The 72,089-nt window shown below is 40.9% G+C and overlaps 1 pseudogene; it reads left to right on the forward strand.

Annotated features, from left to right (window-relative positions):
- Positions 1-10,709: 10,709 nt before the first annotated feature.
- On the forward strand, positions 10,710-37,673 carry LOC129557094 (translin pseudogene; annotated as a pseudogene).
- Positions 37,674-72,089: the final 34,416 nt, after the last annotated feature.

Genomic DNA, 72,089 nt, shown 5'->3' on the forward strand with positions numbered 1-72,089 from the left:
GGTCAAAGTATTGGAGTTTCAGCTTTAGCATCAGTCCCTCCAATGAACACCCAGGACTGATCTCCTTTAGAATGGACTGGTTGGATCTCCTTGCAGTACAAGGGACTCTCAAGAGTCTTCTCCAGCACCACAGTTCAAAAGCATCAATTCTTCGGTGATCAGCTTTCTTCACAACAAACAATACCCACATTTAATTTGGTAAAAATGTATCCTTTGCAATTATTGAGCCTTCCCACAAAGAATGATGTTATAACTTCTTACTTGACTTTTCAGTATCCTTCTATTTTTCCTTGAAGCACGCTTTTTTTATTGCCTTCTGAGGTATCACAAGGTGAAGGATGCATTTACCAGGAAGATGACTTTGAGGCTGAGATCAGCCTGCAGGAAATTGATTATAGAGTGCTCTTGTAATTGTTATCTGTGAAGAAGGGAAGGAAACAGGATGGAGTGGAAAATATTGGGCCTCACAAATATTCTGGCCAACCTTGTGAGAGTCCTGAAACCCTTTAGAGTTGTCTCTAATTGAGCTGATGGGCATAGTCTTCAGAACCTCTGGGTAACCACTGGATATGACTATCATGAGATGTATCTGCTCCCCGAGGAGGAGGTATAACCCCTGAGAAGGTAGTTCTCTCCAGATGATGATAATTTCCTGAGTGGAAGGAGTAAGTCCTCCAGTCCTAAAGGGGGCTCTAGATAGCACATTACGCTCCACTCTTCTGATGTACCTTCCTCATCTCTGGATGCTCAATCTTTGCACATGTCTTGCAGATTTCTTTCCCCTGGACCCCAGCTCTAAATATTCAAGTGTAAGAGAACCTCCTAGGTTCTCTAGTACTTCCTCTCAACATTTCTTCTTCTTCGGTCAATATTTCCTGAATTATGCATTCTCCTTCTATAATTAAAGTTAATTTTAGATACATGTTAAACTGGAATGTAACTATCATATTAAACAAGAGATTTTACAGGTATTACAGCTTTGAAAGAGATTAAAGCGGGTATTTAAGTGAATGTTTCAGTTGATTTCTAGAAAAAGTATTAAGTGAATAAAGTACATAGAGGTGCTGCTACACAGATATGGCAAGGAGCAAGAGTCAGTTTAGAACCACTCTCCAAGGCCATCATATTCTCTTCCTGGGTAAATATGCTATGCTGACAGCCTCACTTGTGTCTTTAGCTTAAACCTCTCCTTGGAGTTCAGGCTCTTCTAGCTGACTGCCTACTTGACAGCTCCTCCTAGACATCTCACAGCCTCCTTAAAGTTATGATGTTCAAAAGTAAACTCTGGGGCCTTCTTCCCCTAAACTCATCCTTGTCTTCTCTTTGCCACTTCACCAAGACCTGTGTTGTTGAATCCAGAAGGCTGGAAGTCTTCCTTGATTTCTTTTCCTCTTTCACTTTGCACATATAATCCCAAAGAATTCCTTTTGATTCTATTTCTAGGATAGTACGTGCATTTATTCTCATCTTTCTAGCTCCATGGTTGGCACTTTATTTTAGGCCATGATCATTTTTCTCTTGTATTCTAATTCTATTGTCCTTAATGGTCTCTGATCCATTGTGCCTGCTGAGCCAAAGTAATACTTTTTAAACCATAAACCCGATAATCTGACTCTTCTATATATTAACCATCAATGACTTCTCACTGCACATAAAATAAAATTCAACTTGTTTAATATGGTCTTCAAGGCCACATGGGCTCAGAGCTTAAGAATCCACCTCCCAGTGCAGGAGACGCGAGTTTGATCCTTGGGTTGGGAAGATCCCCTGGAGAAGGAAATGTCACCCCTCTCCAATATTCTTGCCTGGAAAATTCCATGGACAGAGGTGCCTGGAGGGCTACAGTCCATGGACTTGCGAAGGGTGGGACACGACTTAGTGCCTGAACACAGCAAAGCCACACTCATTTATTTCTCCATTTTTGTCTCACATCACTATTCTTCTTGCCCACTGATCTCTAATGAAATCGGCTTTCCTGCCCCCTGATCTTTGAACACCTCTAGCTCTTCTTGAACTCAGGACCTTGCTCATGATACCTCTTCTTCCTGAGATACTGTTTTTCTGACTCTTTAGCAATAGACTCTTTCTAATGCATCAAATCCCACTATAAATGTTCTTTTATTGTCTTTGCCTGATCAGAGTGTCTAAAGTAGCCTACCTCCCTGTCCCATTGTCTGGGTTATTCTTTAGTACTGCCCTCTACTTGATTTCTAATGTTTATCATAATTTTAATTATAAAGTATAAAGCTGAACCTCAAGCTCCCTGAGACTTCTCCATTAGATATCTAGCACTTGTGACAGTGGCAAGCAAAGTAGAGCCTCAAAATATTTTTTCTCAGTGAATGGATGAGTAAATAGAATGAAAATATTACCAAAATCTATAATACTTCAGAGAATTTTGTTTTTCTTCTCCTTATTGGATTCATTGCTATTTATTTGTAAGGAGGGACAAAAGTTTTGTCTCCTGTGTGACCTCGGAGGTGGTGGCATCCCCCTGTTTGGTAGCTTCGCTGTGAGCTAACAGAGGTCTGTGCAGGCTTGACAGTAGGACAGCAACATCTCTGACTGATCCGGACAGTGTTGATTTTCAGTATCCCTAGGCGGAGCTTGGGGTGCCTCAACTCTACTTTTTATAAGAAGGCTCTTTCTCAAAACACATTTAACTCACATTAAGGGCTTCCCAGGTGGCGCTAGTGGTAAAGAACACGCCTGCCAATGCAGGAGACTTAAGAGATGTGACTTTGCTCCCGAGGTTGGGAAGATTGCCTGGAGGAGGGCGTGACATCAACTGAAGTGACTTAGCACACATTGCAGAGACAGTTGGTATTTCCCTCTGCCCCTCCTCCCTCTGCTGTGGGGCCAGGGATTTCTCCTGGGACCCAGCTCAGCTTAGGCCTGGTGCTAATCATGATAATGGGAGCTTGGAAATCAGATGGATTCTGCCCACTCTACTTCTGTGCCCCTGCACTTAGAACAGCAAACTGTGAGGTGTATTACAAGACATTGATATTTGTCATTCCATTACTAATGGGATCCTTTCCCAGTGCATATTCTAATTCATTGCTACTGATATATAGGCAAGCTATTGATAGTCTACGTTTGTTCCTACTTGGCTATCCTCCTAAACTGTTATATGTGCAGATAGCTTTTTGGTTGATTTGCTTGAGATTTCTGGGTAAAGCTATAAGTTGTGCCATTGGCAAGTAACTAATTTTTTGTCACTTCCTTTCCAGTGATTATACTCCTGTTTCTTTCATTGTTGTATTCAGTCTCTAGAATTTACAGAATAATGTCAAAGTGTCAGCAATAAGCATCATTGTTTAGTTCTGATTTGAATGGAAATGCCTCTCGTGTTCTATTGTTGCTGTGTAGTCTTTCCTACATCAGGCATGCCCTCCTATTCTCTTACTTTACTAAAGAAATTTTTTTCAGTAATTATTTTCAAGTGTTAGGCTGTCTGCCTTTAGGCTCAGTCTACTTCCTCACAACTTCTTCCTTTTGGTTCCATTTTTATAGATAAGTGTGTTTCTTGCCCATGTTTCTGATATTGGAATCTTAAAATCCTGCTAAGCTTCCCCCTTCTCAAGATTTCTCAGACTATCCCATATGCACTTGATTTTCAGACCTTTCACCATATGAGTTGTTCACAGAAATATATGAGGAGTCCCTTAGGAATACAAGGTCAAATTGGGGACAGTATTGACTGACCTTTGATCTGAGGGTGTCACACTTGGGGACAGGGAGAGGATACTCATACTTTCCAAGTATCATGAAATCCAGGAATTCTGTCTCTCAAATTCTGTCATTTTGGAGCCATGAAAATAAATGTTGTTCCTGACACAGCATAAGCACTGGGATATGAAGTTTGTTTTAAAGAAGTTGCTATAAGGGATTTCAAATGATCTTAGCCTCAAACTCAAGAAGCAAATGTCAGCTCCAAAATCCAACATGGGAAAAATACGACCAGCCCATAGGCCTCAATAGCAGAGCTATGGAGCAATCCTGGGAGAAGGTTCTTACCTGTAAACCTGTAAATTACTGTGTGTTGTTGACCATCATAATATAATAATTTCTGCTTTGGGTTTATTGTCATGCCAACAAATTCCTCTATGGATGGAATAAGTCGGCTACTTTCGGTACCCCAGAGGTTTATTTCACAACAGCTGGAAGCAGGAGCAAAGGAATGTAAGCTTCTTATCTATGTCTTCACACCGCTCTCCTAATTTCTAGAGACATGGCACCGACTACCTCCGTGGTGCTTTTCATTAACTGTCCCCATAGATACCTTCATCTCAGTTTTTATTTTGCCCTCAGTTGAACTTGCTTCCCTGCCCTATTCCTTGTCTGGTTATGGCAGAGATTGCTTCTTCTTTCCCCAGGATCTCCTGTATCCTTCCAGCATAGCATAGTGATAGAATCTCTAGCTATTAGCTTGGCACTCCAAGTAAATCTACTGATTTGCCTCCCTTGCTTATTCTTTCTAATATGATGCTAGTGAAAGGGTCATGTGACATATTCTGAGACCCTTCTTTAAATAAATGTCACTGGGGCTGGTGTACTGGGGTGAACCAGAGGGATGGGATAGGGAGGGAGGTGGGAGGAGGGTTCAAGATGGGGAACACATGTACACCCAGGGCAGATTCACGTCAATGTATGGAAAAACTAATACAATAATGTAAAGTAATTAGCCTCAAATTAAATAAATTAAAAAAAAAGAAAAGAAAGCATTTTTCCTTTTTCGTTCACTTCTTTTTTCTTAATGACTGGAATGAGGAGATGATGGTTGAAGCTAGAGCTGGTGCAGCAATTTGAATCATGAGATGACTTTGGGAAGAAAGTCCTTACATGGGATCAACAGATCAAAGGAGGCTTTGTCCCTGACACTGTTGGGCATCCTGTCAGTCAAAAATTGCCTAGCTATGGAATATGCTTGAGACAGAAACAAACTTCTATGTTTCTAATCTCTGCTATTTTGGGTTTTTTTGCTTTTTGTAGCTGCCCCCTAAGCCTGGCTTTGACACTTGATGAAATGTTTCACCACTGTCATTCTTCTCATCCTACACAGAAACTCAGAGCCATCCTGTTACTTAATTGCTCACTGAAACCTAGGAGTTCAAATTCGGAGCTGACTCTTGATTCCAGCCATACTCCTGTTCATCACTAACATTAATTTGACCATCATCTCTTGTCAAATTTGCTGCTGGACACTCTGAATAGTTCACTGTGTTTCCAGACTCTTCTTGTTTTATTACATCTGTTATGCTTCCTAGCAGACGAACACCATCACATTACTCTTTTGCATCCATACCCAGGCTCCTCAAGGTAAAATGGAAGCTTCTGAGAGTGTCATTCCAGGCTTTGTGCCATATTTCCCAAATTTCTTGTTCCAGCATCTTTCCCTGCCTGTGCACAGACACTCTTTACCAGAAATTATATTCAGCTTTTCTCTCTCTAGAAAACACTGTCTTATCATTCAAGATTCAGCTTTATTATAGTCATAAAAGGTATCATTTTTTTGAATGTTTACCAGATTCTGGGTACTGTGCTATAAACCTGACATGTCTTGCTTAGTCTTTGGGACAACCCTGTAAGATAGACTATTTATTATCATCCCCACCGTAAAGATGAAACAAAGATTAAGTACTTTGCAGAAGATAGTATGCAACCCTGAATATTCATTGGAAGGACTGATGCTGAAGCTGAAGTTTCAATATTTTTGGCCTATTGCTGGGATGAGCTGACTTGTTGGAAAAGACCTTGATGCTGGGAAAGATTGAAGGCAAAAGGAGAAGGGGGTGGCAGAGGGTGAGGTGGTTAGATAGCATCACTGTCTCAATGGACATGAATTAGAGCAAATTCAATAGCATCACCGACTCAATGGATATGAATCTGAGCAAACTCTGGGAGACAGTGAAGGAAAAGGAAGCCTGGTGTGCTGCAGTCCATGGGGTCAAAAAGAGTCAGACATGACTTAACGATTGAACAACAACAGCACCAGTAAGATTGTGTCGGGCTGGTCCGTATAGATGGTTTATTCAGCCTAAGCAGGTGCCTGTAGATGGTTTATTGAAACCTAACAGTCTGGCTCCTGAACTCGTGCTCTGAACTGTAATGTTACATTGCCTTCCTTATTGTGTTTTATCCAGTTGCCCATATGTACCCTCCTCTCTGAAGCTTTCTCTATTGGCTCGCTCAGGATTTAGTAAATCTTGCCCATCTCTGCGATTCTGCAGTTTATGTTCACATCTAATAGATGGTCTGCTAATGATTTTTTTGTCTGCCTTCTCCTCTAAGAGCGTAAACTTTCCTGACTGGGATTGTGGCTTCTCTATTTTTGTTACCCAACAATTAAATACAGTTCCTTATCATAGTAACGATCTCAATAAAGGCTATAAAATTAAAATGTTTAAATCTAAAGAATAATCGAACATGAATATAAAAAACCTTCTACTCTCTTAATTATACACTGAAGCTTTTCTCCTTTTTTAAATGCCTCCCCCGCCACCACAAATGCAATTGTGTTAATTCAACTTTTTAAACAGTTTCTGAATTAATCTTTACCTGTAGACTCCCCCTTCCCAGCCCTGTCCCCTCTGCCCTCCGAGTGACCTTTCCACAACATGCATGACCATGTTGCTCTCCTGCCTACCATTCTGCTTGAACCCTCACAGCCTTCACGTACGTGACAAAATTCACACTCCCAGGATGACAGGTAGCGCCTCAAGATCCACCTGTCCCTACCTTTTCAGTCTCAGTTTTACCCACTCCCACATTTGTGCTCTTTCTCGAGCTATGTGGAATGACTTATGGGGCCCAACTGAAAAGCCACGTATCAGCCTCCTTTCTTGCTATTTCCCACGCTGTCTCACTGCCTCCATCAATGTTTGTCAAGCTGTAATGTGCTTATGGCGTTGGAGAAGGAAATGGCAACCCCCTCCAATATTCTTGCCTTGACCATCCCATGGACAGAGGAGGCTGGCAGGCTATGGTCCATGGGGTCGCGAAAGAGTCAGATGTGACTTAAGGACTAAACGACGACAACAGTGTGCCTGGTTGTCTTGCCTATCGCGCGCCTGGGGGCCTGGTCACATGGCAGCGTCTGATTTTGTAGGTCTCAAATGAGGTTTGACATTCTGCATTTCTAACAAATTCCCCAGCGGTGCTGTTGCTGCTGATTTTCAGCCCACACTTTGAGAGGCATAGATCTAGACTCACCTTTTCCTCTTCTTCCTCTTGATAGGTCCTTTTAAAGCACCTCACTCAATACAGGTATCCCCTCTTCTAGGAATCATAGATGGCGCTCTCTCTCGTGAGAAGAGACAGTGAAGTTCGTCTTTGTATTCTCAGCTTCTAGCTCCCTACCTGCAGCAGAGTATTCAATCGTTCTCACCAAGTGAATGCTGACTGTTCATTTCATGGGCAAAGTGTTTATGCAGTGGCAACCTAGGCAAAAGAAATGTGCATGGTGCAAGGAGCCACAGTCTAACCCACAAACTAACTGCTCGGAAGCTTCTGTTACATTCAAAGAACTGGGGTTGGTGTTTGGGGTACAGAAAGGAGAAAGGTACAGTCCCTGCTCCCAGGGTCCTGCAGAGACGGTGGGGAGAGAGACCAGCATCTGGATCGCTATACAACATGGCAAAAACGATTTATCAGTGACGAACAGAATGAAGAGGGAGCTGTTTGTTCTTCACTGGCATTTGAGGATGTTGTTTGTGGTTATATGAATTGAGACTGGAGGAAATAGTAGACGCCTGACAGCAAATTGGTGGAGGGAGGCGTTTCAGAAAAATGGAATAGGATGCCAAAACTTCTCAGCCTTTTTTCCCACTGAAACTTCCATGACTCAGTGGTGCTCCCATACAAGCTACTATGGATATGTCCATTGTCACTGCAACGCTTCTTTCTTGTGTTCCTCAGCTCTCAAGAGAGTGAGTGCTGTGTTGTTGTTTAGTTGCTAAGTCGCGTCTGACTCCTTTGCAGCCCCAAGGACTGTAGCCTGCCAGGCTCCTCTGTCCAAGGGATTCTCCAGGCAAAAATACTGGAGTGGGTTGCCGTACCCTCCTCCACGGGCTCCTCCTTATCTGGGGACTGAACCCTTGTCTCTTACATCTGCTGCTTTGGCAGGCAAGTTCTTTACCACCAGTGTCACCTGGGAAGCCCGTGTTATAATAGGGCTCATCTTGACTCTGCCCCAATTTATTTAGAAAATAATTCAAAAACATAGCTTTCATACTATTGTATATGGGACTTCTCTTAACTGGTTGGAATATAGCAATGGCTTAGCACTGCTTCTGAGAACCCATTAGTAAATGCAAGGAGGTGTGAGTACATTCTATCTGGAGTGTTATCAAGTGGTAAGACAGTAGAGTGGTTAGGAGCCTAGGTCTAAATTCTGGCTTTCTGGAAACATCACCTCTACTGCTCACTGTCTGTGCGTTCTTGGGTACAATGGGGATAAATTCAGTGTTTTTATCCATAGGACTTTGTGAGAAATAAATGAACACCTACAAGTAAGATGCTTGGACTGATAGCTGGCTCGTGATACATATGAAATGATTGTTAGCACTGATTATTCCAGTATGCTTGTTGTGTAGATAGGCCAACACTTTGGGGAGGAAATGGGGGGACTCTCTATAATTACGTGGGACAACAGGCAAATTACGTGGGACAACAGGGAAGTCGGGCAAAGCAGATGTGTAGTTATCGTAAGTATAAGGTATGATGAAGTTGGGAAGATGAATTGAGCTCATGTTTTGCTTATTCATCACTTGAAGCATAAAAAATTAGGCCTGTTTTGTTCATATTTAAAACTTGGACACTTAAAAAAAAATGTGGGCACTTATATGTGTACCACCTGGTTAGAAAATAATAATAATAATAATAGCCACTATTTACCAAGTGACCGCTTTGTTCTAAATTCCTTTTGAGCCTCACGTTGACCCTTCAAGGTGGCTGCTTTCCTTCTATCCATTTCCTATGGCTGCTGTCACAAATTGCTACAGACTTGATGGCTTAAAATAGCAAATATATCCTCTAATTGAAATTAGAGGCCATTGAAATTCAGGTGTCTATAGGGCCACACTCCCTCTGAAGTCTATAGGGGAGAATCCATTCCCTCCCTCTTCTGTCTTCTAGTCGGTCCAGGAGTTCCTTGGCTTTGTGACCACATCACTCCAGCCTCTGCCTCTGTGGTCACATCAACTCCTCTTCTGCGTGTCTTCTCTGTATGTCTGCCCCACTCTCCCTCCCACCCCCATAACTCTTTCTCTTTCTCTTATAAAGATGAGCATAGTGATATATAGGGCTCACCCAAACTATTCAGGATAAGCTTCCCTTCCCTTGAGTTAGCTACATCTTTTGCCAAATAAGGTAATATTCACAGATTTCAGAGACAGGGTGAGGGCATATCTTTTTGGGGGCCACATTCAACTCACTGCAGGTTCTGGTGACTGAGATGATAAAGAATCTGCCTGCAGTGCTGGAAATCCGGGCTCAATCCTTGGGTCAGGAAGATCCCTTGGAGGAAGGAATGGCAACTCACTCCAGTATTCTTGCCTGGAGAATTCCATGGACAGAGGAGCCTGATGGGCTACAGTCCACGGGGTCACAGAGTCAGACACGACTGAGTGACTAACACTGCAACTCTCTGCAATTCATATTTTATAGAAGAGGAAACAGTCTCAGAGAATGTCATTCTCTGACCTGAGATTGTGAAGGCGGCAAAGGGATGCACCACAGTTACAAACTGTTAAATTCACAAGTGCCTGTTCTCCAGGAGGGCTCCTGGATCGTATGGAGATTAAAGAAGAACAGGTAACGTTGAATTCCATCCAGCAAAGACTCAGTCCTTAGGAGAAAAGCAAACCAGAAGAAATTCGCAACAGATACTTGCAACATGCTGTACTTCAATAGTTGTAATAGACTGGAATCGTGGGACAATAAAACTCAAAGAGGAGCAAACTTTTCATGTTCAGTTTTTCTCAGAATAAGCTGTTAATCCTAATCACCGAGACAGATGCAAGGACATTTTTTTATTGTCTTTCATATGTTGTTTCAACTAATTCTATAAAAACAACCCAGGAGATTTTATTTTTTCTGGGTGATTGGCCCTACATTGTTAGCCAGACAATAAATCAGGAGAGGGGTCTTGGGGAACAAGTCTCAGCGCAGGTACTGGTGCTGCTAGACGAACGGGGTGGTGGATGTGAGGTGGAAAGAACTCCGTGGTGGGACTGAGCTGATCGGATCTCTTGGGAATTAGAACTGGCTCTCTGCTGAGCGTATTCCAGTGTCAAGTGTTCCATTCCACTATAAACAGATACCTGCAAAAGGCCATACCATGAATCTGACCCAGCCAAAGGGAAAGAAATGCACCCCTCTCCGTGGCTGTCTCTGGGTCTACCCAAATCCCGCTTCCGTTCTGTGTTTCCCAAGTGCACTGTGCTCAGGATAGCGTCGTTTGCCTGTCTCTATTATATATATCTTCTGGTTTGCTTAGTTTCCCTATCAGGCTGTGAGATGGCTGGGATGTTGAAGCTGTGCCTGGCACATAGATGTTGGCTGAATTAAATAATATATTGTTTATTCTCGCTGCCTAGCATGAGAATAAAAAAAGTACAAAATAAATATTTTCTGAAGAAGAGATTGAATCAACCAGAAAGATAGAGTAGCAGCATGTGGAGGAACTCGTTTAGGAAAAATTGAAAATGGAGGACGATGGGAAACACCATGAGCAGAGTGAACTGGCTGGAGGAACACAACGGAACGCTCCGTTCTGGCTGTTTTCTGTAGCTGCCGGTTTACCTGCAGACACCAGCGTGGAAGCGTAGGTGTTCCTCAGCGGAGGGGTGTCTCAGCTCAGTTCAGTTCAGTCGCTCAGTCGTGTCTGACTCTCTGCGACCCCATGAATCGCAGCACGCCTGGCCTCCCTGTCCATCACCAACTCCCGGAGTTCACTCAAACTCACGTCCATCAAGCTGGTGATGCCATCCAGCCATCTAATTCTCTCTCGTCCCCGTCTCTTCCTGCCCCCAATCCTTCCTAGCATCAGAGTCTTTTCCAGTGAGTCAGGTCTTCTCATGAGGTGGCCAAAGTGTTGGAGTTTCAGCTTTAGCATCAGTCCTTCCAATGAACACCCAGGACTGATCTCCTTTAGAATGGACTGGTTGGATCTCCTTGCAGTCCAAGGGACTCTCAAGAGTCTTCTTCAGCACCACAGTTCAAAAGTATCAATTCTTCGGCAGTCAGTTTTCTTCACAGTCCTAAGTGACCCTAAAAAGGCAAGTCAGGTGGCAAAGAGTGAAGGACTCTTTTTATTGGAAATGTAGGTGAGTAACCTTGCCTAGCGGAGAAGGCAATGGCAAGCCACTCCAGTACTCTTGCCTAGAAAATCGCATGGACAGAGGAGCCTGGTGGGCTATAGTCCATGGGGTCGCTACGAGTCAGACGTGACTGGGCGACTTCACTTTCACTTTTCACTTTCATGCACTGGAGAAGGAAATGGCAACCCACTCCAGTGTTCTTGCTGGAGAATCCCAGGGATGGCGGAGCCTGGTCGGCTGCCGTCTATAGGGTCGCACAGAGTCGGACACGACTGAAATGACTTAGCAGCAGCAGCAGCAGCGGCAACCTTGCCTAGAGAGGAGGCTGAGCTGCACGAGATCTCTCTCTGAAAGCTGCCACAAAAGTCCTCGGAAGAGGCTTGTCTGTGATGTAAGCCTGTGAGAAAGGGCACTTCTTCTGAACTTTGAGACTGTCAAAAAGTATGACTACCAGAATTATGTTTTCCCATTTCCCTCTTCTTTCTACCCCGGTCTCAATGCAGAGCAGCTCAGAGCACAGAGACTGCGCTTACTAAACGGTGACTTCAGTGTGTCCTTGTCCTGGGTTGTGGACACAAATGGCATGGCTCCTCGGAGCTCAGTCAGCGGGGTAAGTGAGCGAGCACAGGAACCCCTGCAGATTCTTCACCTCCCGTCCCTGGGAGTTGGTGGCTGGACAGCTGCTTCCTTCACTGTCAGGATGATCTTCTGGGAAGACTGCACCAATTGAATGACTAGTGAGGAAAAGCTAAAGAAGATGCTTCAAGGCCTCTGATAGCCCACCTGTCTGTCAGTTTGATAGCATTTACAGCATTCTAGCAAATAATACTGAGGCTGCACTTGTACTTATTACGAGAAATCTTACCTCCAAATAAGTATCCATATCTGTGCCAAATATCTCTTGGGAATTGGCCCACTTACTCCTATGAGGCCTCCATTGTTCAAGAACATTGGCTTCCCTGGTGGTGCTAGTGGTAAAGAACATGCTTGCCAATGCAGGAGACAAAAGTGATGCAAGTGTGATCCCTGGGGTGGGAAGATCCTCTGGAGGAGGACGTGGCAACCCACTTCAGTATTCTTTCCTGGAGAATCCAATGGACAGAGGAGCCTGACAGGCTACAGTCCACGGGGTTGCAAGAGTCGAACAGGACTGAGCAACTAAACTGCCGCCAAACTGATTCCTCTTCATGGCTTACATTCTACCGACTATCAACCGGCGGTAACAGCCTGCTTCTCATTTGGGGCATCACTGCTTCCCCGCATCACATTGTCCTTCAAAAGACTCCTCCACCTAGGCTGGCCAGTCAGAGAATCTTCTTTCCCTGACCACAGTGATTCAGTGATGGCAAGGCTATATCAACACCCAGTACCGCAGAAAGGTGAACACCAAAATCTGTGAGGTTGTAACATGCTATATGATCAGAAATAAACATTAGAACTGGGATGAAGACAGAAAAAGCAGTCAGTTCAAAAAAATTATCTAGGGAGAAACCCATCCATTTCAAATCGAGATTCCTATATGGCCTGCTTTGCCTATAGAAGGATTTGATCCAAACTAAACAGAACAAATCCCTAGGATACTGGCAGACACCTTTTACAGTTTATTCTTAATCCTTTAAGTCAGTGGTTGATAACATTCTGGTAAAAGGGGTACTTTTGCTTCACCCCTTAGGAAAAAGTTAATTGTCTGGTAGGTTGGAAGGAACGCAGAGGCAATAGGATTCAGTTTATAAAACAGGATTGGAAAGAAATGCACAGTTTGATTTTTTATTTGCTACAGTTGCTACTGTGTTAACAGTTGCTTCTTGGCAGAACATAAGGGGTATAAAGAAAGCCGAAGGTTTGTTTCTCAAGAAATCATACAGGAAACAAAAGAAAGCTGTTTCCATAGTCGAGAGTGGTTTTGCCAGCAATTATGTTTTGTAGAAAATAAATAATGCATTCTGTTTCCAAAAGGCCCTGACAAACCATGATAGAAAAAAAAAAAAAATCTTTTCTTTTGGTTTTAGGGTGGCGAGTTTCATGATGGAAATAAAGTGAGTCTGTGTTCTCTAAGTAATTTATTACTGCATCTTACCACAGCAGCTCTAATGGGCTGGCTGCCAGGTATTCCGGGCTGCAGTTTGTCATGTCTGACTCTTTAGTTCTTCCAAGCAATTGAAGAAATGGCCTTCTGCAGGCTGTCAGTGACAGATTCTAGCCCACTCACATAGATAAAGCTCAATTAGCTCCTGGAAAAAACATCTTTTAAAAATGCAATGAGCTGCACCGTGAAAGATAGGTAGACAACAGTCCAGAAACAAAATAAAATGTTACTGTCGAGGGGAGGACGTGCGCACAATGAGCAAGTGTACTTCTGTTTTATGGGACAGTTCCCACCGCTGAAAACAATGGGATGGTCATTTTTAATTTCTTCAGGAGATAGGATAGCACTTTGCTTCAGCTGCAAGGTAAGGGCAGCAGTCCTAAAGAGTTGGCATACCATTCATTCATTCATGGCAAAGACCCAGACTCTATAACCTGCAAGTAGTTCTAGCCTAGAATAGAGGTACTAGAATAGCCTTTCATGGATTAAGTGTAGCCTGCCAGTGCGTTGTTTCATCCATGTAGTATTTTAAATGTTGAGCTAACATTTGAAAATCAGAATATTTTACACACACACAAATTCAGCTTTGACATCTCTTAAAATACTGAAACACCTGGAAACTGCGTATTTATTTCTTTGGGGGGGAAAGTAACTTATGCCAGGTAACTACTGCATCCCATAGAAGATAAAAAGTGTCCTCTTTTACCACGATCCCTGTTTGAGCTTGCTTTACTCATTTCTGCTGCCTCCCTTGCCCTGGTCTAAATAGGAGACTAGTTTGAGTTTGCATACCTCTCATCTCCAGCAGTGATTCTGGGGACCTCCTACATCAAAAGTACTTGAGATTCTTATTAACAATGGAGAATCCCTGGTTCTGCCCTGGGCTAAAAAATAAAATGCATGGATATAAAACATGGTGATACTTTTGCTTACTAAAGTTATTGGAATAATTGATGTTGTTGTTCAGTCACTAAGTCATATCCGACTCTTTGTGACCCCAGAGACTGCATCACGCCAGGTTTCCCTGTCCTTCACTATCTCCTGGAATTTGCTCAAACTCATATCCGTTGAGTTGGTGATGCTATCTAACCATCTCACCTTCTGTCACCCTCTTCTCCTTTTGCTTTCAATCTTTCCCAGCATCAGGGTCTTTTCCCATGAGTTGGCTCTTTGCATCAGGTGACCAAAGTCTCGGAGCTTTGGTCAGTTCTTCCAATGAATATTTAGGGCCGATTTCCCTTAGGCTTCCCTTGTGGCTCAGCTGGTAAAGAATCTGCCTGCAATGTGGGAGACCTGGGTTCAATTCCTCGGTTGGGAAGATCCCTGGAGAAGGGAAAGGCTACCCACTCCAGTATTCTGGCCTGGAGAATTCCACAGACTATATAGTCCATGGGTCACAAAAAGTCAGACATGACTGAGCGACTTTCACTCACTCCCTTAGGATTGACTGGTTTGGTCTCCCTGTTGTCCAAGGGACTCTCAAGAGTCTTCTCCAGCACCAAAATTCAAAAGCATCAGTTCTTCAGTGCTCAGCCTTCTTTATGGTCTAACTCTCACGTCCTTACGTGACTACTAGAAAAGCCATAGCTTTGACTCTGCGGACCTTTGTCGGCAAAACGATGTCTCTGTTTCTTAATACACTGTCTAGTTTTGTCATAGCTTTCCTTCCAAGGAGGCAGCATCTTTCAATTTCATTGCTGCAGCCACCTTCATTGATCCCAGTGACCAGATAGAATGATAAGTTTTAAAAAATGGATCAAAATACTAATATCATGAATGACCCTTTTTTGAACGTTACACAGGAATATATTTTTCTTCTAATTACATTAACTTTTAATGGCTACTTTTTTTTTGCCCCTGAAAATACCACCTAGCCAAACTTAGCCTACTGAGAACAAAATCAAATGACTTACTGTCTGTTACTGACTTAGGCCGAATTTTCAATTTGGAGATAAAATCCACTACATTTTATGAACTAATTTGTTCTCCGGGCAAGTGGTTGAACTTGATAGCTATATTTGTTTCTGGCACTACTAAATCATAATTACAGGAAATAGTTCTAGAGTTAGATTCAATTGGCGCAAAGCCTAAATGAATTAATAAAAACTCTGTATTTTTCCCCCCAGGCATTCTTCTCTGACTTCTGAAGGTCATTAGCTGGGAAGAGTCTTGAATATCTACTATAATAAAGATGAGGATGATTCCTCGCATTTGTGCAGTCTTTCAGAGCACCCTCAGATACATTATCCCCTTTGATTATCTCAGTCACCCTGTGAGATGGTGGCAGATGAAGAAGTGCAGACTAAATTCAAGGTGCAGATGCTTGTAGAGTGATGAGAAGATTCTTAGCTTTTTACAAATTCAGGGTTGTTTTTGTTCCATGATCTCAGATCCAAATTTGTAATACAAAAATCTATCCCCTATTGAAATATCCTTGTAGGTTTATCCCACGTCGGTAAGATACATTGTGCAATTAACCCCTAAGGATCACCAACTGAATCCAGTTGCCTCAAAGAGCCCCAGAATTATGTCTCGCTCACTGACATAATCCTGCAGACATCATCATTATCATGTTCTTTGGGGAGGGGCACAGTTTGCACAGCAACTTTAAGGTTGGAACCCTTTTCTGTGTATTTTTGTCAAGAGATTGCCTAATCTTCTTATTTCCTTCATGTAGGCAATGAATCCACTATAAAAATTATAGCAAATCTGATAAATATCGTGTGATGCCATCATTCAACATGGTGAAGAATCCACCAGCCAATTCAGGAGATCCAGGAGACAAGGGTTTGAACCCTGGGTCAGGAAGATTCCCTGGAGTAGGAAATGGCAACCCACTCCAGTATTCTTGCCTGGAGAATTCCATGGACAGAGGAACCTGGCAGGCTACAATCCAAGGGACCTCAAAGACTTGGACACAACTGAGCAACTGAACACATGCACACTGTTCAATATTCTTCCAGCATCCTCCCACCATTACAGGGACACGTGGCTCTCTTGAAGCCACTGGATAAGCCTTTTAAATTGTCAGAGGTTCTTGATGGTTTTGACTCTTCTCCCAGTCTCTGGGAGTGGCTTATCCTTAAAAATGCATATTTGGGGAGCTTAATGCTTGAGTTAATATTTGAGAATGGAAAGGAAATAACCAAGTGAAACCTTGAATATTAGTCATAATAAAACCTTAACTTTTAAAACTTCCCAAACTGTTGAGTGTGTGGACTGAAACATGGACCCAGAAATCATCCCTCTTTCCTTTCCCCTCTTCTAAACAACTCTGGCCCCTCTCCACACTTTGACTGGGGCCTCAACAGTTAGAGTGAAATGCTCTTTAAGTATGGCTTTTGGAGTCAGGCGGTCCTGGACCACTTCTGGACAGCCAATTGCAAATGCTGTGACTTGCAGTCAGTTAAGTAACCTTAGTTTCATCATCTGTAAAATGGTTTGGTGAGAATTGAGATCACAAATAATAAGCATTGAGAAGATGCAAATAGTAAGTACACAGCACATGAAAAACATTTATTTATTTTTAATTGAAGTAATTGCTTCACAGAATTTTGTGGTTTTCTGTCAAACATCAACCAGAATCAGCTGTAGGTATACCCATGTCCCCTCCCTCCCAAACTTCCCTCCATTCTCCCGCCCCATCCCACCCTGCTGGATTGTCACAGAGCCCCTGTTTGAGTTCCCGGAGTCACACAGCAAATCCACATTGGCTATCTATTTTACGTATGGTGTTGTAAATTATTCATATTGCTCTCTCCATACATATACCCTCTCCTCCTGTCTCCTGTCATAAGTCTGGTCTCTATGTCTGTGTCTCCATTGCTGCCCTGCAGATAAATTCATCAGTACCATCTTTCTTGATTCCATATATATGCGTCTGTATGCGATATTTATATTTCTCTTTCTGACTTACTTCACTCTGCATAGGTTCGTCCACTTCATTAGAATTGACTCAAATGGGTTCCTTTTTATGGCTGAGTTATATTCCATGTGGGCTTCCCAGGTGGTGCTAGTGGTAAAGAACCTGCCTTCCAATGCAGGAGACACAAGAGATGTGTCTGCAATCCCTGGGTTGGGAAGATTCCCTGGAGAAGGGCATGGCAACTCACACCAGTATTCTTGCCTGGATAATGCCGTGGACAGAGGAGCCTGGCAGGCTGCAGTCTGTAGGGTTGCACAGAGTCAGGCACTACTGAAGCGACTTCAGTTCAGTTCAGTCGCTCAGTCGTGTCCGACTCTCCGCGACCCCATGAATCACAGCACGCCAGGCCCCCCTGTCCATCACCAATTCCCGGAGTACACTCAAACTCATGTCCACAGAGTCGGTGATGCCATCCAGCCATCTCATTCTCCGTCGTCCCCTTCTCCTCCCGCCCCCAACCTTTCCCAGCATCAGAGTCTTTTCCAGTGAGTCAACTCGTCGCATGAGGTGGCCAAAGTATTGCAGTTTCAGCTTTAGCATCAGTCCTTCTAATGAACATCCAGGATTGATCTCCTTTAGAATGGACTGGTTGGATCTCCTTGCAGTATAAGGGACTCTCAAGAGTCTTCTCCAACACCACAGTTCAAAAGCATTGATTCTTCGGCGATCAGCTTTCTTCACAGTCCAACTCTCACATCCATACATGACCACGGGAAAAACCATAGCCTTGACTAGACGGACCTTGGTTGGCAAAGTAATGTCTCTGCTTTTTAATATACTATCAAGGTTGGTCATAACTTTCCTTCCAAGGAGCAAGCGTCTTTTAATTTCATGGCTGCAATCAGCATCCGCAGTGATTTTGGAGCCCAAAAAAATAAAGTCTGACACTGTTTCCACTGTTTTTCCATCTATTTCCCATGAAGTGATGGGACCAGATGCCATGATCTTTGTTTTCTGAATGTTGAGCTTCAAGCCAACTGAAGCGACTTAGAATAGAACAATACTCCATTGTGTGTATGTACCACAGTTTCTTTATCCATTCATCTGTCGATGGACATCTGGGTTGCTTCCATGTTCTAGCTATTGTAAATAGTGCTGCAATGAACATTGGGGTACATGTGTCTCTTTCAATTTTGGTTTCTTTAGGGTATATGCCTAGGAGTGGGATTGCTGGGTCATATGGTGGTTTTATTGCTAGTTTTTTAAGGAATCTTTGTACCATCTCCCATAGTGGCTGGATCAATTTACATTCCCACCAACAGTACAAGAGCCTTTCCTTTTCTCTGTACCCTCTCCAGCATTTATTGTTTGTAGACTTTTTGATGATGGCCACTCTCATGGGTGTAAGGTGGTATCTCTTTGTAGTTTTGATTTGCATTTCTCTAGTAATGAGCGATGTTGAGCATCTTTTCATGTGTTTGTTATCTGTATGTCATCTGTATGTCTTCTTTGCAGAAATGTCTGTTTAGGTCTTTTTCCTACTTTTTGATTGGGTTGTTTGTTTTTCTGGTATTGAGCTGTATGAGCTGCTTGTATATTTTGGAAATTGGTTCTTTGTCAGTTGTTTCCTTTGCGATTATTTTCTCCCATTCTGAGGGTTGTCTTTTCACCTCTTTGTAGTTAACTTTGCTATGCAAAATCTTTTAAGTTTTATTAGGTCCCACTTGTTTGTTTTTATTTCCATTACTCTAGGAGGTGGATCATAGAAGATCTTGTTTGATTTATGTCATTGAGTGTTCTGCCTATGTTTTCCATGAAGAGTTTTATAGTTTCTGGTCTTACATTTAGGTCTTTAATCCATTTTGAGTTTATCTTTGTGTATGGTGTTAGGAAGTGTTCTAATTTCATTCTTGTATATGTAGCTACTTACACAGCACATTTTAAGTACAAGACTATGTTAGTTATTATTCTTGCTATTCCAGGAGGCTTAAAATTAGGTTGTTAATGTCTATTAATACCCTAGTGAAAATAAATTTATTTTTTCATCAATAAAGAATGTGAAATGAAGAACAGAATACTGGACAGAGAAGTTTCGATGGGTTGTAAGGGGACTTTCTTGGTGGGTCAGTGATAAAGAATCTGCCTGCAATGCAGGAGAAGTGGGTTCGATCCCTCAGTTGAGAAGATCCCCTGGAGGAGGGCATGGCAACCCACTCTAGTATTCTTGCCTGGAGAATCCCATGTACAGAGGAACCTGGCAGGTTATAGTCCCTGGGGTTGCAAAGAATTGGACACGACTGAAGTAACTGAGCACATCACACATACAAGGGAAGCTAGCCAAGTTTACGTCCTGCTGGAGGACAGAGTCTTAGCTTACCCATGAGACTGTGAAGTAGTAGGTTTTGGGGGGACATTTAGGGGGATCAAAGGCAAGTCAAGGCACAGACGAAGGGTCAGGTGGATTTCACACAGTGTGAGGGTGGAGTGGAAATCACTAAATGGTGTCATGAGACCTACCTGAGTTGGTATTTTGGCTCCTAACATAGCAATATGGCTTCTTGGAGATTTAGCTTCCTTGGTTGTTAAATTATTTTGAATTGCAGGATTACTGAGAGAGCTTGCAATAATATGTAAAAGAACCTGGGTTGGGTATCCAACAACTTTAAAAGCAGATGTCTTTTTTTTTTTTTGCAACCTTGTTGTGGGCCTACTTTTGTTCAGAGAACTAAAAAATATATATTAATATTAGGATTTCCAGGGTCTTCTGAATTCCTGCCTCTGATTCTAAAGATAATCTCCATGGAACCATTGCTTCAAAGGAAGCCTCATCTGCCACTGGCTCAGTGGAATGAAAGGACAGGTAAAGAATCTGACCCAGTCTTTGGGAGACATGAAGATAGGCTAATGAATGTAATATATAGGGCTTCCCAAGTGGTGCTAATGGTAAAGAACCTCCCTGCCAATGCCGGAGGCTAAAGAGACGTGGGTTCGATCCCTGGTAGGAAAGATCCCCTGGAGGAGGGCATGGCAACCCACTCCGGTATTCTTGCCTGGAGAATCCATGGACAGAGGATCCTGGCGGGCAACAGTCCATGGGGTGGCAAAGAGTCAGACACGACTGAAGAGACTTAGCACAGCATAGCACACGTGTGTAATACATAATGATGGTGGCGTTTATTGGATGCCTGCTCTGTGCCTAGAAACAAGTTAATTAGTTTATATGCATTATTTCCATTTAAGCCTCATAATAGTCCTAGCCCCGGAGGAGGACAGACACAGAGAGGTTTCCTAAATTGTCCAAGGTCACATCACACAGACTGTAAATGGCAGAAGTAGAATTTAAAACTGGGCAGCCTTTACTCTAGAGCCACCTCTCTAAACTGTGCTTGGTAAGAAAGGCATTTTAGCCAAAGAGAAGTACCCTTTGCTTTGTTAGGATTCTGGCTGAACTGCTCGAGTCAGCAAACTTTTTGCCAGGAAAAGCTGCTCGGTGGATGTCACAAAGAAAATGAGGTTATAGATCTTTTCCTGTCTGGGGTGTGTATTTATTGTACAGTAGGATGTAATCTAAATTATTCACATTTTATATTTTATGGAAATTTTAGCTTCTGTAAATTTGAGATTTCAGGACTAGAATTATGTGTAATAAAGTTCTTATAAAATCCATTTAAAAGATTAATGATAGATGTATTTGTAGAAAATTAAATCTGGGTATTTTATTTTCTCCAGTTTCCTGTATCTTCCAATTTCATTTGCAGAGACTGTCTCTGTGACAGAATCTTCTCTTAATGCCTTGGGCAAAGCCAAGTGCCTTGGTCCTGTGAGTGTAGAACTTTTTCTTGGGCAGAAGAGATCAGTGAGTTTTTGGAATAGCTTTCTTCTAAGACTTCTTCATAAATTCTCCTTTGCAGACTGGGAATCAAAAACATTTCACAGTGAAATCCAGTCTCCAGCCCTTATTAGCTGAGTGAATTGATGGAGATCATAAAACTATTAATATTTCTGAGCCTGTGTTGTTTCCTTAGCTCCAAAATGATGATAATGAATCTTATTTCATTGGTGGTCATTAGAATTAAATAAATAACCATTGAATGGAAATGGAAAAGGTGGGTGCTGAAATATAAACACGTCAATATGCAGAGAAACAAATAACCACCACCAGTATCATGGCAGCTGGGGCTTCCCAGGTGGTACAGTGGTGAAGGATCTGCCTGCTACTGCAGGAGATGCAAGAGACTTGGATTCAGTCCCTGGGTGAGGAAGATCCCCTGAAGGAGGAAATGACAATACATTCCAGTATTCTTGCTAGGAAAATCCCATGGACCAGGAGACTGGTGGGCTACAGTCCATGGGGTCACAAAGAGTTGGACCCAACTGAGCAAGTGAGCACATCCGAACACATGGTGCAGTCTCATTATTGGTTGATGGGTTTGACATGTGGAGAGTTTGCCATTTAGAACAGCTTCTTCTGCCTAATTTAATCAGCCCATTCACTGAAAGCAAAGTTTAGTTGCTAAGTCGTGTTCAACTCTTTCGACCCTGTGGACTGTAGCATGCCAGGCTTCCCTGTCCTTCACTATCTCCCAGTTGACTCAAACTCGTGTCCATCGAGTCGGTGATGCCATCCAGCCATCTCATCGTCTGTCGCTGCCTTCTCCTCCTGCTTTCAGTCTTTCCCAGCATCAGGGTCTTTTCCAATGAATCAGTCTTCGCATCAGGTGGCCAAAGTATTGGAGCTTCAACTTCAGTCCTTCCAGTGAAGATTCAGGGTTGATTTCATTTTGGGTTGCCTGGTTTGATCTCCTTGCAGTCCAAGGGACTCTCAAGAGTCTTCTCCAACACCATAGTTCAAAAGCATCAGTTCTTCAGCACAAAACAAAGGGAATATTTGATCATTCATTCATTTAATCTCAATTAGCATTACTCAGATTGTTCCTTTGCATTAGGCTCTGGGTTAAGTTCTGAAGATCCTCAGATGAGTAACGCCTGGATGCCTTGAAGTTTCTTGAAGCCACATGATAGCTCTGGTGGGAATGAGGCTCTAGAGTGACCTTTTCCGTTTGAATTGGTTATGTCTGTTTCTGATAAATGAAAACCTGTCAAAGTTTAAAACAGAATATATATTCTTTCAGTACACATTTGCTACTATGATAAAAATCACATAGAAGTATGTAATTATTCTTTAAAAGAGTTTTTATTGCTCATCAATTGAGTACAGGTGAGTTGAAAGAATCGGGGAAAGTGAGGCAGGAAAAAAAATGATGAAAAAAAAGATCAGTGAAGAGGCAGTCTGGTGCTGAGGATGGAATATGAACTTTGGATTCAGATGGACCTAGATTCAAATCCTAGCTTTGCCCTTTATCAAGGAAGTGTCTTTGAGTAAGTTATTTTTCTTCCTAGAGATTTCCCATCACCTGTTAAATGGTGAGAATAGTACATGATTTGCAAGATTATTGTGACAATTAAATGAGATAACGTATCTGAAAGACATATGTACCTTATTTTAAGATGCATAGGCTGTGATGGTCTGTGATATACAAAGATCTTCACTATGTTATTAAACAGAATACTCCTATGTTATCAGCTCACACCACCTCCATCTGTTGAACACCTCATCATCTTCATTTTTCTGGTTAACTTGGTCAAAAATGATCTCCTCTGTATCCACACAGTGTCTATTTTCTATCCCATGCCTTATGGGTTTTCTCGCCGGCTGTCTGAATTGTAGCTTTGAATCTACTGGTTTCACTGTTTCAGTGGAATTGCAAGTTCCCGAGGGACACTGCCCATGTCCATCATCACTGAGCACAATGTCTGGCACATGGTAGGTAGGTGATGAATGTGGGATGAATGGAGAACAATTTATAAAGGAGATCACAGCCACCAGGCGGGAGTCTTCTCATATTCTGAGTTCCTTCCCCTCTCTGTTTACTCTCCCCACCCCCATACCCCAAAGCCACTTGTGTCTTTTGTTTCATTGTGGTGGACAAGGCTTTCTTCCTGCAGCTGAGGCTACTCCCTTTACTTGTGCTCAAGATCACACTCATCCTTCTCAAGAACCGACTCCTATCTGTTAATTTCCATGTTTTCCCTCCTTCTCTCCTGTATTTTTAACTTCAGGTCCGTCTAGTCAAGGCAATGGTTTTTCCCGTGGTCATGTATGGATGTGAGAGTTGGACTGTGAAGAAAGCTGATCGCCGAAGAATCGATGCTTTTGAACTGTGGTGTTGGAGAAGACTCTTGAGAGTCCCTTGGACTGCAAGGAGATGCAACCAGTCCATTCTAAAGAAGATCAATCCTGGATGTTCATTGGAGGGACTGATGCTAAAGCTGAAACTGCAATACTTTGGCCACCTCATGCGACGAGTTGACTCACTGGAAAAGACTCTGATGCTGGGAAAGGTTGGGGGCGGGAGGAGAAGGGGACGACTGAGAATGAGATGGCTGGATGGAATCACTGACTCTGTGGACATGAGTTTGAGTGTACTCTGGGAGTTGGTGATGGACAGGGAGGCCTAGCGTGCTGTGATTCATGGGGTCGCGGAGAGTCGGACACGACTGAGTGACTGAACTGAACTGAACTGATGCCCATCATAGTGAAAAGATCATAGTCTTATGTATGGAAGATGCTCAGTAAATGTCTGCACAAGAAATGAAAACAAGTATTTAGTTTAAGGAAGGATTTGAGTTGTGTGTTCCTTTGGTGCAGTGATTTTCAAAATTCTCAGATGTAGAGTCCTTTGCTCAAATGCATTCTTACCTGAAGATCCTATTTGTAACATGTAAAAAACCCACTGTTTTAGTTAGGTAGAGTCAGGCAGAGAGAATGCAGGCCTGAAGCTTTGCAACCTCACTCTCTGCCTTTCCCCACTTTGGTGATGGAGTTTTCATGCAGTGTATTTGGCATACAGTGGGCACATTAAAGGGGCTTCCCAGGTGGTGCTAGTGGTAAAGAACCCTCCTGCTAATGCAGGAGATGTAACAGGGATCCAATCCCTGAGTCAGGAAGAGCCCCTAGAGGGGGGCATCGCAACTCACTCCAGTATTCTTGCCTGGAGAATCCCATGGACAGAGGAGCCTGGTGGGCCTGGTGGCCTACAGTCCATGGGGTCGCAAAGAATCAGACATGACTGAAGCGACTTTGACACACACACAGGCACATTAAAAATGAGATTTACTTAGAGAAATTATTAGCCACAACTTTTGAAGCTTACATCACTTGCATTTAGATAGCTTGATTATCATGGCTGTTTCTCATTTCTAAAACTTGTTTACAGTGTTGACATTTACTGCCATTAGTGGGTAGCTTTTCTATTCAGGTCAGCTTCAATAGGAGGAATAGAACAATCAAACACAAAGTGGTGTCTGAACTCTCCTCTTACTTGAGAAGGGTTGGCAGGGCAACCGGATGGAACTGTCCTCATCCAGTCTGAGTAAAGTAAAGAATGATAAATACATTGTCATACATGAGAAAGAAGAGCCGCATCCATTAATCCTGTGCCTTTGATGATGAAGGAACACAGAACGCTCTGTATACGTTGTTTCCTCAATCCTCAAAGATGTTTTATTAAGACACAAAACCTCATCAAACCTGCTTTTCTTTGCTTCCCTGTTAAAGCACCAGTGACTGCATAGGATGAATTTGGATGATGTTATTTGCTGGTTGCTAGGTTTTTTCCCCTCCCGTTGCTCTTACTTATTCCCTCGCTTTTGCTCCTGCTGCATTTCCTTTGTTGGGATGCCTGATGAATATTTGTAGTTTTTGTGTCAGATTTACATGAGCTTGGGTTACCTTTGGAGAAGGCAATGGCAACCCATTCCAGTGTTCTTGCCTTGAGAATCCCAGGACGGTGGAGCCTGGTGGGCTGCCGTCTATGGGGTCGCCCTGAGTGGGACATGACTTAAGTGACTTAGCAGCAGCAGCAGCAGCGGGGTTACCTTTAGAGCATCACAGCCATAGAAGCCAACAGAAATTCATATAATTGCCTTCCAGAAAGCTAAGGAAACTTGTTTGTTGGACACTCGAGTGGCTGTCCCCTGCCCACCTCATTGATGGTGGGTTAGCTACTGTGAATCAAAAGAGATGATTTACTTAAAGTAAAACAAACCTCTCCCAATGCCCACGGTTTATTCCAAAATTTACCAGTTTTATCCAGCTTCTAGCCTCACCCTTCACACCTCCCTGCCTCCAAGGGAAACCTTGTTGCTCCTGCTGTAGAAGGGAAGAAAAACAGACAAGAATAGTGCTTGAAACGTCCACCCATCTCAAGTCCAGATTTGTTTTGATCTTCTTTTACCTTTATATTTTCGACTTCTTTTCAGAAGAGAAAAGTTCTTACTTCATTATCTTGATTCTGTCTCTTCCTGCTACCTTGTGGACCCTCATCTATCACTTATTCTTTTTGACACTTCAATTTGCAATCTCTTCTCTGGCTTGATCTCTTTCTCTGCTGCTGCTGCTGCTAAGTCGCTTCAGTCGTGTCCGACTCTGTGCGTCCCCCTAGACGGCAGCCGACCAGGCTCCACTGTCCCTGGGATTCTCCAGGCAAGAACACTGGAGTGGGCTGCCATTTCCTTCTCCAATGTGTGAAAGTGAAAAGTAAAAGTGAAGTCGTTCAGTTGTGTCCGACTAGTAGCGACCCCATAGACTGCAGCCCACCAGGCTCCTCTGTCCATGAGATTTTCTAGGCAAGAGTACTGGACTGGCTTGCCATTGCCTTCTCCGGATCTCTTTCTCTGCTGCTGCTGCTAAGTCACTTCAGTCGTGTCCGACTCTGTGCGACCCCATAGACGGAAGCCCACCAGGCTCCCCTGTCCCTGGGATTCTCCAGGCAAGAACACTGGAGTGGGTTGCCATTTCCTTGTCCAATGTGTGAAAGTGAAAAGTGAAAGTGAAGTCGCTCAGTCGTGGCCGACCCTTAGCGACCCCACGGACTGCAGCCTACCAGGCTCCTCCATCCATGGAATTTTCTAGGCAATAGTACTGGAGTGGCTTGCCATTGCCTTCTCCGTCTCTTTCTCTACCAAACCCTAAATGGAAAATGTGTGTGTGTGGTGGCTTTACCATCTTAAAACACTAGAAAATTGCTTCCTTTAATGCCAAACTTCTCCAAAGAAATATCTCCTTATATTGACTCCGTTGTCCCAGTTGCTAATCCCCTAGATGCAGCTTCTAACCCTACTGTTATGTGCAAGCTTTCCCTGCTAATAAAGGTCACTGGTTGCCTGTTTATTGTCATGTCTGTTCTTTCCTTCTTAGCCTTAAAGTTGTGCAATCTCTATAGTATTTGGCTCTTTTAACCACTCTTCTTTCTTTCTTTTATTTAGAATTAATTTTTATTGGCTATTAGTCGATTTACAATGTTATGTCAGTTTCTGCTGTACAGCAAAGTGATTCAGTTATACATATACATATATCTACTCTTTAGATTCTTTTCCCACGTAGGTCATTGCAGAGCATTGAGTAGAGTTCCCTGTGCTGTACAGTAGGCCCTTATTAGTTATTTTATGTATAGTAGTTTGTATATGTCATTCCCAGTCTCTCAATTTATCCTTTCTCCCACTTTCCCCCCATGGGCTTCCCAGGAGGCACCAGTGGTAAAGAACCCACCTGCCAATGCAGGAGACACAAGAGACATAGGTTCTATCCTGGACTGGGGGGATCTAGTGGAGGAGGGCATGGTAACCCACTCCAGTATTCTCATCTGGAGAATCCCATGGACAGAGGAGCCCAGTGGGCTATAGTCCATAGGGTCAGAAAGAGTCAAACACCACTAAGCAACTTAGTACACACCACCTTTCCCTCATGCGTTTGTTTCCTATGTCTTCTTTACCTTTCTATAAACAATTTCTTCTCTAAATACTGTATAGCTACATTGATCAGGGGCCTGCAAGGGGCTTACCCTCTTGCAGTAGGTAACTAATCTAGTAGGGTAACTAATGATGGTTAATGTGAGACTATTTACAAAGGTGTGAGCAGGGTTAAGAGAATAAAAATAAAGGGTGGTGACATTCCCTGGGGCTACCACATCCTATACCATACCATTACTGGAATGGAAAAGTAGGAAGTTAAGAGGTACCTGGAGTAACACGCAAATTCGGCTTTGGGGTACAAAATGAAGCAGGGCAAAGGCTAAGAGAGTTTTGCCAAGAGAACCCACTGGTCATAGTAAACACCCTCTTCCAACAAGACAAGAGAAGACTCTACACATGGACATAACTAGATAGTCAATACCGAAATCAGATTGATTGTATTCTTTGCAGCCAAAGTTGGAGAAGCTCTATACAGTCAGCAAAAAACACTGGGAGCTGACTGTGGCTCAGATCATGAACTCCTTATTGCCAAATTTAAAATTAAATTGAAGAAAGTAGGGAAAACCACCAGACCATTCAGGTATGACTTAAATCCCTTACGATTATACAGTGGAAGTGACAAATAGATTCAAAGGATTAGATCTGATAGACAGAGTGCCTGAAGAACTATGGACAGAGGTTCATGACATTGTACAGGAGACAGTCATCAAGACCATTCCCAAGAAAAAGAAATGCAAAAAGGCAAAATGGTTGTCTGATGAGGCCTTACAAATTGCTGAGAAAAGAAGAGAAGCAAAAGGTAAAGGAGAAAAGGAAAGATATTCCTATTTGAATGCAGAGTTCCAAAGAATAGCAAGGAGAGATAAGAAAGCCTTCCTTAGTGATCAATGCAAAGAAATAGAGGAAAACAATAGAATGAGAAAGGCTAGAGATCTCTTCAAGAAAATTAGAGATAGCAAGAGAATATTTCATGCAAAGATGGGCTCAATAAAGGACAGAAACGGTATGGACCTAACAGAAGCAGAAGATATTAAGAAGTGGTGGCAAGAATACACAGAACTATACAAGAAAGATCATCATGACCCAGATAACCACAATGGTATGATCACTCACCTAGAGCCAGACATCCTGGAATGCAAAGTCAAGTGGGCCTTAGGAAGCATCACTATGATCAAAGTTAGTGGAGGTGATGGAATTCCAGTTGAGCTATTTCAAATCCTGAAAGATGATGCTGTGAAAGTGCTGAACTCAATATGCCAGCAAATTTGGAAGACTCATCAGTGGCCACCAGACTGGAAAAGGTCAGTTTTCATTCCAGTCCCAAGAAAGGCAATGCCAAAGAATGCTCAAACTACCACCCAATTGCACTCATCTAACACGCTAGTAAAGTAATGCTCAAAATTCTCCAAGCCAGGCTTCAACGGTACCTGAACTGAGAACTTCCAAATGTTCAAACTGGATTTAGAAAAGGCAGAGGAACCAGAGATCAAATTGCCAACATCTGCTGGATCATCGAGAAAACAAGAAAATTCCAGAAAAACATCTATTTCTGCTTTATTGACTATGCCAAAGCCTTTGACTGTGTGGATCACAACAAACTGTGGAAAATTCTTCAAGAGATGGGAATACCAGATCACCTGACCTGCCTCCTGAGAAATCTGTATGCAGGTCAAGAAACAACAGTTGGAACTGGACATGGAACAACAGACTGGTTCCAAATCGGGAAAAGAGTGTGTCAGGGCTGCATATTGTCACCCTGCTTATTTAACTTCTATGCAGAGTACATCATGCGAAATGCCCAGCTGGATGAAGCACAAGCTGGAATCAAGATTGCCAGAAGAAATATCAATAACCTCAGAAACACAGATGACACAACCCTTATGGCAGAAATTGAAGAACTAAATAGTCCATTGATGGAAGTGAAAGAGGAGAGTGAAAAAGTTGGTTTAAAACTCAACATTCAGAAAACTAAGATCATGACATCCAGTCCAATCACATCATGGCAAATAGATGGGGAAACAATGGAAACAGTGACAGACTTAATTTTTTTGGCTCCAAAGTCAGTGCAGATGGTGACTGTAGCCGTGAAATTAAAAGATGCTGGCCTCTTGGAAGGAAAGCGATGATCTACCTGCTGCTGCTGCTAAGTCGCTTTAGTCGTGTCCGACTCTGTGCGACCCCATAGATGGCAGCCCACCAGGCTCCCCTATCCCTGGGATTCTCTAGGCAAGAATACTGGAGTGGGTTGCCATTTGCTTCTCCAATGCATGAAAGTGAAAAGTGAAAGTGAAGTCGCTCAGTCGTGTCCGATTCTTCGCGACCCCATGGACTACAGCCTACCAGGCTCCTCTGTCCATAGGATTTTCCAGGCAAAAGTACTAGAGTGGGGTGCCATTGCCTTCTCCATGATCAACCTAGACAGCATATTGAAAGGCAGAGACATTACTTTGCCAACAAAGGTCCATCTATTCAAAACTATGGTTTTTCCAGTAGTCATGTATGGATTTGGACTATAAAGAAAGCTGAGTGCTGAAGAACTGATGCTTTTGAGCTGTGGTGTTCGAGAAGACTCTTGAGAGTCCCTTGGACTGCAAGGAGATCCAACCTATCCATCCTAAAGGAAATCAGTCCTGAATATTCGTTGGAAGGATTGATGCAGAAACTGAAACTCCAATACTTTGGCCACCTGATGCAAAGAACTGACTCACTGGAAAAGACCCTGACGCTGGGAGTGATTGAAGGTGGGAGGAGAAGGGGCTGACAAAGATGAGATGGTTGGATGGCATCACTGACTCAATGGACATGAGTTTGAATAGGTTCTGGGAGTTGGTGACGGACAGGGAAGCCTGGCGTGGTGCTGTCCATGTGGTCGCAAAGAGTCGGACACAACTGAGCGACTGAACTGAACTGCCACACCCAGGCCTGAAGGGGCCACAGGGAACTCTCTTCAAAGTTGAGTAGCTGACAGGAGTTATGTTCTGTTGGAGTTCCTTTGGCAAAGGAACATGGCCAACCTTGAAAGATCTGGGAGAGTATATACTCTGCTCCCTCATCTGCTATCTGTAGTCATGACCAGACTCAGTTGGAAGCTAGAGGGATGGCATGGGATTGATGCAGTCCCTAAAGACCAGCTTCCTCAGGGCACAGAACACATTAGAGAAACAGGGTAACTGCCGTGACACATTCAGCAGTGTAAACATGAATGCATATTTATAAGTGCAGAATATATAGAATAACAACAACACCTGCCTCTACACCCTGTATCTTACCCTCAGAGTGAAGGCTGGCTTCAGGTATATGCTTACCTGTATATCCTCTTTTACTTAACCACTGGCCCCTGAGAGTTTCTTAATTGCTAGCTCATTGATATATATTATTATATTTTGCCCAGCATTGTTTGCTCTTTTCACTAGAAGAGTTCCTCTGTGTGTCTTGTCTGAGAATCTGCTAGATACGGAAGCTCCTTGTTCCTTTTCAGACTGCTTTTATCCTTGGCTTCTTACTGTGGCAGGGTGGAATTTTCACCTTGCTGCTTATCACACTTTTTATTCTCACAGGTAGAAGAAGTCAACTTTGGATTTTGGTTAAGACAGAGTAAGAGACAGAGATTTTCGTAAATGTGTAAGATATCAAAATTACGCTTATACTTTGTCCCAATTCTCAATGTGAGCAGGAGAAAGGTTACTTTGTTCTCAGACCTCTTCACTCTGCTGAGCTCCCTTCTGGGCTTTCACTCACCTAATGGGCAGTGTTATGTAATTAGAATGCTCCAGACTAAGCTCTTCTCTTCATCCAATTCTGCTTTTTGTCCTGTCTTTTCTTCTTTGTGTAGGGATAGCACTGTCCAGTCATTAGACTAGACACGTGTGTTAGTAATGGGACTCTTTTTTCATGTACTGGTGATTCCCTGGAGCTTCTGAAGAGTAAATTGCCATTTTTAAGATGCAGCGTGGCATGTTTCTTCTTTTCTGCTTGGCTGGACGTGGGCACATTGATGGTAGCTCATTGTAGAGGCTGTTGGGTTTCTCAGAAGTTAAGTTAGACCTGATGGACTTAAAGGTCCTCCCATCTTTTTTTTAATTGTTTCAATTGTGCTTCCCACTTAATACTGGCACACCAATTTATTTGGTCCGTAGTCAGTTTCCTAGCATGTAAAGAGGAATGGGGTTATCTAAGAGAAAAGTCTGGGTATGTGTATTCACAGTAATGTTATGACACTGTGTTCATTTCGTTGTCCTGCTTTTTCTGTGAACACTGTATAAGTCGCCTTCCATTCTCTTCCAGCCTTGTTTCCACTAATGATGGGATCTCACATTATGAAAGGAATCATGCTTCACCTGTGCAGCCTTATTTTGTCTATTTGCATTAATTGATTTTCCTGATATTTTAACATCTTCAGTTCAGTTCAGTTCAGTCGCTCAGTCGTGTCCGACTCTCTGCGACCCCATGAATCACAGCACGCCAGGCCTCCCTGTCCATCACCAACTCCCGGAGTTCACTCAAACTCATGTCCACAGAGTCAGTGATGCCATCCAGCCATCTCATTCTCGGTCGTCCCCTTCTCCTCCCGCCCCTAACCTTTCCCAGCATCAGAGTCTTTTCCAGTGAGTCAACTCGTCGCATGAGGTGGCCAAAGTATTGCAGTTTCAGCTTTAGCATCAGTCCCTCCAATGAACATCCAGGATTGATCTCCTTTAGAATGGACTGGTTGGATCTCCTTGCAGTCCAAGGGACTCTCAAGAGTCTTCTCCAACACCATAGTTCAAAAGCATCAATTCTTCGGCAATCAGCTTTCTTCACAGTCCAACTCTCACATCCATACATGACCACGGGAAAAACCATTGCCTTGACTAGATGGACCTTGGTTGGCAAAGTAATGTCTCTGCTTTTTAATATACTATCAAGGTTGGTCATAACTTTCCTTCCAAGGAGCAAGCGTCTTTTAATTTCATGGCTGCAATCAGCATCCGCAGTGATTTTGGAGCCCAAAAAAATAAAGTCTGACACTGTTTCCACTGTTTTTCCATCTATTTCCCATGAAGTGATGGGACCAGATGCCATGATCTTTGTTTTCTGAATGTTGAGCTTCAAGCCAACCTTTTCACTCTCCTCTTTCACTTTCATCAAGAGGCTTTTGAGTTCCTCTTCACTTTCTGCCATAAGGGTAGTGTCATCTGCATATCTGAGGTTATTGATATTTCTCCCAGCAATCTTGATTCCAGCTTGTGCTTCTTCCAGCCCAGCGAGTTTTCCTTTATTTTCTTGTATCCCTCACCCTCATCCCACATCCAGTTGGAAATCAGTTCCTGTCAATTCTTTCCCCTGAATATGCCTCAGATTATATCTCCTTTTCACTTCTTCCCCAACTCCCTTACATTGGCTCTCATGATTTTCTACAGCAGACTCCCAGTGATGCATGCTGCATCTACAGTGATCATTTCGGTCTATAAATCAGTGGAGGTCTGTGTAAGAAGGTGGGGTAGACCTATAAGTGGGGTAGATGGTGTCTCCTCCTCCCACAACTGCCATCTAATGTTGGCATCAGTACTCTTGGAGAGAGTTACTGGGAACATCTCAATCTACCCAAGTGATGTCTAAGTCCATTGGAACTCTTGGGTTACCTTCTAGTTTTCACGGGCCTGCACATACATGGCCTAGTATTGGAGGACCTCGTTGTTGTTTAGTTGCTAAGTCGTATCTGACTCTTTTGGGACCCCATGGACTGATGCCTGCCAGGCTCCTCCATCCGTGGGATTTTGCAGGCAAGAGTACTAGAGTGGGTTGCCATTTCCTTCTCCAGGGGAATCTTCCTGATCCAGGGATCAGACCCACGTCTCCTGCTTTGGCAAGTGGGTTCTTCAGCACTGAGCCACCAGGGAGCCAGGCCCTCATTACTCCTCAAGTCTTTACCTTGGCATTGAGTTGCGGTTTTAACCAGTCCAATTATAGCTGTATTTCTGTAAGAGCCAATACTCAGAGGAATGAGTCCTGAGGAGGAACATTCCTTCTCCTTTATGCAGAATCATCTCCCTTTATGCCAGACATTTTTCTCTCCTCCACTACAGAGTCAGTCATATTTAGATTTATTACTACTGATCTATTTCACTTCAAAGCCAGTAAACCTGTGTTGTCTTTACTTCTGTTTTTTCACAAAGGTAGAGCAAATTGGGGGCTTCCCAGGTGGCACAGTTGTAAAGAATCTGCTTGCCAGTACAGGAGGCACAAGTTCGATCCCTGAGTTGGGAAGATGCCCTGGAGTAGGAAATGGCTACCCACTCCAGTATCCTTGCCTGGGAAATCCCATGGACAGAGGAGCTTGGTGGGCTAAGACCATGGGGTCACAGAGAGTCAGACACGACTGATCACCAGCGCCAGCGCCACCAGAGAGAATTGAAGGATGACTCCTGGAAAGCTTGAAGAGAGCTGCTTCCCTTAGCCAGCCTTGAGCCGAGCTACTCCCACTCTTGAATCCACAAGCTGAGGATTGTTTTCTCAAACCCAGTGAATGTTGGAGTCATTTCTTTTCTTGATATTCCAAATCTTCTTCAAATTTTCCTTCTCAGAAATGCTTCATTGTCTCATATTTCTAACTCAGTTTCATCCTCAAATCAAAGGCTTCCTGTCAGCATACCCTAACTTCTCCCTTTCTCAAACAACTCTGAGCTCATTGAGACTTATTTCATCCCCAGAACAACTCCAGGTGCTAGGTAGAAGACAGGTTGCCAGTATTAGCTTTGTGTAAGAAGACAGCAAAAGTGAAAGCACTGAGTGTCTGTGTGCCCAGGGTTAAAGAGATGTCTAAATGAATTTTAAATATTTTGACTAAGAGGGAGTGGAAAAGATGTCCATACAATTAAAAAAAATGTTCAATTAAAAAAAAAGCAGCAGCAGTCTCCAAATCAAGTTACTGGAAAAATAAATTAAATGCCATGATTATGTTCTCCTAACACAATCAAGCAAACCTGTGAATTTAGGTAAACACACTCAGGTCTCCTAAGGCCTTTGTTAGTCTTCTGTGGTTTAAGCCACTTGTTTTCCCTTTGTAAACCCAAATTGTCAATCCGATCATGTCTTAAAAACATCAGATATACTTTAAGTTAAAAAAAAAAAAGCTCACAAAAATTTTACTTTCGAATTCCAAGCCAGGGTGAAATTTAATTGCAGTTATAAACCCTCTGAGCAAGGGTTTATCTGGAATTGCCAACATAACCCCAAGTTCAGCAATGCAGATGACACTGCTATAATAAAAGAAATAAAAAAGCTTTCAATATGTTGTCTAAGAACTTGAGCACATTGAAAGTGATTTATAAGCAGGCAGACTAAACATTTAAATGCCTTTCCTAGCAATGGTATATTTTTCAATACAGCAAGCGCTCTCATATATGATTCTGTATTCCAAGACAGCGCCGCTTCTGACAATATAAGTCCTTTCTGATAGGGTAACATTTCCAATCCAAGATTAAAATCTTGGAAACTTGTCAACAGAAAAGGATGATAATCTGAGTGAAACTGCAGCTATCAAAGAAAAATGCCTCGCAAGTAATTTCTGTAATGGTCAACTTCTAGTAATTTTCCCTTCCCCTTTTACTCTTAAGTAAAGGGGTTGGCCTGAAGGTCATTTTAATATTTTGGATAAGTACAGTTACAAACCAGAAATTCATGAACACAGGAAAAAGTGAGTCATTTAATACCACAAAAATCAACTTTTTACATTGCCTTTCTTATTTCCATTTCTAATGCAGACCATAAGGAATATTTTTCTTCTGATGAATAGGGGTTTAAGCAATGAGTTGACAATAAACCCTTGAACTTCATGAGGCACTAAAAATTAGAGGATCAGAGAGCCTTAAGTTTTCTTGAGTATATTTCCATAATTTTTTTCTGTTACTTTATTTAATCTTTCACTACTCCAGAGACTAGAACTGAGTGACCTACTAGGTCTTTTCCATTTTTTTTTCTTATAATTCTCTTTTTCTGTTTAGGATGTGGGTGATCTCTTTAATCTCTGGTGTGCCCTTGGCTATACCCAGGTAAATTGGGGTGATTCTAAGTTTTATTAGCTACACAGGATGCAGTATTATGGGCCAAAGAGTATGTCTGAAAAAGTTCAAAACATTTATACACTTTTATTACTGTGATATTTCTAAATTATTTTATTCCCATCACACACTATGGTAGCTAAAGTGAATTTCAAAGTCTAATTTCTTATTTTTCCTTTGGTTGGATAGATCTTGCCTCTATAATATTCTTTTCTTCCCTGAATATTCAGCATTTTCCTTATCGTGGTTCTGAGTATTTCAAATCACAAATATACACACAGACATTCTGTATCTTTCTCAAAAGTTACGTTTTCATTTATTTGATGACAAATCAAGTATAATTCAACACTTAATTATTAACTACTAGTCTCTGTCATTCAGGCCCTGTGCTGTCCCTGGGGGATGCACTACTAAATTAGATGTGCACTTGTTTCAGGTAGCTCAAGGTCTGATTAAGGAGCTGGATGTATTTGTTAGTCATCAGATTTCAGAGGAACAGTCCTAGGGGAGGGATAAACAGACAGGCTCATAAAGGACCAACGTACCCAGTGTCAGGGGTCAGGGAAGTCTCCCTACAGCAGCGCTTTTCAAAGTGTGGTCCTTGAATTATAGCATCATATCACCTGGGAACTTGTCAGAAACACAGACCCTGAGGCTCCATCCCAGACGTACTAAATCAAAAACTCTAGGGAGGGTCTTTTGTCTGTTTTGCAATAGGCCCTCTGGATAGTTCTGATACATGCTCAGGTTTAATAACCACTGCCTCAGGGTCAGTAACAACTTTGTAAGGAAAAGATGCTTTCCTTACTATCAGGCTCATTTACGTAATTGATACCTCTTGATAATTAAGTCATCTAAGATCTCCTATTCTTTTCTCTGTCTCTAAACTGTACTGAAAAAGTGCAACAGCTTCCATTTTAAACAACTGTTACATATACTTTCCCTGTCCACACACATTTAAATGGTTTAAAGGTAGAAGACAAATAATTCCATTAGAGTTACACAATACAAAACATCATTAACAACAACAACCTGATTCTTTTGAAAACAAAATAGGCCCAATTGTCCAAATTAATCAAATGAGTCTTCCTTGAGATCTAGTTTGGTTTGTGAATGTGGGAACATCTGTGTCCTAGTACTCAATATTTTGAAGCACCATTCTGTTTCTTGGAGATGATGAAGCAGCCGAGAGTCCATTCTTATCCCTATGCAACAAGAGTAGAATCCGTATCTTCTTGCCCCACACCCTCTTCTCCATGGGAATGAAGGCAAATGGAAGAGATGAAATAAAGTAGACAAGAGCTGAACTAAACTGAGTGATGTTTTAATTATGTGCCTTCCTTCTGAGTTGCTTCGGTCCTGTCCCACTTTTTAAATTATAGTTTTACATTATAAGTAAAATGATTTGTTGTTCAGTTGCTAAGTCGGGTCCAACTCTTTGGGACCCCATGGGCTGCATGCAGCATGCCAGGCTTCCCTGTCCTTCACTATGTTCCAGAGTGTGCTCAAACTGGTGTCCATCGAGTCGATGATGCCGTCCAACCAACTCAAGCAAAATGATGGAATTTATTTTTTGATAAGAATATGTACTTATCCTTGTGTACAAGAACCAACTGTATGCAACTACTGGTGAATTGTTTTATAAAGAATTATTAGTGAAGGTCAGGGAGGCTTGGTGTGCTGCCGTCCGGAGCGTTGCAAGAATCGGCCACAACTTAGCAACTGAACAGCAACAACAGTTTGAAAGTTAAATGGGCATCTTAGAAAACAAAGCTCAAAAGTTGTCCATGGGCAGTGGCAGTGGGGCGTTGCGACGGAGTGCACTCTGCAGGCCGCCCTCGCAGCCCTGGCGGCTGGTCGCGCGGCCGGTGCCACGTCTGTGAGATCTTCGTGGGCTGCAGGGCTTCTTGGCTGCAGGACATCCGAGAGGAAATCCGAAAAGTTGTACAGAGTCTAGAACAAACAGCTCGAGAGATTTTAACTCTACTGCGAGGAGTCCATCAGGGTGCTGGGTTTCAGGACATTCCAAAGAGGCGTTTGAAAGCGCGAGAACATTTTGGTACAGTAGAAACACATTTGACGTCTTTGAAGACCAAGTGTCCTGCGGAACCGGATTACGGGTTTCACGAGCACCGGAGGTTTGTGCTGCAGTGCTTGGTCTTTCTGGCAGCGTTTGTGGTGTACCTGGAGTCCAAAACCATAGTGAACCGAGAAGCGGTTACCGAGATCCTTGGCACTGAGCCTGATCAGGAGAAGGGATTTCACTTGGACGTGGAAGATTCTCTCTCGGGAGCTCTCGAACTGTCCAGGCTGTCCGTCAACAGCGTGACCGCCGGAGACTACCCCGGCCCCTGCACACCTCCACCATCGTCAGTCCGCTGGATTCCGGCTTCTGCCTCAACCTCAAAAACGATTCCCTGAGGAAGCGCTATGACGGCCTGAAGTACGCTGTGAAGCAGGTGGTCTAGGATCTCTCCGTTCGGGGCTGCAACAGGGAGCCGGCAGCAGCCTGCGTGAAGCAGGGGGCTCTCTCCCGGCCCTGCTGACTCCAGCGGTGCCCCCAGGCCCAGCCCAGCGCCTCCCATGGTAGTTAGGATGCCCCGTCATTTCTTAACCGGTTGTGTGGTGTATCAGAGTTGAAATACGTTTTAGGGGGTGACAGAATAGCCTTTACAAGGATAGGTTTTTCTTTGTTGTTTTCAGTGAATTTGCTCTGTAACTCAGTGTATACTTCAGTTTTGTCAGAAAACGTACATGTCGATCTCTTGTTAAAGTTCTTTTCTTGCTTACCGCCTCCTCACCCCCCAAAAAGAAAATTGTCCATTGTACAATGCTAATACAAGAGTTTTTCATAATTTTTGTAAACATTATGCTATGTTATTTTATCTTATTTAACAATGTTATTAATAGTTCAATATACTATTATAATGATTAAGATATGTTATATCACAAATTGTTCCCTGAAATATAATTACAACTCTTATGGGTCACTAAGTTCTTTAACAATCTCTCATCATTCTTAAAAATATATCTTTGCACATATAGCAGTATAAAAGATATTCTTAATCTGTTCACTTCATTCTGATTTAAGTTCCATCATCTTTTCTAAAAACTTTTTGTTGAAACAGCATTGACCTACAATGTTGTGATAGTTTCAGATGTACAGAAAGTGTTTCAATTATAGATACATATATATATGTTCTTCTTAATATTACTTTCCATTATAGGTTATTATAAAATATCAAATATAGTTCCCTATGTTATACAGTAGGTCCTTGTTGGTTATCTGTTTTATATATAGTAGTGTGTATGTTTTAAAATCAAACACCTACCTAATTTATGCCTCCCCCCATTTCCCTTTGGTAATCATAAGTTTGTTCTCTGTGTCTGTAAGTCTATTTCTGTTTGGTAAATAAGTTCATTTATATCATTTTTTTAGATTCCACATATATGTGATATCATATGATATTTGTCTTTCTCTGTCTGGCTTTCTTCAGTTAATATGATAATCTCCAGGTCCATCCATGGTTCTACGAATGGCAGTATTTCATTCACTTTTATAGCTGAGTAATATTCCATTGCATATATATATATACCACATCTTCTTTATCCATTCCTCTATTGATGGACACTTAAGTTGCATGCATGACTTGGCCATTGTAAATAGTGCTGTTATGAACATTGGGGTGCATGTATCTTTTTGAAGTATGGTTTTCTCTGGATACATACCCAGGAGTGGGATTGAAGGATAATATGGTAGCTCTATTTTTAGTTTTCTAGGGAACTTCCACACTGTTTTCCACAGTGATTGTAGTATCTGACACTCTCACCAACAGTGTAGAAGGGTACCTTTTTCTCCACACCTGCTCCAGCATTTATTAATATTATTTGTAGACTTTTTGATGTCAGCCTTTCTGACTGGTGTGAGGTAGTTTTGATTTGCATTTTTCTAATAACAGTGTTCAGCATATTTTCTTGTGCCTATTGGATGTCTGAATGTTTCTTGGAAAAATGTCTATTTAGATCTTCAGCCTACTTTTTGTTTGTTTTTTTGATATTGAGTTGTATGAGCTGTTTGTATATTTTGGAGATTAATCCATTGTCAGTTACATCATTTGCAAATATTTTGTCTCATTCTGTAAGATATTTTTTGTTTTATTTATGGTTTTCTTTGCTATGCATTTCTATACACTACTGATGAAAGATCTGAAAGAGAAATTAAGGAAACAATCCCATTTACTATTGCATTAAAAAGAATAAAATACCTAGGAATAAACCTACCTAAGAAGGACTGATGCTAAAGCTGAAACTCCAATACTTTGGCCACCTCATGCGACAAGTTGACTCACTGGAAGAGTCTGATGCTGGGAGGGATTGGGGGTGGGAGGAGACGGGGATCACAGAGAATGAGATGGCTGGATGGCATCACTGACCCTGTGGACATGAGTTTGAATGAACTCCGGGAGTTGGTGATGGACAGGGAGGCCTGGCGTGCTGTGATTCCCGGGGTCACAAAGAGTTGGACATGACTGAGCAACTGAACTGAACTGAAGGAGAGAAAAGACCTGTACACCACAAACTGTAATACATTGATGAAAGAAATCAAAGATGACACAAACAGATGGAGCGATACACTGTGTTCTTGGATTAGAAGAATTAATATTGTCAACATGACTACCCAAGGCAATCTACAGATTCAGTGCAATTCTTATCAAATTACCAATGGCATTTTCCACTGAATTATAGCAAAAAATTTTTAATTTTATGAAAACACAAAAGACCCCGAATAGCCAAAGCAATTTTGAGGAAGAAAAACAAGCTGGAGGAATCAGGCTTCCTAACTTCAGTGAAAAGTGAAAGTGCCTGACTCTTTGCAACCACATGGACTGTAGCCCACTAGGCTTCTCTGTCCATGGAATTCTCCAGGCAAAATACTGGAGTGAGGAGCCATTTCCTTCTCAAGGGGATCTTCCCAACCCAGGTATTGAATCTGGATCTCCTGCATGGCTAGCAGAATCTTTACTGTCTGAGCCACCAGGGAAGCCTATACTACAAAGCTACAGTTATCAAAACCATGTGGTACTGGCACAAAAACAGAGAAATAGATCTACAGAACAGGATAGAAAGTTCAGAAATAAACCCATGCACCTATGGTCAATTAGTTTATGACAAAGGAGTCAAGAATATAGAAGGGTAAGAGAATCTCTTCAATAAGTGGTGCTTGGAAAACTGGACAGCTACATGTGAATTAATGAAATTAGAACATTCTCTCATCCCTATACATCATCTCTTTATTGGACTTTTTTCAATATTTGCTAACTTGGCTCCCAGACCACTGTACTTACCCTCCACCCCATTCTAAGCACATCATGACAAGATTTATCTAACATGCATATAAATCACATTATTTCCCTATAAATATGCTTAACTGTCCTTCTCTGCCATAAAGGCTTTTGTAATCAGGTCCTTGTTGTTGTACTCTTTTCTTGTTTCTGTGAGAGCAGGACTGCTGTTTCCTCTATCTGGAACACCCTCCTCTTCCTGGAAAGCCTGGATACTTCATACCCTTCATTCAACACTGAGCATTATCTCTTGTGGAAGTTTTCCACCTCTTCTGCTAAACTAGATTCTTTCATATTGTTTCCTTACAACAAGACAAATTTATTTATAATTCTTATTATAGGTACACATGGCATGTAAATAAAACATGTAGTAGCTATAGTATTCATAGTGCATACCATCTTTAGGATGATTCTCTCTCTCTGGATGGGGAAGAAGAAAGCACAACTATATGTATAATAATTTATTTCTTGAAAATGAAGCAAATGACAAAATATTCAAGTTAGATAAACTTAGGTAGTAGGTATATGGGTGTTGGTTCAGTTTTCTCTGTACTTTAAAACAGTTTCAGTGTTTTCTTGATTTAAAATAAGTTGAAAAAATATGGTAGCTTATAGTTAAATCATGGGATAAATAACCAAGCAGATTGTAGAATCTTTGCTTTGGGAAATTACAAAATCTTTGTGTGTGTGTTGTTTTTTTTAAACCAAAACTCTAAGATTGCAAATTATGGGTTCCAACCACTCGATACTTGTGTTCCAGTTCACACTTAAGCAGCTCCATTTACAGAAAACTCAACATCTTTTCAGGTAGCCCATCAGGAATTCCTGCTCTGTCCTACTTCTACTTCTTGGAATGCATTGAGGTAGTTGTGAGTTTTCTCTTTTTAATATTGCATTCTTTCTCAATATTATTTTATTGATGTCTTTTCATCATCCTGATCACCCTTTATAGGATACAACCCAGAGTTTTTCTTAGTGTATGAAGGAATATAGTCTACATAGACAAGAGCAGAGGTATTCATTGCCTCACTCATTTTAGACACTTTATTTGTCTGCCATAATCTCAGGTTTATATGATACTTTTGAAAGTCAAATCACACAAATGGAGCATTTGAAGGTTGCTGCTGCTGAGTCTGATTTCCTCTGTTCTCTGTCTGTACACTTGAATCACTAGCCCTTGACATAGGTCAGGAAAACATTGTTAATTGCATTGAAATATTTTGTTGAAATTATGACAAATCACTGTTTCCTTTTGGATACTAATGTTGGATACATTGGTAAACTGTAATATCATCGAGGCTTCTTTTCCTGCATCTTGCTCTTAAGAGTATCATGAGAGAACTTGTCAAAAGCTATTCTGAAATCCAGCTACACTATTCCTACTCTATTTCTCTGGTCTCGCAGTGTAGTAACTCTGTCACTAGAAAATGAGGTTAGTGTGACAGGGCTATTCTTAGTGAGCTCACGCTGTGTTTACCACTTCTTTTTCTAAGTGCTCAGAAGCCATTGTTTAAAAAAAAAATTGTTCTAGAGTCTTGCCCTGAACAGATGTCAAGCTCAGTGCTCTCTAGTGGATGAATACACATTCTTCTCTTTTTATAAATCCCAGTGACACTTGCCTGTATCCAGTTTTCCAGGAGCTCTTGTCCTCTGTGGGGTTTCTAGGTACACTGACAGTGATTCAGCCATTTCTGCAAGTTCTCTGAGGATGTTGAAACATACTCCTGGGCCAAGAGACTAGGATTCATTTGGCATAGCACCTTTTCATCTCCTCATTTATTTAAGAATACATCTATCACCTGTTTGAGAAGGGAATAGGCAATCGATTAACCCAAACGGTAATTAAGATCGTGTTTGGTTTGATGGTCAATATGAAAGTGAATCAAGTTAAGAGGAAAAACTGTTATTAAAGGGCTTGAAGCATATGCAGCAGTATGCTAGGTGCTAAGAGATGAGAATAAGATAAAGCCAAAGCCCTGGTCTTAAAAATCTGATAGTCAAGTTGGGGGAAATAAAACTTGTAATACCATAACCCACATAGATTAATTTGGGATCAAAGCAGGACTTCAAAGAACACAATCCTTGCCATCAAGAGGATTTAAAAAATAGCTCAAATTGTATCCTTATATTCCTTAATACTATCAAAATATTAAAAATATTTTAAATGTTGCAGTATAACTACAGGGTCTGCTGACTGCTTCAGTGGCCAGAGGTTGTTAGTAAATTCTAAACCTAGGTGTGTGCTAAAATGAACCTTCATTTGTGGTAAAAACTGTTTCTGAGTTGAATGTTGATACACTAATAGGAGAAGGGAGCGGGTAATGGTTCTACTGCTAAGCCAACCTCTCATGCTACCAGGCATGTTGGGAGAGGGGAGGGTAGGAGTAGAGAGCAGGACAGCAGGAAGAATAGTGAGGAACAGAGCAAAATACCCTGGTCCTTGGGGTCTCTCCTGCATGCTCTCTCCTATGCTAAGGGATCCCCATTTACTGAACACTTCTTAATGCCAGGAATGCTGTTAGGGAATGTGAGTGCCATATTACGTTAATTCCTCCACAAGCCTGTAGGATAGTGCGTGCATGTGTGTGTGTGCTCAGTTGTGTCCAATTCTTTGCAACCAGATGGACTGCAGCCCGCCAGACTCCTCTGTACATGGGATTTTCCAGGCAAGAATATTGGGGCAAGTTGCCATTTCCTTCTTCAACGAACCTTCCTGACCGAGGGATTGAACCCACATCTCCCTCATCTCCTGTATTGACAGGTGGATTCTTTACCACTATGCCACCTGGGAAGCCCAAAATAATAAGTGTATCCTTATTTTACAAGTGAGGAAACTGAGCTCAGAGAGGTGGAGTCATTTGCTCAAAGCTCACGTTAATGCTAAATGGCAGATCTGGGATGCAACCTCAAATGCATCTGATTTCAGTGCTATTTTCTTTTTATTACATGACACTCTCTGGATAGAAACAAATTGGTACTTGAAGAGACTTTTCTTCTTGTCCTTACAAAATGTCTTGTCACCTAGAGAAAGGCAAAATTTCACCCATGTTTCAAGCTGATTGTCATATTCTGCTAGTTTTATTAAATGTACTTTAACTTTTTATATCATAGAATAAATACAGTCTAATTATTTCACTGAAGAAATGTCATTCTTTTCCCATGGAAAAGAAATACAAAAAGCAAAATGGCTGTCTGAGGATGCCTTACAAATAGCTGTGAAAAGAAGAGAAGCGAAAAGCAAAGGAGAAAAGGAAAGATATAAGCATCTGAATGAGGAGTTCCAAAGAATAGCAAGGAGAGATAAGAAAGGCTTCCTTAGCGATCAATGCAAAGAAATAGAGGAAAACAACAGAATAGGAAAAACAAGAGATCTCTTTGAGAAAATTAGAGCTACCAAGGGAACATTTCATGCAAAGATGGCCTCGATAAAGGACAGAAATGGTATGGACCTAACAGAAGCACAAGATATTAAAAAGAGGTGGCAAGAATACACAGAAGAACTGTACAAAAAAGATCTTCATGACCAAGATAGTCACGATAACGTGATCACTGACCTAGAGCCAGACATCTTGGAATGTGAAGTCAAGTGGGCCTTAGAAAGCATCGCTACGAACAAAGCTAGTGGAGGTGATGGAATTCCAGTTGAGCTATTTCAAATCCTGAAAGATGATGCTGTGAAAGTGCTGCACTCAATATGCCAGCAAATTTGGAAAACTCAGCAGTGGCTACAGGACTGGAAAAGGTCAGTTTTCATTCCAATCCCAAAGAAAGGCAATGCCAAAGAATGCTCAAACTACCGCACAATTGCACTTATCTCACATGCTAGTAAAACCATGCTCAACATTCTCCAAGCCAGGCTTCAGCAGTATGTGAACCATGAATTTCCAGATGTTCAAGCAGGTTTTAGAAAAGGCAGAGGAACCAGAGATCAAATTGCCAACATCCGCTGGATCATGGAGAAAGCAAGAGAGTTCCAGAAAAACATCTATTTCTGCTTCATTGACTATGCCAAAGCCTTTGACTGTGTCGATCACAATAAATTGTGGAACATTCTGAAAGAGATGGGAATACCAGACCACCTGACCTGCCTCTTGAGAAACCTGTATGCAGGTCAGGAAGCAACAGTTAGAACTGGACATGGAACAACATGGTTCCAAATAGGAAAAGGAGTACGTCAAGGTTGTATATTGTCACCCTGCTTATTTAACTTATATGTAGAGTACATCATGAGGAACGCTAGGCTGGAAGAAGCACAAGCTGGAATCAAGATTGCTGGGAGAAATATCAATAACCTCAGATATGCAGATGACACCACCCTTATGGCAGAAAGTGAAGAGGAACTCAAAAGCCTCTTGATGAAAGTGAAAGAGGAGAGTGAAAAGGTTGGCTTGAAGCTCAACATTCAGAAAACGAAGATCATGGCATCTGGTCCCATCAGTTCATGGGAAATAGATGGGGAAACAGTGGAAACAGTGTCAGACTTTATTTTTTTGGGCTCCAAAATCACTGTGGATGCTGACTGCAGCCATGAAATTAAAAGACGCTTACTCCTTGGAAGGAAAGTTATGACCAACCTTGATAGTATATTAAAAAGCAGAGACATTACTTTGCCAACCAAGGTCCGTCTAGTCAAGGCTATGGGTTTTCCAGTGGTCATGTATGGATGTGAGAGTTGGACTGTGAAGAAAGCTGATCACCAAAGAATTGATGCTTTTGAACTGTGGTGTTGGAGAAGACTCTTGAGAGTCCTTTGTACTGCAAGGAGATCCAACCAGTCCATTCTAAAGGAGATCAATCCTGGGTGTTCATTGGAAGGACTGATGCTAAAGCTGAAACTCCAATACTTTGGCCACCTCACATGAAGACTTGACTCACTGGAAAAGACTCTGATGCTGGGAGTGGTTGGGGGCGGGAGGAGAATGGGACGACAGAGAATGAGATGGCTGGATGGCATCACCGACTCTATGGATGTGAGTTTGTGTGAACTCCGGGAGTTGGTGATGGACAGGGAGGCTTGGCATGCTGTGATTCATGGGGTTGCAAAGAGTTGGACACGACTGAGCGACTGAACTGAACTGAATGTCATTCCGTTACCATATATAGATGATATGCATTTTCATTGGCATTCTCTATTTGGGACTTGATATCAAGAAAATGAAATTTGCAAAGATAACTCTTTGCCACCTGATTATTTACTGCATGAGGACAGCACTTGGTGAATGGCCCTTTTCTGAACTGAGTTTCCTAGTTATTAACGCAACAGGTGCTACAAAATGAGGTCTGTGAACTGATGGCCAATTTTTGTGCAGAGGATAAAATATGAAACAAGAGATAGCTCAGGAGAGGACATGGTATATGGGGATACAGTGTCCCTGCAAGGGACAGATGCATATTGCTGAGCAAGGGCTGTTCGACAGTGCCCTGGCCGTTAATGCAGTCAGAACCCTGAGCTCTAAATTAAAGCAGGAAAAGAACAGCAGAAAGACACAGTGCCTGTAACTGTAACCTGGAGCCTAAAGGTGCTGGGAGAGAACACTGCAGGAGCAGCAAACCTCTTTTACTGTTTGTTTTTGTTGGTTTCTTTACAGGAATTTGGAATGCCTGGTTGTAAGGAGTTGGGTTAAAAATGCAGATGTGTGAGTGGGGAGTAGATTTGGGAAGGGTAACCGACTGGAGACAACTAGAGATGCCAGGATATTCCTGTGTGTGTGTAAAAGGTGTGTGTGTGTGTGTGTGTGTGTGTGTGTGTATGTGTGTGTTGAGGGGGATATTAGCAAAGAGGCAGCCATTTTCAGAAAGCTCTGACCATCTCCTACCTGGGGGAATTTTTCATAGGAATTGGCAGTGGTTGCCTGGACCACCTCTCAACAGCAGAGTGATGCTACAGCCTTTACACTGGACTTTGTCCACTCTTTTGCCCAATTCTTCCCCTGGCCTCCATGAATGCCTGTTTCCTTCATGTGATATGAACCTTCATAGTGCATCTCTGACAATATACCTGACAGTGACCTATGTAGAGTTTCACGTAGTGGGTCTTCCACAGATATTTTATTCTTCTATCCATCCATCCATCCATCCATTCATTCATTCACAAACATTTACTGAATTTCTACTGTGTATCTATTTCAGTTTTTGGCACTAGGGATAGATAACAAGTTAATACCACTCTTAAGACCTCACAATGTCATGGAATCATAGGGTGCATTAAAGTGATTACTAGCCTGAGATTAGTGCTATAATGCAGATGCATAAAGATTCAGAGTTGGCCTCAAAGAGGATATGGTTGACTGTACTTCCATGAGGCAGAAAAGGCTACAGCGAGGCTTCATGGTTAAGATACCAGGTTGTCTTCAGAATCAGACTCAATGAGTTCAAATCCTGGTTTTGCCACTTTTGAGCTAACAAAACATGATAAAAATTCCTCAGCTAATTTTGAGTGGCCTCCATAAAATGCATGACCATTATCTTGTGGATTCTTGTGATCATTAAATGAGATAATGTGGGTAGATTTGTTGGTAAATGCCTGGCATGTAGAAATTGGTCAGTAGATTTTCATGATTATTATTGTTGTTATTTCTGCTCTCATTATTTGTGAAAGTAATAAGGCTTCCCCAAGGACATATTTCAGCTGAGACTGGAAGAGTAAACTGTGGTCAGTAGGCCAGCGGTGGGAGGGTAGTGACTGGGGTGGGGATGGAGAGGACTTTGCAGAAGAGGAAACAGGATAGGCCGTGTCCAGGGGCCTCATGAGCACGATCCATTTGGAGGGAGTCAGGCAGGTAGAGTCAGCTGAGCTGTTAGCACTGCAGTTCTCCGTCCTGTTGTGTATCATCCTACCTTGCAGCTGTTTGGACATAGCTGTCTGTCTTGTTCCTCAGCTGGTGAGATCCTCATTCTTCCGATTCATCTGCTTCGATCCACACCATCTCTCCTGTGATGTCCCTGGGTTCCTGTCTCACCCTCTGTCCTTGCGCTCATCATGCTGCAGTGTGATTACTTGGCGGATGTGTGTTTCCTCCTCACTGGCACCCTAGACCGTCTTATTCAGCTTTGTCTATCCTGCATCGACTGGATAGACATGAGTTTGAGCAAACTCTGGGAGACAGTGAATGCCAGGGAAGCCCGGTGTGCTGTAGTCCTTAGGGTTGCAAAGAGCCAGACATCCCTGGCATGCTGCAGTCCGTGGGGTCACGAAGAGTTGGACACGACTTAGTGACTGACCAGTTCTACACTGAGCTGGTACCTGGGATTGTGGACTTGTGCAGCCTGTGAATTAAAAATAAAGCAGAATAGTGAGGAATCATCCATAAGAACAGAATATCTTATTCTCTCCTGACAGATCCAAGGAGTCATTTTGAAATAGGAAAATGGTCTGTTTTCTAAACCAAGTGCAGAGCTTCAGATGTGCTTTTTAAAGACACAGCTGTCTATATTTATTTGAACTTTGTAGTATGTAAGGAACTAGAACCCCGAATCCAATCGGGAATCCAGGCCTTAGGTTAATCATTTATATAGTCCTGCTTGGTCCTGAGCCTATAAAAATTGCTTCATTTTTGCCTGCCTTGCATTCTCTCCTCAAATCCTATAATAGCTCTATCTTTTCACTTGGCGGATAAGGTGCCAAATGGCTCTTCTTCGTGTGTGGTCTTCTTGCAGCAGTTAGTTAATGAGGAATGTCCCTGATGATTTTTATCAGATAAGAATTAACAGTCTGATGGACACAGCAATCACCTCTCTGCTGAGAGACCCAGAGCGGGTCTCTTGAAAATCCGGGTTCTGTTCTAGGCTGTCCCACATGGATGCTTCCTAGTGGTGTAACCTAGACATGTCCCCTGAGATCTCTGAACCCTCAATTTTCTCCTTTATAAAATGTAGGCAATAATAATGTTAATTTCATAATAAAAGAAAAATGATGGTTAATATCATGTGCTGATTTGAAAAGGCTATGGTGCCCAATTTGGTCAAATGCTAATTTCCATGTTGCTGAGAGGATGCTCTTTAGGTTTATGTTCTTTGAGTAAAGCAAATTACTCTTTAGAATGTGAACGGGCCTCCTCTAATCAGGTGAGGATCTCAAAAGCAAAGACTGAGGTTTTCTGAAGCAAAAGCAATGCTGCCTTCAGACTGCAACATAGGAAGTCTGCTTTTCTTTCCAGCATGTAGATTGCAGACTCAAAACTTTAACATCAACTCAGCTGAATTCCAGCTTGCCAGCCTGCCCTGTAGGTTTCAGTCTTGCTAATTCCTTAGGTGTCAATTCCTTAACGCCTCGTCTCTTATTCTGTGCCTCTCTCTGTCTCTCTCTTACATGTACATTTCCCAGGTGGCTCAGTGGTAAGAAGTCCACCTGCCAATGCAGGACACATCAGTTCAGGAAGATCCCCTGGAGAAGGAAATGGCAACCCACTCCAGTATTCTTGCCAGGAAAATCCCGTAGACAGAAATCTGGTGGGCTGCAGTCCATGGAGTTGCAAAGAGTCAGACACTACTGAGCAACCGAGCATGCACACAAAATATATATTCATATACACACATATTTTCTATGGTTTTATTTCTTTAGAGAACTTTGATTAATATAGGGAATAAAGTTTAGCACACTTCCAGGAACATGGGCCTCTATTTGTATGAGCAACTATTCTTACTGAACTCTCTGGACCCCAGATCCTCACTTATGTGGTTGGGTGAGATGAGTCAGTAATCTCTGCTGTATTATCTAACTTCATACTCAAAAATCTCAGTGGAGAGTCCTGCTTCATCACAGCTATCCTTCTGGGGCAGGAAAACAAATTAAAGTGCCTAAATCCTTTTCTATTGATTTTTCTGCCTTGATTGCAGTACTATTTATGCATTGCTACTGCTTAAGTTTCCAGATGTGCTTAAAGGTATGTCTAATGTGTTCTTGATAAGTCGAGTATAAGACAAATTTTGCAACATCCCCAAAGATTTTCACATTCAAAGAGAGCTGTGCTCTTGTTCTTGTTATATCAGAGGCTGGGAATTGCTGGCCCAGAGGGAGAATTCAGATGAAGAGGAGGTTGGGAAGGAAGTCTCATTTTGTGGGAGCCTCTGTATCCTGTGCTTATAGATTTCACAGGGGAAAAGGGTAAGGGGCAAGGGGAATTATGAATGTAAAGGCAGGGTCTCAACTTCTGAGTTTGTTTTTTATTTTGTTGCTATTTTTCTTTCAGTTCAGTTCAGTCACTCAGTCGTGTCCGACTCTTTGCGACCCCATAAATCACAGCAGGTCAGGCCTCCCTGTCCATCACCAACTCCTGGAGTTCACTCAAACTCATGTCCATCGAGTCGGTGATGCCATCCAGCCATCTCATTCTCTGTCGTCCCCTTCTCCTCCCGCCTTCAATCCCTCCCAGCATCAGAGTCTTTTGCAGTGAGTCAAGTCTTCGCATGAGGTGGCCAAAGTATTGGAGTTTCAGCTTTAGCATCAGTCCTTCCAATGAACACCCAGGATTGATCTCCTTTAGAATGGACTGGTTGGATCTCCTTGCAGTCCAAGGAACTCTCAAGAGTCTTCTCCAACACCACAGTTCAAAAGCATTGATTCTTCGGCGCTCAGCTTTCTTCACAGTCCAACTCTCACATCCATACATGACCACTGGAAAAACCATAGCCTTGACTAGACGGACCTTGGTTGGCAAAGTAATGTCTCTGCTTTTTAATATGCTATCTAGGTTGGTCATAACTTTCCTTCCAAGGAGCAAGCATCTTTTAATTTCCTGGCTGCAATCAGCATCTGCAGTGATTTTGGAGCCCAAAAAAATAAAGTCTGACACTGTTTCCACTGTTTCCCCATATATTTTTCTTTAGAAGGGAACAAAGCAGTACTTTTTGTTTTTGGAAATGTCAATGTTCATTTATCAGCGATGTCAACTATATCAGTCCATTGCCCTACCTCACTCTATTCTCTTATATTCCCCCCTTTTCTGCTTTATTTTTATTAATTGAATTTATTCCCTCCTGATATGTATTTATTTGTCACTTTCTGCTGTTGATTATTCCCACTAAAATGTTAGGATCTTGAGAGTGGATATTTTGCCTGCTGTATTCTGTGCTGTATCCTGAAAGTTAGAATTATCTTGAAGACATAATAGATGCTAAGTAAATGCCTTTTGAATATATAAAGAGATCTGAAAACAAATTTTCTATTCTCTGACACTCTAACAATGTTATTGTCATGTGCTGAGGCCTTGGTTGCATGATTTATGTCTTTTTCTTTACAAGGCACCTAGTGGACTCGGTGGAGAACCTGAAATATCTGGCTTCATCCTCCCTCCATTGAGAATGGAGAACTTCCTAACTGCAAATCTCTGGCAAATGGTGAGTGGTTTTATTTCTAGGTTCGTGTGATGATTATAGCAACATAGCTCCTGTTGTGTCTTCTTGTCATGTGGTATCACAATTTTAGTAACTCCAACCTGAAGCAAAAGGACAGTCCAGAGATTTATAATCAGATGACCCAGACTTTGGTCACATCCTAGGTAAACCATCAATATATATCTCTTTGTCTCCATTTGTCATGTGCTTCAGGACCATTAGGTGAGATAGGTATATAAACAGTCAACAACTTTAGGGTTTCTCTGTCTAGTATCCTGTCATCTTCAAACAGTAACCGTTTTACTTCTTTTCCCGTTTGGGTTCCTTTTATTTCTTTTTCTTCTCTGATTGCCATGGCAAGGACTTCCAAAACTATGTTGAATAAAAGTGGTGAGAGTGGGCATACTTGTCTGATTCCTGGTCTTAGCAGAAATACTTTCAGCTTTTTTCACTGTTGAGTATGATGTTGGCTGTAGGTTTGTCGTATACGATCTTTATTATGTTGAGGTGTGTTCCCTTTATGCCTACTTTCTGGAGACTTTTTATCATAAATGGGTGTTGAATTTTATTGAAAACTTTTTCTGCTTCTATAGACATGATCATAAGATTTTTATTCTTCAATTTGTTAATGTGGTATATCACACTGACTGATTTGCAGATACTAAAAAATCCTTGCATCCCTGGAATAAAGCCATTTGATCGTGGTGTATGATCCTTTTAATATATTGGTGGATTCAGTGTGCTAGTATTTTGTTAAGAATGTTTTACTATGTTTATCAGTGATATTGGCTGTAGTTTTTTTTTTTTGTGGTATCTACAGAAATAGACCCACAGATATATAAAACAAACTTATGGCTACTGAAGAGGAAAGAGCAAAAGGGAGTATGGATAAATTAGGAATTTGGGATTACCATGTACACACTATTCTATATAAAATAGATAACCAACAAGGACCTACCATATAGCACAGGAAACTATACTCAGTATTTTGTAATAACCTATAAAGGAAAAGAATCTTAAAAGAATATATATGTATATCTATATATGCATACATCTGAAACTAACAAGACATTTTAAATCAACTATACTTCAATAAAATAAAAAAAAAGATCCAAGCTGGAATGAAAAAAAGTCAGCACATAGTTAGCTTACTCTACAAATGTTCATTACTGTAATACAAAACCAGAAAGGTTCTGAAAAGAAAGGGAATGTTAAATTTCCTAAACATCTATTATATACTTACATGCTATTTACCTTAGTCTTCATGTCAGTCTTGCAAGTTTTACAGTATTATCCCTGTTTTAAAAATGAAGAAACTCTAGCTCAAAGCTGTACTGGTTTCTCAAGGTCAGATGATGGTATAGGTGGCTCATGGGATTCAGTTGAAGGTTTCAAAGACTCTCGAGCAGGTGCTTTATTCACTGTGTCACACTAACCAACATTAAGAGTGCCACACCTGGCTTTCAGGAGTGTCTGTGTGAATTAGAGAGAGGAGCCTCTTTTGGATGGTTACAGCCCTGCAAGTGGAAGGCTTGGTCAGCACAGGGAAGCTGCTGGGAGGAAAAAGTTGTCCCTCCATCTAGGTGTAGGTGATCATGCACCAGGGCAGAGGTTCTGCAAGGAAAGCATGAGCTATTTTCAGTCCCATTTTCCTCTCAGCTACAGAACCATCAAGTATAGCATTCAACATGGAGAGGATTCCCCTAACAACCTAAGACCACCTAGCAACAGCTGACACAGCAAAATTAAAAATTCATCTTCCCAAGTATCACTTCTTGAGAAGTTATGATGTAATTGAACTCAGTTGTATCTATCACACTTTAGAGGGGAGGAGCTAGAATTGTTCCTCTAATCATCATTTGGGTGGAAGTCTCTTCTGAAAACCCAATAGGAAGTTGGGGTGTGTAGGCAAGAGCCCTGTCATTTCTGGACTCTGTGACCTTAGCAATTTGGGCATCATTTTATTATTTCTCACTGATCAGACACCTTCAAGTCAGCATCAGCTTTCAGACCCATTATGACTGCAGAGAATTACCCAGGTGTAAATACAATATTGAGGAACCTGTCTCACTGCCAACATCCATGACCTTGCAGAAGTGCCCTTGTTTAATTTTAGGAAGTGCAGCAAAATGGAGGGGCATGTAAGGCAACCACTCCAGAAACAGCCATGCAGATCTGCACTTTGCGATGTATTACTTTGATCCATTTTTTGACATTGATCAAATGATGCATAGGAGGAACTGAAGACTAAAAAATACCACAGGAAGTAATTTGAGAGAGTTCTAGTGTCTGGAGTTAAGCAACCTACCTGAAATATGCTCTTCAGGCCGTGGGATGAAATTGGGTTTTAGACTGCACCTGGCTGCAGACCTCTCGCCACTGAAAGGTGTTTTCTTCCACTTAATGGGACCCCATAGTGGTGAATAGATTCCTGGGGTATGAAGAACCCCTTTCCCATTTGACCTTCAGATCTCTCCTTTGAGGGTCTTCATGCTCTGAGAGTGCTTCCAGCCACAGCACCCTGTTAACAATTCCTAAGCTTATCTTTATATCTCACTGAAAAAAACAATCAATCAGAATTGATTACATTTTGAACAAACACCTGAGATAGAGCTAAACATCTGGTTGATTAGCCACGCCTTTACTGTAAATATTCAGCAGGGACTTTATTTTTGCATTCTGTTGTCATGGCACATGAAAAGTGTCCAACCTGTGCTTCTGAAGGGTGAAGACCATTCCCAGTCTTTAGAATGTTTGCTTCTCCAGCTTTTCCACTAACACAAGTATTACCATAACGCTTTCACTGAACTCTTCTAAAAAATCTAAAAAACATTTCACAGTTTTTACTGTTATAGCTTTTAGTGGGTTTGTTCACCAAACTAGGTAGAGTGCTGGTTTTGAGAGACAAATTTTGTGTTTCATTTTAATATGTTTTTTAAAATATTGATACAAAAACATTTAACAAATGTATGTGAGATATAAAAAGTAGGCACATGATGAACACTCTATACCAGTTACATGGTTTAAGAAAAGGAATATTAGCATTACTTTTGAGGTTTCCTGAGTGCCTCCCATCACTTATTTATCTTATCACTTATCACTTATTTAATCACTTATCACATCACTTATTTATCATTTATCTCATGCCCCCTTTATGCATCTGGCTATTCAAAATTTTGTTTTAACTTTCTCTTGCCTTTAATAAACAGTTTAAATATGTGTACTTATAATCTTAAAATATATTGCTTTTTTTAATGTAAAGGGCTTCCCAGGTGGTGCCAGTGGTAAAGAATCCACCTGCCAATGCAGGAGACTTACGGGAGAGGATGCAGGCTTGATTCCTGGGTTGGGAAAATCCCCTGCAGGAAATGACAACCTATTCCAGTATTCTTGCCTGGAGAATTCCATGGACAGAGGAGCCTGGCCAGCTACAGTCCATAGGTTTGCAAAGAGTTGAAAGCAAATTGATTATGGGAGATGTATTTTAGTAATTTTATTTTTACAATTTTTTGCTCAACAGCATGTTCTTAAGCTTCATCCATGCAGTAATTAAGAAGTTTTCACTGTGTAGACTATGTGACTATTTATTCATGTGAGTGGATGGTCATTTAGTTTGTGTTCAGTGTTTTGATATTTCACACAGTGCCACAATGGATTCCTGTTCATGGCCCTTGGAGTTTATGTGCAAAAGTTTCTCTGAGGTACATGCCCAGGAGCAGAATTGCTGCATCAAATTTGCATCCTTTTGCTTCATCACCTAGATAATACCTAGTTAGTAGCTAAGGTGTTACCTAACGACTGATATTTTAAACAGTAGCACGGAATGAAGCAGGGCAAAGGCTAATAGAGTTTCGCCAAGAGAACACACTGGTCATAGCAAACACCCTCTTTCAGCAACACAAGAGAAGACTCTACACATGGATATCACTAGATGGTCAACACTGAAATCATATTGATTATATTCTTTGCAGCCAAAGACGGAGAAGCTTTATACAGTTAGCAAAAACAAGACCAGGAGCTGACTGTGGCTCAGATCATGAATTCCTTGTTGCCAAATTCAGACTTAAAATGAAGAAAGTAGGGAAAACCACTAGACCATTCAGATATGACCTAAATCAAATCCCTTATGATTATACAGTGGAAGTGAGAAATAGATTTAAGGGACTAGATCTGATAGATAGAGTGCCTGATGAACTCTGGACGGAGGTTCGTGACATTGTACAGGAGACAGGGACCAAGACCATCCCCATGGAAAAGAAATGCAAAAAAGCAAAATGACTGTCTGGGGAAGCCTTACAAATAGCTGTGAAAAGAAGAGAAGCGAAAAGCAAAGGAGAAAAGGAAAGATATTCCCATTTCCATTTGAATGCAGAGTTCCAAAGAATAGCAAGGAGAGATAAGAAAGCCTTCCTCAGTGATCAATGCAAAGAAATAGAGGAAAACAGAATAGGAAAGACAAGAGATCTCTTCAAGAAAATTAGAGATACCAAGGGAACATTTCATGCAAAGATGGGCTTGATAAAGGACAGAAATGGTATGGACCTAACAGAAGCAGAAGATATTAAGAAGAGGTGGCAAGAATACACAGAAGAAAAGATACAAAATACACTGTACAAAAAAGATCTTCATGATCAAGTTAATCACGATGGTGTGATCACTGACCTAGAGCCAGATATCTTGGAATGTGAAGTCAAGTGGGCCTTAGAAAGCATCACTATGAACAAAACTAGTGGAGGTGATGGGATTCCTCAAAGATGATGCTGTGAAAGTGCTTCACTTAATATGCAGGGAAATTTGGAAAACTCAGCAGTGGTCACAGGACTGGAAAAGGTCAGTCTTCATTCCAATCCCAAAGAAAGGCAATGCCAAATAATGCTCAAACTACCACACAATTGCACTCATCTCACACGCTAGAAAAGTCATGCTCAACATTCTCCAAGCCAGGCTTCAGCAATATGTGAACCATGAACTTCCAGATGTTCAAGCTTGTTTTAGAAAAGGCAGAGGAACCAGAGATCAAATTGCCAACATCCGCTGGATCATGTAAAAAGCAAGAGTGTTCCAGAAAAATATCTATTTCTGCTTTCTTGACTATGCCAAAGCCTTTGACTGTGTGGATCACAATAAACTGTGGAAAATTCTTAAAGAGATGGGAATACCAGACCACCTGACCTGCCTCTTGAGAAAACTGTATGCAGGTCAGGAAGCAACAGTTAGAACTGGACATGGAACAACAGACTGGTTCCAAATTGGGAAAGGGGTACATCAAGGCTGTATACTGTCACCCTGCTTATTTAACTTCTATGCAGAGTACATCATGAGGAATGCTGGGCTGGAAGAAGCACAAGCTGGAATCAAGATTGCCGGGAGAAATATCAATAACCTCAGATATGCAGATGACACCACCCTTATGGCAGAAAGTGAAGAGGAACTCAAAAGCCTCTTGAGGAAAGTGAAAGAGGAGAGTGAAAAGGTTGGCTTGAAGCTCAACATTCAGAAAACAAAGATCATGGCATCTGGTCCCATCACTTCATGGGAAATAGATGGGGAAACAGTGTCAGACTTTATTTTTTTGGGCTCCAGAATCACTGAAGATGGTGATTGCAGCCATGAAATTAAAAGACGCTTACTCCTTGGAAGGAAAGTTATGACCAACCTAGATAGCATATTAAAGAGCAGAGACATTACTTTGCCAACCAAGGTCTGTCTAGTCAAGTCTATGGTTTTTCCCGTGGCCATGTATGGGTGTGAGAGTTGGACTGTGGAGAAAGCTGGACTGTGAAGAAAGCTGATCGCGGAATAATTGATGCTTTTGAACTGTGGTGCTGGAGAAGACTCTTGAGAGTTCCTTGGACTGCAAGGAGATCCAACCAGTCCATTCTAAAGGAGATCAGTCCTGGGAGTTCAATGGAAGGACTGATGCTAAAGCTGAAACTCCAATACTTTGGCCACCTCATGTGATGAGTTGACTCACTGGAAAAGACTCTGGGAGGGATTGGGGGCGGGAGGAGAAGGGGACGACAGAGAATGAGATGGCTGGATGTCATCACTGACTCAATGAACTTGAATTTGAGTGGACTCTGGGAGTTGATGATGGACAGGGAAGCCTGGCGTGCTGTGATTCATGGGGTCGCAAAGAGTTCACGACGGAGCGACTGAACTAAACTGAATGTGAAGTTGCTCAGTTGTGTCTGACTCTTTGTGACCCCATGGGCTATAGTCTACCAGGCTTCTCTGTCCATGGGATTTCCTAATCAAGAGTACCGGAATGCATTGCCATTTCCTTCTCCAGGGGGTCTTCCCGACACAGGGATCGAACCCAGGTCTCCCACATTGTAGAAAGATGCTTTACCATCTGAGCCACCAGGGAAGTCTATGTTGGAAACGTCTTCTTCCATTCATAATTTGTTGGTCTTTTTTTCCTTTGACTGTTTTAAATGATGTCTTTTGGAGAACAGATGTTTTTGATATAAAATATTCAGGCTTATAATCTTTCCCTTATAATTTGCCTTATAATCTTTTTTTGTAGCTTTGTTTCTAAAAATATTCTCCTGTATTTTGTTTCTAAAAGTGTAGCTCTCTTGCCTTTTGTATTTAAGTCTGTTCAAATTTTTGAGCACATGGTGAGGCCAAGATATTTATATATATATATATTTCATATGGTTGTCTGATTGTCTCAGTGACTCTGAAAAAACTGTTACTTCTCTGGTAATCTACATTTTGCGACACCAAAAATCAAGTAAGTCAATATGTGTGGATCTGTTTCTGAACTGCTCTTTTCCACTGATCACTTTTTTCTGCATTTGCTAATCCCATACTGTCTTTATTCTGTAGTTTGTATTAGTTTTGATATCCATTATGCCTCTTTGGGAGTTTTTCTTTGCTTTTGCATATAAATTTTAGCATGAACTTTTCACCAAAAAAGTAGCATTTTCTTAGAACTACTTTGGATTTATAGTTTAATTTCAGGAGAATTGACATTTTTAATATTGAATGTTTAAATCAATGAAAACAATCTACTCCTCCATTTTTAGTCTTTATTATCTTTCAACAAAGTTTTATAATATTCTTCAGGAAGGTCTTGCATATCCTTTGTTAAGAGTTAGTCAAAATTTATTCTATATATATTTTTATATTACCAAAGTGGTATCTTTTTAAAACTACATTTTGAATCTTCTAATAGATCAAATAAATGCAATTTATTTTTGTGCACCGATCCTGAGTTCAGCAAACTTGCCGTGCTCATTTATTTTTGTGTTTTCATTATGAAAATAACAGTCCGTTTCCCCTTCTGATTCTTATCTTTATTTGCCATAATGCACTGTCTAGGCTTTGGATGCTGTGATGAATAGAAGTGGTCATAGCAGACAGTCTTTCTGGTCTTCAAAGCAAAACTTTCAACATTTTACCGTTCAAGATGATGTTCACTGTCAGTATTTTGTCAGTATTCATAATTCAGTTATGAATTGATATTGAAATATATTGAATGTATTTTCTTTATCTATGGAGATAATGATTTATCACCTTAAACTTTTAATATAGTGAATTATATTGCTAATTTATTTTCCAATGTTAAAATAGCATAAACATTTCTGAGATAAATCCAAGTTGGTTAAAATGTATTATTGATGCACTGATGGATTTAGTTTGTTGATGTTTTACTTATGGCTTTTTATCTAGGTGCATGAATGACACTCATTTATAATTTTACTGTCTTCTATGGTTCTTCTCAGATTTTAGTATCAAGGTTATATTAGTTTCATAAATTGAGTTAGAGAATATTTCTTTTACCTACTTGGAGTGATTGGAATTCCTCCATTATTACGTATACTGCTACTGCTAAGTCACTTCAGTCGTGTCCGACTCTGTGTGACCCCATAGACGGCAGCCCACCAGGCTCCGCCATCCCTGGGATTCTCCAGGCAAGAACACTGGAGTGGGTTGCCATCTAACTCATGGGTAAATTCTTTAGTGCTGGTATTTCCTTTTTGGTAAGACTTTTAAGTACTGTTTCAGTTATTGCTTGCTGCTGCTGCTGTTTCTGCTAAGTCGCTTCAGTCGTGTCCAACTCCGTGTGACCCCATAGACGGCAGCCCACCAGGCTTCCCATCCCTGGGATTCTCCAGGCAAGAACACTGGAGTGGGTTGCCATTTCCTTCTCCAAAGCATGAAAGTGAAAAGTAAAAGTGAAGTCGCTCAGTCGTGTCCGACTCTTAGCGACCCCATGGACTGCAGCTCACCAGGCTCCTCCATCCATGGGATTTTCCAGGCAAGAGTACTGGAGTGGGGTGCCTTTGCTTAATGGCTATTAATTTTTAAATTTTTAATTATCTCTTCTCATTCAGTTGGTATGCTTTTTCTCAGAGTTTCTCTATCTCATCAAAGTTTCATATTTATTGGCATTAAGTAGTTTCATATTTATTGATTAATAATGTAGCTTATTTGTTCATTCTTTCTCTTTTGCTATGATTTTCAAAAGTTGGAGTATTGTATTAATCTTCTCAGTTAACAGTGTTTCAATTTGTTGTTTTTTATTTCATGTATTCCTGCTTCTATCTTTATTATTTTCTATTTTTTTTTTGTTTCTGTTTTCCTCCTAATATATTAGATTGAATACTTGACTTGCTCATTGTTAGGTTTTCTTCTTTTTTAGTATAAGTATTTAAATGTATATCTTTCTTTCTTCAGTTCAGTTCAGTTCAGTCGCTCAGTCGTGTCCGACTCTTTGCTACCCCATGAATCACAGCACGCCAGACCTCCCTGTCCATCATCAACTCCTGGAGTTCACTCAAACTCATGTCCATCGAGTCCGTGATGCCATCCAGCCATCTCATTCTCTGCCGTCTCCTTCTCCTCCTGCCCCCAATCCCTCCCAGCATCAGAGTCTTAGTACCCCATAAATTTTGGTGCATAGTATTTTTTTTACCATTCAGTTGTGAATGTTATTTGATTTCACTAAATTCTTCTTTGACCCAGGAGTTATAAATAAATGTATTTCTTATATTCCCTAAGCCTTAGGTTCTTTTCTTTAGTAATATTTTTGTTATTAATTTCTAACTGAAAGGGTTACCAGAGAATGTGATCTTTGATTTCAACATTTGAAATTTGCTAAAATTTACTTACTGGCCAGGTATGGGTTCATATTTGATAATTTTCTGTACATGCTTGAAAAGAATATGTGTTTTGCAGTTTTCTGTGTATATCCAGTGATCAAATAATTCTGTTTTTCAAAACTGCTATATTCCTACTTGACAAAATTACTCAGCTTGTTTATATTAAAATTTGTCACTTGGATGCAGGATTTGTGTATTTTTTAATCCTTTCAGTTTTTGTTTAATATACATTAGGGTTATTTTATCAATGTACGCACATTTAGAATTGTTATATTTTCTTGGTCAACAGAAACTTTTATCATTATGTGGCTACATGTTTTTTATCTGTAGTAATGCCTTTTGTTCGGTTTCTACTTTGTCTGATGTGAGTATGGGTTTACCAACTCTGTTTTGGTTTAGTTTCATATCTTTTTACTTTCATTCTTTTTGGAACATACACATTGTTTATATGTCTCAGCAACAGCTACAACCAGGTGACAATCTAACAGCTTTTCTAATTAGAATATTGAATCTATTACATTTATTGTAATTACTGATTGAATATTTTTTCTAGCAATTTATTTGATGACATTCTCATTTATGTTTCTTTTCCTCCCTCTTCTTGACTTCTTCAAGATTGATTAGTTTTCTTCTCATTCCTTTTGCCCTCTGCACACTGTTGGTATAAATGCTGTTAGCTTATGTGATGTGATTAGTCGCTCAGCTGTGTCAAAGTCTTTGCGACCCCATGGACTGTACCCCACCAGGCTTCTCTGTCCATGGGATTCTCCAGGCACAGATACTGGAGTGGGTAGCCCTTCCCTTCTCCAGGGGATCTTCCCAAACCAGGGATTGAAACCAGGTCTCCCACACTGCAGGCGGATTCTTTGCCATCCGAGCCACAGGGAAGAGTCTGACTCTTGCGCTACATTCTTTCTCTGTATTTCTTTACACGTGGTTGCTGTCTTATAAACATCACTGTGGTTACTTCTCAAAGGCTAAAGCAGCTCAGTGTTTCTGCCTTTCCCCCAGGTAATATTAAGACCCTTCCACACTTTAACTCCATCACCCGCCTCCCGCACCATCTCTTGTGGTTTCTGTGCTATTGCTGACATATGTATTAGGCCATTTGTTTTTTTTTCCTAGCCACACAAACCTTCATTATTTTTGTTTTATATACTCTGTGTTTGGATTATCCCACATGTTTATTTCTGCCTTTGTCCGTCATTCCTTCTTGAATCTCAGAATTTTCACTTGGAATCGCTTTGCCTCTGCCCGAACTTCTTCTTTCGGAATTTCACTGGTGTCTGGTGTCTCTATTGCTGCTGGGTTTCATCTCTTCCTCCTTCAGTAGTAAACTGCCTCTATTCCTTATCTGTTTATAAGGTTTATTGTCTTTGGTGCTTTTCAATTAAATCTTGGTATGTCTAGGGATGGTTTTCTTGTTGTTTATTCTGCTTAGGATTTGTTCATCTTCGTGAGTCTGTGGTTTGATGATTTTATCCATTCTTAAAAATTGTAGCCATATTTGTTTTTAGTATATTCTCTCTCTTTTCCTCTGAAATTTGAATTAGATATTTATTAAACCATCTTGATCTAGCCTCAGTGTTTCTTATCTTTCCACTTTTCAGTATCTCTGTCTTTATGTCCAGTATTCTGAATTTTTTCTCTGTGTTCTAAGTCTTTATGTTTTCAGTTATGTCTAAGTTATCAATTAGTTATCCATTTCTATGTAAACAGTTACTCGAAGATTTGGCAGTATAAAATAACAAGCCGTTATCTCTCAGAGTTTCTGAGCATCAGGGGTCCAGAAGCTGTTTAGCTCTGTGATTTGGCTCAGGGTCTCTCATGAAATTTTGTTCAGCCTGCAGGCTACTGATGCAGTTGTAAGAAAGTATGGGAGGACCTACTTCCAGGCTTTCTCACAGGGATGTCGGTAGCAGGCCTTCTCATTGTATGGTGGGTTGGCTCCTGCTAGTGTGATGAGGTCTTGAGGATGATGATGATAATGATGTGTGAGGACCATACACAGCACACAGCATCTTTTTTTTTTTTTCAATGAACTCTGGTTTATTTTCCTTATGAGCTATTATAACCTACACAGAAAACAGTCACGAATGCTTGGCCAGAACAATGTTTTGTGATGAAAATTTTGTCATCTATCTTAACAGGAGTTCTTCCTCCTCAGAGTTCTGGGGTGCAGAGGTGTCCTTAGCTCTGCTATTACTGACCTTGATCAACATTCTTTCCTGAGACCTCCCTGCAGGGGGTTGTGTTCCTGTGACCTTAAATGCTTCAGATATGGTGCAACATCTTTTAAAACCTAATCTCAAAACAAACAACAAAAAACCTAATTTCAGAAGTGCATACCATCTCTTGTGCCATATTCTGTTGGTCACAGAAACCACTTCTGGTGCATTGTAGGAGTGTATCATACAAGGGTGGTGAATAGCAGTAGGGATTATTCGTGGTTATTTCAGAGGCTGGCTACCATAAAAGTGAAATCTATTCATTGAATTTTTAATGGGAATGATTATATTTTTCATTTCTGGATGCCTATTGTTTTAAAATATGCTTTTCTCTTCATATTTTTAATCTCTTGTTTTAAAAGTACATCAAATACATTCATATTTTATTTCTGATAACTTCAGTATCTGAAGATTTTGCTGGTCTGAATTTGCTGACTATCAGTTCTTCTGGCAGCCATTCAAGGTGTCTTGCCCAAGACCTTTTTTTTTTTTTTTTCTTTCAGTACCGTCCCCCCGCCCCAAGAACTTCCTCAGTAAGCATTCTTTGAGAACATATTTGGGGCATGCTCTTTCAGAGAAAATTTACATTTGATTCCATCAGTTGTCTGAGGACACTGTTAGCTCAGAATCACCTTAAAATAAGGTCTTGGTTTGTTTATTTATTTTATTTTTTTAATGTCGCTCAGGTAGTGTAAAGTGAAGCTACAAAACTTCATGAGGATTAGTTTATGTTTATAAACTTTGAGGGAAATCTCCCTTTCAATCAGTATCAAATTTAAGATGAGTAGTTATTCTTGCATTCTCTTGAACTAGGTTTATTTCTGGTTTGCCTTTACCCTAAGGTCAAGTGCAGTTTTCTATTATTATCCCATTATCTCTGTGCCTTTCTTGGTATAAAACTGTTCAAGTTCACTTGCAGCATATGTGCTCAGAGCTCTATTTCACCTCACTTCCTAATTTGCCTAGTTTTTTGACCTCTGAGCATAACTTACCAACTCATCAGTGCATTTTTAGAAACATATTCTTAATAGCATATTTTAGTCAGTATTTGAATTATTTTTCAGTTGGGAGGGTTGGTCAGGGTGTCTCTTCCCCTATTTTGTTGGAAGTAAATTTTCTGCTCTTCATCAGTTTCCAAGTTCTGCTGGACTTCATTGTATACAGTCTAGAATTGGAATATAGTGATAGCTTACATGATGTCTTTTGACTATTTTTACACGATTATATTCCAGAACAGTATGCAAAGAGTGGTCTCTGGCTTTCTGGTCTTCTCAATAGATATTCAAAAAGAATGTCCACATTTTCTGGGATTTAGTAAGATTTTGAAAGCAGAATCTGCTGGCCTTGGAGAAATGTAACTTCTTTAATTTAGTAAGTGAGTATTCTGAATTTTCAAAAGATGTAGAATATACAGTGATCTGAATAGGAACCCAAAGCATCATTCTTTCCAAACACAGAAGGATGGGCTAGTGATAAAGGAGAACCTTTTAAAACTACAATTTCTCATTTATTCTTGATATGTATTTTCTCTTTTCTGGTTCCATCTTTCACATTAAATATTCAATTTTAAATTCTATTGTCTAATTGATTTAATGATTAAGGAAATGTTCCTGATATTCAGCTTAAATTTTTCTTCCTAATTTATTCCCATTACTCCTGGTTAAATCTTGAATAACTAGGATTGATGAGGTGCTGAGGACTAATTAATTGATCGCTAAAGCATCATGGTATTTTCCAGTTCCACAGTGAATTCTCTTAGTTTTAGAAACACTTTTAACAGTAAACTTCATCGTGAGGCTGTTGCTTGTTGTTATTTCTGTTATTTTCCCCAAAGATGTCACATGAATGCATAAAGTAGTCAAAGAATCAATTTTTACTTAGACGTACTTACTTATTCACTTGTTTTTCTGTAGCGGAGTTTATCTTATTTGTGGAAAAGGCTTTCAAATGTAAGTGACTCTCAAGGAACCACAGTCTTGATGATGCCTTGTAGGTACCCTTGGGACATCAAATGATTCTTACTGAACATGCTGTCCGCTCCTGGGTCCGAAACTGACTATTTCTTCTTACTCTGGACTCTTCTTACACTCTGCATTGCACCGTTAAGTACAGCCCTGTGTGGTTTTCTTTGGTGAATTTTCTAGCTGCAAGGTGTTTGAAGCTCCTTAAAGGAGAAGCTTAATACCACCTTCCATTTCCTAAGGACTATGGAAAATGCAACACCAAGTTCTTGTGAAAATGTTAGTTGCTCAGTTGTGCTTGACTCTTTGCAACCCAATGGACTGTAGCCCGCCAGGCTTCTCTGTTTGTGGAATTTTCCCAGGCAAGAATACTGGAGTGGGTTACCATTCCCTTCTCCAGGGGATCTCCCTGATCCAGGGATTGAACCCGGATCTCCCACATTACAGGCAGATTTTTTACCAGGTGAGCCACCAGAGGCTCTAGCAAGTTCTTAGTTAGGGGCAAAATGTGCCCTTAATAATCAGAATAGTGATAGTAACTTAGATTTTAAAATCAGGAAAGACTCTTCCAAAGAAGTTAGGTGTGACCTGAATGTAGATGGGTTGTGTAGGTTTCAGGCAAATGGGGAAGTGAAGACAGGCTTTTTCAATAATGGGCACTGACTGGAAATTCCATGCTGTTTGGGAAGTTGCTGGTGGTAGAACAAGGGGTACATGGGTGAGGCAAATGCAGTCAGGTCTCAGAGCACCAGTGTGTCCTGATTAGAATTAAGAATTAATGAGAGGGGAGTTTTCATCATAGGGGACTTCATAAGTATTGGTGTTGATGATGATAATGATTTTTTAATATATATATATATTTTTTTTTTGTTCAAAAGAGTGGGTTTAATAGGAGAAAAACCACTGGATCTCTTATTTGCTGCATGTGTTTGGTGCAAGCTGCTGCAAGATTCCACATCAAAACACTGCTTTGCTTTTCCCTGTTCAGATGTTTTTAACATCCTATTCATGAGAGAAGTTCTCGTGGAAAATTCACCCCCCTCCTCCCTCCCTCCTACCCCATGCAGCATGTCTTGGGGAAGAAAAACGAGCCAACAAACAAACAAAAGATAGACACTTGACACTTCTGGTATGTTCAATTTTTAGATACTGGGCTGACCTGCAGGGCTATTAGACATTTCTTTTCTCATCTGCTTGACAGACAGGTGAAGCATATCATTGCATCTAAGAAAGAGCATGAAAAGGATAGACTTTAGTTTCATAATTTGAATATTATTAGCAGTAGGATGGAAATTGAATATATTTTTATTGATTTATCAATTTCTTTAAAAATTTTCTTTATTAGCCTTTCGAAAAAATAGCTTTTTATCTTCTTTTAAAATATGGCATGGCATTGAAGTCTGTCTTTTTAGTAGTCTTCTAGAATTTTAGGCTTCTGTCTTCATTCTGATGAGATCGGGGAAATGTTGCCTTGTAAGTGCCTCATCTTGGTGATGTATTAAAAACATGATGGTGACATTTATAAAATTATTTCAGCACAGTGCCCGAAGGATCCTTCTGGTGTTCACATTTTCCTGCTAATGAGCGGTGCGTGGAAAGCAAGCAGGGTCAAGTCTATTCAACTATGTTTTGTGCATAGCTTTTGTTGGCCAATGTGGGATTCATCTTGATGCAGTCAGAATTTATTGGTTGGTAACTATATTAATAAGGAAAAATATTTTTCCCTTCTGGGAGCTCTGTTAGAATCACTGTGAGATCCTTTATATGTTGTTAATCTAGTTTTGGATGAGAGGGTCACAGATGATCCACACCTTCTTCCCTTCAGCCTTCCTGATTGCTCACTCAGGTATGTTGAGAAGGAAAGAAAGAAGGTGTTCATGGAGAGAAGCTGGAAGATGAGAGATAGAGGGAGGTGGACGAGACGAGAGTGGAGATGGGAGGAAGGAGAGGGAGGCCAGCAAAGAGGGGAAACATGAAAAAAAGGGAGGATAAAGGGAAAGAGAAAATGAGAAAAGAGATTCCCTTTTCCATCTTTGAACATTTCAATTTACTCAACGCGTATTCATGGAACAGTGCCTTGCGAGCATGGAGGAAGAAAGAGAGACTTACTGGGTACTAAGCAAGAAAATTCAGAGGAACTCATGGCCTCTGAAACAGTTTGAAACAGTAGCTGTAAAGAAAAGTAATAAGACTAAAATACATTGGACACATGGCTGTAACTTTCACTTGTATGAAGGCAAAATGCATTCGTGATTTATGTCCTTTTTGATTAATGCCTTGAAATGTAAATGTTTACGTGCAGAGGCATAGCTTATTTACAACTTTGTTTTGGCAGTCTTCCGGCATCTAAACCACCTTTTGAAATATTGCATGGGGTCAAAGAAACAATTCTTAAAATTGATAATAATAGAAATTAAAAAGGTAAAGGAAATGGAGGAAGGCAGTTTGCCACGGAGACATCAAGTTTTATTTTAATTTTTCAGCCTGAAGTTTAACACAAAAGATAAATCTTTCCTGACAGGATAGGCTAAGAAATATATCATATCAACTTGCAAGATGGTAACTGGGTTTTTGGAGACAGATATCACCTCGGTAACTGTTGCAAATGCATTTACTTTATTTTAAAGGTTGTTCTTTCCATTATTAATGCCATGCTGAATCACAGAGCCGTTTATGATGAAATGTGTTACTCTAAAAATCCCGTAAATGCATTTGCTATGGTAGCTGATGTTTCAGCTCATCCTAAGATATACTGTAAATTTTTGGAAGATGTTTTTATCTTATTGCATATTCTCTGAAGACTGTTAGAATCCAATTTATTAACTCTCTGGAAGTTGAAAGCTGCGCTTGAATAAAGTGATACCAATATTTGTCAGGATTGGCTCAAATTATGTATTTTGTGGGGTAACAGCACAATTCCAGGCTTCGAATGCCTCACATCCATAATGATTCTGGTGCTGTAGTGTAGACAGTTTTTAATGAGTTTCAGAAGGGATTTCTTTGCACAGTAAAGTAAAAAAAAAAAAAAAAAAAATCTTCCCTGTAGTACTTTTGGTGTCCTCACTAAAATTGGGACATTTTACTGAAGGAAAAACATAAAGGCTTTACTCAACCCCTTAAATGGTTTTAGAACTCACTGGAAAAGACTCTGATGCTGGGAGCAACTGGGGGTAGGAGGAGACGGGGAAGACAGAGAATGAGGTGGCTGGATGGCATCACCGACTCGATGGACATGAGTTTGAGTGAACTCCGGGAGTTGGTGATGGACAGGGAGGCCTGGCGTGCTGTGGTTCATGGGGTCGCTAAGAGTCGGACACGACTGAGCGACTGAACTGAACTGAACTGAACAGCTGTAAAGATACACAGAGAAGTAGCATGGGAAACTGTAGCCAGGATCCTGGAGGTTTAAGGATCCTGAGTTTAAGTAAGATTTTTTTCTCATGCTGGCTGGACAACTTTGGCTAGTCACTTAACCTCTCTAAGACTCACTTACATAAAGTATAAAAGGGAAAGCTGAACATGCTGGTCTTTATTTCAGGACATTCAGTCTAGACAAGTTATTCAATCCCTGGGTCGGGAAGATCCCCTGGAGAAGGGCATGACAACACACTCCAGTATTCTTGCCTGGAGAGCTCCATGGCCAGAGGAGCTTTTTGGGCTACAGTCCGTGGGATTGCAAGGAGTCAGACACGATTGAGCAACTAACACACACAGTCATCTCTCTAGATCAGATGGGGTTTTGCAAAGCTCTCAAGCAAGAGAACGTGTAGATGTTCATTTACTGAGGTGTGTGATTCTGTGTGATGCCAAAGCTACCTAAGGAAAAGAGAGGTCAATAATGTTAATCTAGATTCCACATTTGGATTCTAGGGCCATAAAAGACAAAATGGCTGATCTTTGGGTTCTTGTTGAGATCACCAAGGTCAGTTTGATCCATGTGTCTCACTTTACAGATGAGGAAGCTGAGTCCTAGAAAGAATGAGGGGGTTGGAAATGTCACTCCTTCATCCAATGTGGGCAAGGCCTGAAATCAAGACTCCTAAGCCCCTGGACTGGATGGTATTTGGTAACCCATGTCCCTTTTTCTGCTCCATTTTTAAAACCTGCTCTCAAGAATGGACAGTATAACCTCATTGTAGGTGCAGATGTAAATGACTCATAAGTCTTCAATTCTTTTCCTGTGGGGGGCTGTAATAAAACTTGATTACTGACTGCAATCAACTGAGAGAGGTCTGGTATTTGGAGGGTACATGAACATTATTTTGAATGTCTCTCAAATCAGTCCTTCAGACTTTCTTATTACCCGCATCATCATCATCATTTTTTTTCCTTCTCTTGCTTTTCAAGTAAAAGCAGATTGCTACTCAAACATTAGCTGAAAATTCACAAGCCTTGGTCCACATGTTTGAAAAGCAAGAAAATCAACCTTTCACTTATTTAACAAGCATTTATTGAGGGTCTGTTATCTCCAGGTACCGTCTGGGTCCTGGGGATAATAGCAATGAGCAAGACTCAGAAATTGAGCTTGGAAGTTTTTAGTCCAATGTCAGATGTCTGTCTCTTGGGCCAGCAGAAGAGGAATCAGCCATGATGTACATGTTCAGGAGTTCCTGACTGAGTCTATACCATCCTGCTTTCCCTCACCTGCTCTTTTCAGAGATAGAAATGCCTTTAGGAGAGATAAAATGACAGAATTCTTTCTCACCATCATTTTTCTTGGTGTACATTCTAAATATCAGATTTTCTTAAAAGAAATGACTTAATATCAGTTCATCCTTGCTGACTTTTTTGCAACCTATGTTGAACCCAACCTGGGGAACACAAAGGTGGCCATCTTCAGAATCTCAAGATTCAGAACGGGTCTATAAACATTCAGTTTGCAGAGGGAAGCACAAGACAGACTGCATCTAGTATATTTTCAAAACCCGTAGCCCACAGTCTTTGTTATGGCAATATTTTGGTTCTGTATCAAACAATTTCTTCCACCTTGTATAATCATGGCACTGAATAAATGTTCAACATTAAAACAGTTACTGCTTTTCAGCTCCAGGATGGCTGTGTTTCAGAAGCAAGGGAAGCATGTGCTTTCTGGATGAAAGGTGTAGTATAAATGCAACTTATTACCATTTTAGGCAGAATTCCCAGGCTGGCATTTGGCAATTAAAAAAGCAAAGCTAAACAAGCCCAGGAGATCAACATTTCCTTTTCTTCCAACCCAAGATGCTCAGTTATTGTGGACAAAGAACTAGAAGGCCCCACTGTCCTTTGTTAACTCTCTTTGGAGCCTCTAGAGCAGTGTAGGTGGGAAGGGAGAGAAGTATTTTTTCATTTCCATTAATCAGTGGAGAGTCTAAATGAAGAGGTACAAATGGCTCTTTCAAGAATTTGTCAAAGCAAAATTCACGTTATAAAAGATTTACTGATTTTCTCTTCTCAGTTGAATAATCTCTCTTGATATTTCCAGGCTTTATCTTCTCTTCAAAGAATGCTCTGTCCTAGGCTTAACTTTGCAAGGTACATGGTTGAGTGGGAGAGATTAACCTTCATAGGACAATGTAGATTTAGAAAAATTTACTTCTGGGAGATCATGGTTTAATAAAATAGATGTTTTTCCTAACTCAAAGAAAAGAATATCAGCATTTTCAAAACCTCATATATTAGTGATTCCTGAGTGATGGATAAAGTATTTTCCTCAGAGATATACATTCTTCTCTGTTTGGATTCAGGATTTTGCTGTGAGACTAAGTTTTTCTCTCAAAAGTTGTTACCTTTAAGTATTCATATTCATTTCTGCCTATTCTCTCTCCCCAGTGCAAGGTGATGAGTTCCTTGACTAGTATGTTAAGTATCTGTACTTAAAAGGAAAATGAGGGACCTTTATAATCTCTCTAATTCTGTTGATATAATAAATCCAGGAAATCTAATGTTAAGGCCAACTAATTTACCATTCGTGACCCATATTTGGGGAAAACACACCATCAGAAGGTTTGATGATAATTTTCATCAAAAGCAAGTGTATTGGTTACAAGTTTATGAACCTAAATTTCTCTTGAACATATTTTAAAATCTTTTATCTGTGAATTTTCTCGAGAATAAGCAACAATAGCATAGAAATATGTATTAAACTGAAGAAAAAAATCTTTCAAATGGAGCCCTAGCTGCTATCTTTTTAACATTCTTGCTCTGTTTGCTATTTACTAGGCACCATGATTGTGAACTGAGTTTCAGTTCTTCCTTAAATCTCAAGCTCAGGTGCTTCATTTGATGTTTTTTCCGGAGAGCAGCATCCCATTACACCACACACTAAAGGACAAGTCGGAGTGTTACATGCCCAGGGAAAGGCCCATACAAGGGTTTGGTTACAATCAACTTCAGAGTTAATACTTGGTGTTTGCTCTAGGACTAATGGCAATTAGATTGAGCAAAGCAGGCATGAGGAGGGCAAGGCATTCGCCAAAGCAGTTCCATCATGTGGGAGCACAGTGTTCTAAGTCCAGTCGAAACTATCCTGCATGACACTGTAATGATGGACTCAAGACCTTGCACATTTTCCAAAAGCCCATTGAACTTTACAGCCCAGAGAATGAGCCTTAATATATGTATTTCTTAAATCTGAGACAGTCATTTAGGAGGTTAGAGGATCCTTGAGTGGAAAGAAATCTACGACAAAAGGATCTAACTCATTACAAATGTGTGACATATCACTAAAGAGCTGAAGAAAAACCATCTGAAAATATCCAAGAAAAGTGTTTCTTCTGAGAGGACCAGGGAACCAGTGATATACTCGAATACAGCCTGTATCAGAATCACGTGTGTAGCTTTTAAATTCTATTTTTAAATACATGTGAAGCCATCCCCACAGTTCAGATATTCTGTTTCAGTAGGTGTTGGGTGGATCATTTTTTAAAGAGGTCAATGATGGTTAATAAAACAAGAACCCAATATTAATCACAGAGAGGCTTAATATTCATACAGAATTGGGATGAATTATGCAGAAAGATTTTATATATCTTTCTTCTCCCTTTTCATCTGGGGTTCAACCAGAAAGCTCTGCAAGTTACACATTCCCTGAGGCTGAATTGACTTGTTTATGTAATTGCCCTTTTTTTCCTCCAAGTTAAAATTTTTATGATGGAAAATATCTTTCTTTCTTTATATTCTGTATCTTTTGTTCTATCAAAGCCAAATTTATGCATTAGACTGCAGTGGTTATGGCACAGGAAAATAATATATATATTTTTTTCAAGTTTTGTTATGAACTATGTGAAAAAAGATTTTTGATGTATTTGGCTACTGGTCCTTAAAAAATAGTACATAAGACATTAAAATACACACGCCAGGAATTTGGAAATATTTAGAAATGTAAAATATGTAGGGCTTATATAATGCTTTTGCAGTGGTAGAAAGAAAGTCATAAAGAAGATAAGACCCCCGATGCTGCAAATTTCACTAACCTCCCTGTCCTGGTACCGGTGTTAGCAATGGTTCGAGTTGTTTTCAATGGAATTTAGGTTGTTTTAGTGATGAGTTAAGGGGGAATTGGGAAATGACAGTCAAAAATACTGTAACACTGGGCAATGCCTCTTCACAAAATCTTACTAAAGTGTTTATTTTTCCTGTCCTTGTTTCTCTTGCGATGGGGCTCAAGGGTTTTAATTGGGGCCATAGGTAAGGCATCATATGGTCAGTTAAACCTCCTACAACTGTAGGTCCATCTGGCCTATGCTCACTCCTGTGCTGTATGGTAGCCCCAAGAGGCTAAAGGAGAAGAGGTCTGGTATTACCCTCAAATCCCCTCAAATCCATCTCTGGATTTGCTCCAGGAGATACTGAAATAAACAGCAGTTTGAAAACCTTCTGAGAACCTTCCATTCATTGATGCCTTGGTGTGTTATGTGAAATGGCATTTTATATGATAGTATCTATCTCCATGAAACTTTTATATATAGCAATGATTTTAGAAATCATTTATGAAATCTGATTTTA

The sequence above is a fragment of the Moschus berezovskii genome, chromosome 7 (assembly GCF_049115385.1).
Source record: "Moschus berezovskii isolate FMDL1 chromosome 7, NW_MosBer_1.0, whole genome shotgun sequence".
NCBI classification, from domain to species: Eukaryota; Metazoa; Chordata; class Mammalia; order Artiodactyla; family Moschidae; genus Moschus; species Moschus berezovskii.